This window comes from Pinus tabuliformis, chromosome Q, assembly GCF_031772625.1.
Source record: "Pinus tabuliformis cultivar Carrire ecotype Pingquan chromosome Q, CPIR1, whole genome shotgun sequence".
In the NCBI taxonomy this organism is placed as follows: domain Eukaryota; kingdom Viridiplantae; phylum Streptophyta; class Pinopsida; order Pinales; family Pinaceae; genus Pinus; species Pinus tabuliformis.
The window spans coordinates 520,851,586-520,923,674 of record NC_142296.1 but is presented as its reverse complement, the minus strand read 5'-3'; the positions used below and the strand labels follow the sequence as shown (position 1 = coordinate 520,923,674).

The following is a 72,089-nucleotide window of genomic DNA, read 5'->3' as shown; positions in this document are numbered from 1 at the left end:
GGATCTGCTGGGACAAAAACTACTATGGGGTCTGCTAACCTATGGCTATGCCTGTGCTGCTTGCTGGTAGAATGGTTGCTGCTGATTCTTTACTACCTACGTGACTTAATTTGCCACTGCCTATGCTACAAGTGTTGGTTTGTTCCGGTCAACTGCCCCTGGATATGGATATGGGACTCAATCTCGACCTGGAACTTATATAGGGGTATGGTTCTACAACTATGACCGGAGTATCTATAACTGGGCCAATAGAAGCTGGGACAGGAACTTATATTGATAATGACAAGTACATAAAATGCGTATACTTTTGGCATACGAACACATAGCGCATAACATTAAGAACATTTATACTCAATATTGCAGTAGATGGAAAGTAAACCGAATACCTAGGAGAATACATATGGCATAGAGCTAGAAAAGAGACTACGCTAGGAACAGGAGCATAGCCAGGCGTAGAAACAGAGAAAGAAGCAACAGAACCAAGTAATAGTTTGAGTTTCACCAATTGATCTAGAGCTAGTTGAATCTTTAGTTGAGTAAGCAGCATATCCACCAGTAGCACTAGCAGCAGCATATGATATCAATGTAGCTTCACGCGTTTACCCAGTTGTTTCAGCACCACGAGTAGTAGATCTAGTACCATCAGCAACATCCCCACCTGTTAGAGAGCCATAATGACCACCAGCGCCTTCTGTTGATTGAGCAAGTGATCCTATTGTTTAAGCCGTAGTTGGTTAAGGAGGTAAATATGCATATCTCTAGATAGACGATGTAGTGAGTGCCGCTATCCCGTGCTGCTTAGACTATTATGCTGGCTATCGATCGATAAGGACACTCTAAATACATCAAATCGACCAAAGAAGATTCAGTTCTAGACCATGGATAAAGAGAATTGTCTAAGCTATAAAAATTGTTACTTAGTCACTCCGAGTAATTTGAATTTGATAAGTCAAAAAATTAGTCTTGGTTTACACATAGCCTAGCATATAAGCAGTAAGATACGAGTTATATGAGCTATAGAGACACGAGCTGGGGTATTGATGGTTAGATAAGTATGCTGATAGTGCTCTTTCTAGCTAAACTACAGATATTCATACACAGGTTAGGTAGCATCTATGTGGAAACATCGGTGGACATAAGTCATCATTATAAGGCTATCATTGGGCATTTTAGGAGAGCACAACCTGCATTGAAGCAGGTCAAAGATCCAAACAAGAAAGTTCCTGTGGGTAAAATGATGAAACATCTGGTTTTGTCTCTGCTGGATCATTTACTGGTTCTGGGTAAAGTGAAACTGGAATTGGGACGGATCGAAGGAGCCGTAAGGCTGCTTGACCATAAGGGAGAGGTAAACACCTCGATCTCAAGATGGAACTATATATGTGGAATTGGAGCTACTGGAGAAATTGGTTCAAGGTAATCAGCCCCGGCAACTAGCTTTGGTGATGGTTCTTAAATTGGTGGTACTGCTTAAAGTCCTTGTGTTTTATCTACTTCTTGTGCCTCTACCGACGCCTCTACTTATCCTGCTGCTATTTTTGTTCCCATCTTTGTCCATGCGTGTGCCTCTGCTGGTGATGCTGCTTTAGGTGTTGCTTCCACTGAATATGCATAGCTCAGGCTTATAACCTACTCCTAACCCACCCAGGATGCCCAGGTAGGCATGCCCTGGTTGGTGGTTGTTCACGAAGACCATAGGCAGGCCCCTTGAAATGGTTCAAGGAATAGCTGCTAGTTGATGGCCAACCACAATGAACAGACACTCTGGCCTACTAGATAGTTGCACCCATATCGATTGATGGTCAACCAATGTATCTGGTCCGACCAAACAAAGGAAATCAATCACGATCTTCTGGGTGATTTTTTGAACTTAGAAAGAATGATGTATCCTAACCCGATCAATGGGTCACACCACCAATCACTCTTTTTCTCTATTAGAATATGCCCTCTCATTCTCACGTAGTTCATATGCCCTTTGGGGGTAAATCCATAGAATCTCATTTCATTCATAATAGAATCTAAGAAAGGGATGTTGATCACTTCCTCTAACTAAAAGGTCCCGGAGGGGCTTGCGCTTCTGAGGGAAAGGAAGAAAGCATAATTACATATATAATATATCTCGACTGGCAGCCTCTTACTTCTTGGCTTGGTCATAAATGAATGATATATTTCATGACCGCTAGATGAATGAGGGAGATTCCAAGCATTCATTATATATGTTATTATGCATTTCAATTGACTTATCATCCTCGGTTTCTTTCTGTTGACCAGCTCTTGGTTCCTCTCCCAGCCAGCAAGAAAGACCAACCATACCCTATTCATCCCAGCCATCCCGTCCAGCCACTCCAGCCAGCTAGGAAGCTTCATCCCAGCGATAGGTTGTAACGTCGTAAAATTCGATTATCCATAAATCAAACGTCACATTCCATCCTGAATATGGACAAAAAAGCATTGATAAAATGCATAAATATGGACGATTTAGCAAGGAAGAACTAAGAAGGTCCCGGAGGGGCTTGCGCTTCCTAGTGCAAGGAAAACTAAAAAGAAAAAACACCGATTCATGCCATCTAATTTCTTCCTTCTGATTATCACCCCTCTCAGTAGATGTGGGCAATCAATCAATCACTAAACCTTAGTGGCACTAAAGAGAAAAGGAAGGATTTAGAAATGACAGCTCGGAGACAGAGATAACCTGGGTTAGGACTGGTTGGTGCCGATCTCCTTAAAGTCTCATAGATAGATGCCTAAACAGGTCCAATAGATAGATGCCTTGGAAAATTTTCAGAGCCCAGTCCCACAGATGATAGCCTGTAACCTTGGAACCTTTTGCCAGAAGCCATAAGAAATTCGATAAGCCTACCACACTCAGACTAACCTACCACAAGCCATCTTACTTATGTTGATTCACTATAGAGCTAAGTCCATTTGATTTATTTTGAGGAGCGAAAGCTCTCACCCGCCCTAAGAAGGGTGAGGAGCGAGCTGGATTATTTGTTTCTGCCAACCGGGAGTATTCAACCGAGAGATGAGGTAGGGAGGTTGAGGGTTATAATGACCCAAACAGACAACCGCTTATACATACCAGAGTAAACTGATTGGCTTTATTTGATTTCTTTGGCGGCCTACCAAGTTAGGCGCAGGCCAGAACTTGAGTTCGTACAGTTTGAACAAAACCTTCCCCTCATACCTCTATGAGTCCCTCCCGGTCCTCGTTTTGAGGGGGATGAGGAATCATTGGCCACTTCGGGTACTTAAAGTAAGGTTTTATCCCAGAATATTGCCATTTCATGAAGTTTCACTATGACAGGCCAGATATATTAATTTGCTTTGAGGTTGAGCAGGCAGCTGCTTGTTTTTTTTCGCTTGTTAGCTGGGGTGCTGCATGGGGAGCTTGGAAGCTGGATGGATGGGATAAGAACCGGGGATTGCTTTTTATAGCTTGCTTGCTAGATTAACACAGGCTGGGAGAAGAAAGAACCAGGGCTTGTTCGAGCTTGCTGGATAGATGGATGTTTGGGAAGGGGTGTGTGAGGGTGAAGGAATAATCTATCTACACCCATCCCAAGTCCCCTTACCAAGATCAGAAGTTTGCCCAGCCCGCGTACCCAGTACGATCAGTCCGCCAAGTATGCCAAGTATGCCAAGTATGGCACCCGCACAGTCCGACAGAAAGAAGAGAGGAGAGAAAGACCCATTCATTCATATAGATGTATGTACCCCATTTCCCACCTAAGGAGTTTTCACCATGTTGTTTACTTACGAGCATATAGATTGAGCCATGTTTTTGCCAGAAAGATGATGAGATTTATTCATCCATCGACGGACTACCCAGTTCGGACCAGGCACTCAGTTTCGGTAGAACAGAGTTGAGAAAACCTAAGTGACTATTTGGGTGGGGGGGGGCTACTACTAAGAGTCCCTCCGAGTCCTCGATCTCCTAGCGACTACTTTTGACGAGTAGATAAACCCCTCATATTCATACCTCATATGAGTCCCTTTGGGTCCTTCTCATTCACAAGTTTTGTCTTATAAAATATCATATTTAGTGGGGAAAAGGCACAGTTGGGGCACTCAAAGTGGATTTTCTCTTTATTAAAATAGGCCCTTTCAGGGAGTTTACCTATAGTGGTGGGATGGAATCATTTTCTTTTAGCTTGGGCGCCTTGATATGCTACTATAATGTTGAGAGGCTAGATAAAAACACATTGACTCTACTTTTATTGACTTTAGAACGCTATACATACCCCCCCAACCCCCTCGGGAGGGCAGAAGAGCAATTTAGAACATAGCAATAGGACTAGGACACAACACATAAGTTATATTTATATGTGGGCCCCTTCAAATCGACGGAAGCGTACGCAAATCGACGGAACGGACAAGTCACAAAGTTCTTTCAAATTGACGGAACGGAACTGATTCAAATCTTAGGATTCAAATCGACGGAAGCGTATGAACGGAAGCGTACGATTTCAATTAGAGATGATGGATGGGTAAGACCTAATGTGTGTGAGCGTAATGTGTATATGCGTATATAAGCCGGTCTCTTTATCTTTCTCTCCTCGTGTCACACCTGCTCTCTTGTGTTTCCATTCCTCTGGTGTCCATCCAGGTCTCTATCGTGTTATGTTTCTCTGGTGCTCTGGCCGACTTACTTAAACCCGCTCTGCTTCTTCTTTTCACACGTGCTGGCCGCTCTGTTGTTTATTCTCTCCACACGACACGACCTGAATCCCGCTTCTCTGTTTCTTCTCTCCACGTCGTCTCTACTCTACGCTGTGAGTATCTATACGTATATAATCCGCCCCATCTTTTAGCATGTGCTTTCGGAACGAACCAGCTGAACAAGTCCGTAGGAACAATGTTCCGTACCATTGAAAGGTGGTGAAAGGTGACATGTGACAGGAGGCCAGCGATGGCAATCATTTTCACCTCATGAGGCAAGCAGGCAATCAGTAGCGGAACCTCATGCGATGCCTTCGGGTGCTTTTCTCTTCGTGGTGAGGTAGACCCTTTCCTTTCATTCGTGGTTGTTCCGTTCATTCATCTTTTTCGTTGGGGGCAATTGAGGGGATGAATCACAACTATAACAAAGCTCAAAAGCATGTTCTATCAAGTTTAGCATCCCGGGACTAGTCCGTAGGGGGTTTAGGGTGACCCGAGCCATTGTTTCCTGTTGGGCTGTATCGTTCCTCCCGAACATGGCAAGCAGTAAGACTCAATCTAATTTTAGCCATCCTCAAGGGTAGATGGTTCTATCAAGTGAAAAGAGGGGTCCAGGGGAACTATTATTTTTCAAGGAGTCAAGCTTTAAACCCCAAGCACAACACAAAGTAGGCAAGCAGTAAACACCCACCTTCCTTTGCGGATAATACCTCTGGTTACTTAAACCGGCCCAGCCACACAGGTGATGTCCCTTTTCTCGGTCCACCTTTGTAGACACCACCTTAGGCGATCCCGGCCAGCAGCTAACCCGACAAGTATATAAGAACCTTTGCTTTCTCGGTCAACCTTTGCAGACACCACCTTAGGCGATCCCGGCCCAGCGGCTAAAGAAACAAGCAGATAAGAACTCTTTTCTTTCTTTTATTGGTGCACCTTTGCAGAAACATAATCTATACCCATCCCCCTGTCGACTGATCCCGCAGCGCAAGAACCTGGCAAGAAGCATATAAACTACCTCTTTCTACTGGGTGCACCTCAAACTAACTACTACTACTATGTTGGTTGGCTGCTGTTGTCCGTCCGTTGTTTCCGTATCCGTTGTCGTTGTAGCTGCCGTCGTTGCCGTATTGGTGCCGTAGCTGTTGTCGTTCGTAGTTGCTGTATCTGTTGTTGTAGCTGCCGTAGTTGCTGTATCCGCCGTTGTAGCTGCCGTTGCTGTAGCTGCCGTTGCTGTAGTTGGCGTTGTAGTTGTTGTATCCGCTCGCTTTTGCTGCCTGCCGTCGTTGCCGTATTCGTAGTTGCCGTATTCGTTCCGTAGCCTGTCCCACCCTCACCAATGTGAGCTATGGGTCCAGAAGGCGTGGAATGAGTATTGTTTCCTGAAAGCATAAAGTGTAGATGCGGATCGATGCCAGGATCTCCCTGTCATATATGTCTAACGTACGAGAGGCTGAGTTTCATAACCAAAGTAAGAAGGTCCCAAGGAGGAGGTGAAGCTCCCAAGTCAGTCTGATTTCCAAAGGCAAGTTGTAGGTATGAGGAAGGCTTAGTTTCAGGTCCCAAGGAGGAGTTTTGTGCATTATATATGTTATTATACGCAGTAATCAACCGCCGTAAGCAACTATATATCCCCCCGTAATTGTTGGAGGGGGGCCCTCATACAGAGGTCTGTAGCAGGCAACAAAAAGCGTACAATAGCGGGCATCATACGATCTTAAAACAGACATAAAGCATATAGGAATAGTACACGGACTTAAAGGGGACATCATACCGAGACAGGAAGCATATAGAAAGCGTACATCATGCGGACAGAAAGCTCCCAGAATGGTTCATGGTCGAGGGGCGGATCTATAGCGAACATAAAGCGAACGGCTAACTGGTTCCTATGGCGAACAGAAAGCGTACACGGAAAGGAAGCGTACTTAATGCGTACAGAAAGCAGACAGAAAGGTAGGTACCAGATATAGAGGAAAGGGGCGAATGCAGATGTAGAGAAAAAGACTAACAGAAAGGGGCGAACTGACTGACTGGGGCGGATTGAATACGGCTCAAATGCGGACGGACTGCGGACCTCATACGGGCAAAATGCGGACATAAAGCGTACATCTATAATACGGGCCTAATACAGACTAAAAGCAGCGGCTTCATGCGTACTTAAAGCGGACGAGAAAGCATAACATAAAGCGTAAACGTACATAATGCTTCATGCGGCATGAAAGTGGATTGCAGGAATGCCAAAAAGAAATAATGGGGTAAAGCAAACTGAAAGGGTCATGGTCCGAATGCATATCTAGAGAAAGCTCACTTGTTATGGCGAACTGAATGGGGCCTGCTCACTGACTACAAACTGAATGCGGACTTTAAGAGGACCTCATACGGATTTGAAAAGGTGGATCTCATGCAGAAAGCATATAGAACGGGGACATAATAGGACTCCATAAAGTGGACACGGACTTTGGACATCCGTCATACCGACCATAAAGCGTACCATAAAGCGGACATCGTAAATTCGTAAATGGATGCATACATAATACACACTTATTCGTGCTTAAGTCGGATTGAAGTAAGTAAATGGTAGTAAGGGTTTTTTCAGAGGATGCTACATGGCATGTAAGGTTCCAAGAGGTGTATGAGGCGGTCCCAAGGAAGACCAAAAGTCAGGTCCCATCCCAAGGTCCCAGAGGGGCTTGCGCTTCTGAGGGCAAGGAAGGCAGAGTTTTCTATTCCCAAGGTAGTATGTATGAGACTTAAGTTTGAAACAATAGGTGCTGAGATTAAGTATCCAAGTAAGAGAGTAAGGATGTTACCAATGGGGTAAGTGACATAAGTGAAAAAGGGTGTTCCCGCAAAAGGTTGAGGTAGCATAGGGGGCTATTCCCACCAAAGTCTATAGAAATGAGGTTTACCATAGTCCCACCAAAGTATGAAGGTCCAAAGGAGTGTCAGTATATTCCCAATTAGGTATGAGGCTGCATGTCAGAGGGTAAGGTGATGTATGAGTCTAGCTGGGTGAATTTGTTCCCATTAATAGGAACCACATAATTCCAGGTAGTATTGTTTGTAAGGTTAATAGGTGACCCCCCCACCTCTCCTCACTATCACTCGTTTACTTTGGCCACCACACCACTTGTTCGGTACCACTTAAAGGAGGTAATAGGATTGAGGCTCATTTTGTAAGGAGGTTTCCTTCCAAGAGGGATGGGTATGAGAAAGGGTGTTCCCAAGGCTGAGGGCATAGGCTGCATGTCATACACTCAATAAAAGATGCACCTAACTAGCTTCATTTCATTAAAAGCACAAGCCATGCATTATATACGTGAAAACACACACGCAAAAAAAGGCTAATCATGCGCCCACCTCTAAAACACATTGTATAAGGTATGTTTTTACATATATATACTTCAAGCGGTATAGGTTTCGAGCATACAAGTTGGTTATGGCACGAATAAGTGTCCAATGTATCCGCCTTACTTATTATACGTGGCTTGGTTGGTATAAAGCTTCCTTCGGGGTACTTGGCCATCCATTCTAGGTTCTCTTTGTTTTTCTCGTAGTCCCCTTTAAATGGTAAACGCAGGTGTCTTTTCACCTCGCTCTCTTAACATGTCCTGGGCGAATAAGTGAATCATCCACCTAATCCATCAGTTAATCGTACATAACAAAGCAGTTGTCGTAAACCTCGCTCTATCGATCACCTTAGCGTACAACTCTGTTTACTGATCCCGGAAAGTAGCCCACCTTTGCATACAGAACCTCTGGTCACTTCAAGAGGCCAGCAACATAAGTAATATCCCTTTTTCAGTCTGCCTTTGCATACAAAACCCACCTATTTGAACTGATCTCGTCCAGCAGCGTAAGAACCTGACAAGCAGAGACCTTTTTTAAATTGGTGCACCTCACATGGCTAAATCTGCCCCCTTTGTAGGGGGGACCCATAATGCCCACTTTGGGAGGAAACAAGAATGCCCACTTTGAATGCCCACTTTGGAAGGAGGACCAGAATGCCTACTTTGGTATGTAAAAACCAGAACTCACGATCAAACAAAGACTCCTAACCTTTGACCCGCCCTAAATGATATGTTTTTTATTGTCCCTCTTTCTTCCCGCCGACCCCCAGAAATGTGAGCAATGGTTCTTCTTGGTTCCAGAAGGAAGTACTACGATGCTTGGCATCAATGTTTGTAAAAATACTGGTGAAAGTAAAGGGTAGTTCAACAGTAGCACGCAAAAAAGTAATGTAAAAGTAGTATAAAGGTAAATAGGCAATGATGTGCCCACGCACCCCACCCACTAAGCAAGCCTGCAATATATAAGTTCAAGTCAGCCGGTCTATAAAGGTGGGTGCCCAAGTGGTTGGTAGCATTAAGTGGTAAAACATAAATCCACCAGTACACATCTAAAGGTCCTCTCCTTTTAGTCGAGTCTGCTTGTGCATCGTAAAAATGTTGTCTTAATTAAGAACAAGTATCTGGCGGGGTAAAGCTTGTATTCTCCACCCAACAATAGCAATAGTGTCTACCCACTTAGCATTATCTAGCTGAAGCAAGTTATTAGTAAGGGCAGGCAGCATTTCATATTCACAAAGTGGGGTGAAGCAGTAAGTAAAGGATGGTAAAAACCACAGGATAACATGCACGTAAGTAAAGAGAAATAGGCATAGTAAGAGAGAACTAGTGCTGCTACTGCTACCACTAACCATGCCTCAAGCAAGTGTTGTTTAATGCCCGTCCTGCTATTATCTATCTTTCGAACGCCCGTGACCAATGGCTCTATGTGAAGCCCTTCCTTCCATCCCATCAATGCAGTAAGCTTGGGGCACAGGGGAGATAAGTCATAAGGTTAAGCAGGTGGAAAGTGAATTGTAAAAGTAAAGGGAGGCAGCTGAGTAAAGGTAAATAGTAAAGGTTCTAAGTGTTAACTCCATCCCATCCGTAGAAGTCTATAGCAGTCCCTCCTAAGCATTCATGAAAGTGGTATAGGGCTACCAGTTCTAGGTATTCTGGTGGGTAGCAGGCATTAAAGGCAGGTAGATATATTGATGGCGGACCTCTCCATCTCCCTTACAATCGAGCAACTAAAGTTCCATTCCTCTCCTCTCCTCTCCCTTTTGGTCGAGCACCTAAAGGTCCTCTCCTTAACAGTCGAGCCTACTTATGCATCCTTATCAGTCGAGCCCCGTTGCCGGTCCTTATTAGTCGAGCCCCATTGCTGGTCCTTATCAGTCCAGCCCCGTTGCGGTACTTATCAGTCCAGCCCCGTTTTCGGTCCTTATTAGTCGAGCCCCATTGCTAGTCCTTATCAGTCGAGCCCCATTGCCAGTCCTTATCAATTGAGCCCCGTTGCAGGTCCTTATCAGTCGAGCCCCGTTGCCGGTAATTAATAGTCGAACCGACTACGACCTTATTAGTCGAGCGTGCTACGCACCCTGACGGACCTTATGGTCGAGCCCCTCCGGACCTCATGGTCGAGCCTGCTTGCGCATCCTAGCAGCGATAGAGTTTTTATAATTGATGAATCATATTGGCAAGGCTGCTCGGCGAGAACAAGAAGTCATATACCCCATAATCTAATAGTGGTACCACTCATAGTAATTCCTAAGGGGTAAGGTAGAGTAAAGTAAGGGTAAATATCCTATTGCTGTATCTCCGATTCCTATTCCTGGCTGAAGTAAGTGTTGTTTTGTGCAGGCAGCGTTCCCTCCGTTGGGTGAAGGAAAATAGTGAGTAAAGTCTGGTGGAACAGGTATAGCATGCACGTAAGTAAAAGGAAGATAGGCAGGGTGAGTAAGAGAGCAGCTGCTAGTAGTAAGATTGATTCCTCAAGAAGTGTGAAACCAGTGTGCCGTATGCCGACCCGTCCAACAGCTCTGAAGCCAGCCCTTCTACTTCTATCTGATCCAATGCTGTTTGGGGCATTCCTAAGTGGGTTAAGTGAGGCAGGCAGTAACTATAGGTGGTTAACTATAAGAGTTGGTTGGTAGCAGACACTAAAATGAAAGGTAAGGTAGGGGTTTTCCTAGCCAGTGGGTTGGTTCTAATGAGTCCAATCGTATCCTGAGGCTCTTAAATCCAAGTAATAAAGGTAACCTACCCAGAAGAATTCCTAAAGTGTAATGTAAGGCTCTGGTGAATGCAGGTTACTTCTTAATTATACATGCCATATGTTGGTTCTTTATCTATTTCAATATTTTTGTTATAATATTACTTTTGTGTTACGGAGGGAGGATTTATATATATTTGGACTGTGTATCACTGTATGCGCATGGATAGCTCTTGTATAAGCAGGGTATCTTCTTTCCTTGCATTGGTTGGTAATTGAAAGGTGGGGGATTAGTGTTGTACCTATAAAGAATTCCTGGCTGGTTGTGTCTGGGCATATATCCTTCCTAGTAGTCGGAAGCCTGTCCATTCATCCCAAGCCCAAGAAGGTTGCTATAGTGATGGGACCAAATAAGCGGTCCCATTTGTCCTTCTTCATAGAATACATGTATGCAAGTGTTCGTTGTTCCTTTCCCCGTCTCTCCCGAAAATACTAAAAAAGCATTTCCAGTTGGGGAATTTTTTTTTTAATAATATCTCGATGAGTTCAACAATGAGTTCTATATTACAACATAGAGATCCATTATAACACTTACTATATAAGTAAAATAGTGGAAGAACATGAATCCTGACCAAAATTTCTCTGATTTCTGAAAGCGGAGAATTGGCTATATGGATTGTTAGTATAGGCTCGAGGATTATAAATTGTTAATAAGAAGGGGGTGAAAAGCAATTCTCTCCTTTGCCGCGATATTAATTGGTTTTTCTGAGGCGGACGTAGCCAAGTGGACCAAGGCAGTGGATTGTGAATCCACCACGCACGAGTTCAATTCTCGTCATTCGCCTCATAAAAGAAGATAAAAAACGAACTGGATCCGAATCTGATTTATTGTCATTTTCATATTTCATTGAAAATATTTCTATCTATGTAATAGAAATGGACACCCAAGCCCTCTTTCTTCGTGGGAAACATGAGCCCTTTATCGAACTTGAATCGGTGACTTACGTCTTACCGTGGCGTTACTCTACCACTAAGTTAAAAGGGCCCCATCATCATATATGAATAAGTGAGTCTACTATGGTAGATGGACAACAAATTGGATATGGATGATCCATCTATCTTTATAGATATCAAGTTGAGAACATATATTATAGTAGCTCGTAGGGTAAGGATCGCTATACTGGAAACTCCGGGCTGAGCTGATATGAAGTGGATGGAGACAAGTTATGCCTGAGAGAATTTACTGAAATATGTTCGTATTGCTATAAGAGCCAAAGGCTCAATGAGTCAGGTGTAGGTTTTAACCCTGTACAGAAATTACCTGCATACGAATTCTTAAACAAAGAAAATAAACAATGCGAGAGCATAATGTTATAGACATTTTTGTGCCTTACAGCATGAAGCATGAAATGTCGATAATCTAAGGGATCCAAAGTCCCTAAACATGTTGTTCCTATCCCTAGAGGAACAAGGTCAGCAAACCACAGCACTAAATATCAGTTCTCCACCTGAAAACACTCAAAAACAAGCTAATACTGGATCATGTCAACTGCTCCACTGAGCATCTGCGCTGAATGTCAACTGCTCCACTCGGTACCTGCGCTGAATGTCAACTCCAATGAAGGCTACTTGCGCTGGGAGAGGACACTAGTCAGCTTCATGCCAGCCTCAAGCTAACTCATCCTTTCTCCAAAACTCCTATATATAGAGCTCTCTCATGAGGTCTAGGGAGGTTGGAATCTTGTGACTGTAAGGAAGTGTTGTTGGTTTGAGTATAGAACTATTGGGTGATTTGCTTGAAGGAGGTGAAGAGGAGGTTTCTTTCTTCCGGGAGGTGATGATGGATTGGGCCTTTTATGGTTGTATCACTTCCGGAACTTTACTTCTTCCATTAATAAAGCATTTGAAGTTCTTCTATATGCATGTGTCTCAATGGCGTATTGATACTTGTATATTTGATTTATTCTAATCCTTGAATCAATTATGAATGTATGCTTCTTGTAGTTTCCCTCTCTTGTCATTTTGCAGGATCTTGGTGTAGCTGGGCCAGTGAAAGAGCAAGGAGCTGGGAGCGAACAACAAAGAGGGAAGATTGGATCAATCATTAGCGGAAGACAACGGTTAGTGGATCTCTTTCTCCTCTCTCTTACATCTCATAAAGAAGTAATCTCGAATAGCTTTGCTTTGATTGTTGTTGAGGTACTATCACCCTTAGAGTGGGATAGGGTCATTCCGTATTGGATACTTTTCCCAACAAAAAATTGGCGACTCCACTGGGGATGGTATCTTGTTGGTTGTTTGTGTTTTTGCTATTCATTTCATAAACACAGGGAGTACCGAATCGAACTGCATTTGGATCTTTCAAATGCAAAGTAGAGGGCAGCTACTCTAGCTCAGTTTCTGGGCATGCTTATGATTTGAAGGGCTGATTCACAAGGACTCTAAATAGCTCTTAGTGATAGCTTTTCATCCTCCTTTTCATCCCTTAGTGTGTACTTGACTGATAGCTTCTGATTTGGCCAAAAACTGTGAATTTTTGAGCAATCTGTGACCCGGAAACTGAGAAAAACGAAAGTTTGAATCTTCAGTGCAGGCACTGTGAAGGCAGTCTGCATTTCAGCGCAGTTCCCGAAGGGGCTGCCTGCGCTGAAGGTCAAACTGCCAGTGTACTACCTGCGCTGAACCAGTTTTGCCTAGTGCTACTGGGGTTCCCTCCTGTTTATTGCCCTGTTTTCACTCTTGTTTTTGCTACCTGTTACCAGTCAATGTACCTATCTGAAACCAAATTTCCTTACCACTATTCCGCCTCGGTTGTATAAAGAAACTGTGTTTGTTCTTTGTGTATTTCTTGTATCATTTGCAGTTTCCCATAACGAAAGTGAACTAGTCTTGTTGTGGCCTCTTAGATCTAGACCTGTGATAAAGTGTCGTTTTGATCTTAAGAGTTAGTTTGTTTGCTGTTCATAGCTGATTGAGCTTTTTCTTTCGTCATATGGTTTGAATTTATATATTTCTAGTGTCGAAACAAGTAAATCTTAAGGTGTCTTTTGATTTTGGACAAGCTTGTTTGCTTTCACTTGAAATTGAATTCAAAATTATACAACAACTTTCTTTTTGTATTACGCCAACATTAAGAAAGAGAAAAGAAATACTTGCATTGTGCATGTGCATTATGACAGTTTGCATGTTGATTTAGGAAAAAGTGCATTAGTGTGTGCTCTATGATCTGTGTGAAAAGATGATGTCTTTCTTTTCCCTCAGTAGTTAATATTTTCAATGTTGAAAGATTGAAAAGCTTGCTTATCATCTTAGACTGCATTTAGGAGTGTTTCTATACATCTCGTGGTGATCCATAAAGGCAAACGGCTAAACAAGATCAACCTTAAAATAAATTGAATTTACATAACAACGCATTGAAACATAACGCAAAGACATAGAGGTCTAAGCTAGAGACGTGTTCCGGCGTCATTAAACGTGATATCTTAGCGTTGAGTGGTTGGGTGATTCCTCCACGGGGAAGCGATAAGTATCAATACGGACTTGTGCTCCCACGTACCGTCGCGTATATATTGGGAGACCCCTATAGGAACAAAAGCCTTTATCCATAGGAAACCGTGTCGGCCGCCCTACTGATCGCAATACAGTGAACACAGCATTCACGAAGATTGACCACTCGTACCGTAAAACGTATTCTGTGGTTTTGCAAAAAGTTTGGCACACCCTCTGCCTAGAACTCCAGAGCAGTTTCTTTTGGCCTTTTTCAAACTCTATAACTGAAAAATTCCATTCGAGCATTTGTCACTTCGGGCTCGTTAAAACATCGAAGGAGACTAGAGTCATCTTTAGCTTTTTCTCGACTCTTAAAAAGTGAAAAAGCAAGTTGTGTCTAAAGCGTCGTTATAAAATTTATTTTAAGTGGAACATAATCACCTCCTATTCCTGTGTTGATCTGTAGGTTGAGAACATGGAACGCCCCAACCAAGGAATTCCACATGATGGAAATCCTAGTCCTTTCTCCTCTTGGGGAGAAGTTGGTGTGCCCCACATGGCCACATTGTCGCTTCCAGGACTGACAATTGGCCTGCCTATTTGGCTATTCTCAACCAATGTAGTTCAGAGCACCATGGTTCCTGAACAGTCGAGTCAACAGTTAGATCAGTCTAGAGCTGCCCACCGGCCTTCTACTTCCTATAACTCCTCCTCCAATCCTTCATCTTCGCAAGGTAGAGCCGACAAAAGCCAAGCTCCCATGGAGAAGAAGGAGAAGAAGAAGAGAGAAAAGAAGAAGAAGGAGCCTAAGGCGACTGGGGGCAAGCAAAATACATCTAACAAAAATTCACACACAGCACAGACCGGGCCTAAATCACCATGTGTCATATGTAGAGGTGACCACTTCCATAGAGATTGTCCTTGTATTCCCCGGATACTAAGGGACTGGTCCCCTCGGTTGCACAATTCAGGAGCATCAACCTCTGATAGCCATGTTGAATGCTTACCGTCAACCAGCGAAAGTGAAGGTTCAAGACAAAGAGGGGGAGCAAGATCCCCCTGTAGACTATGTGAAGGCGATCACGCCATCCACCGTTGTCCCTTCTTAGACGAAGCAAAGAGAGTTTTGGAAGATCACCCGATTTCACCGTTGAGACTTCCTCCTGGATACAAAAAACTCGTGCCAAGTCCTTCGTTGGTTGAAAATACAGCTGGCCCGCTCAAGTGGTCAGCTGAAGCATCAGTCATTGAAAATGAACCTACTGAATCCAGACCAGACGAAAGTCTAAAGGTCGATACAGCAATTGACCCGGTTCTTCCTTCAGAGGTTTCATCCTCAAATGACACCGTCACTGAAGATTCATCTTCAAATGACACCCTCACTGAAGAGAATAAGGATGACACCATCCAGATTCTTTTCATCAACACATATTCTGATGAGCATCACGGCAACGCGCCCATTCCTTTATCGCAGGAAGGAACATCGTCAGGGTCATATCCGGCCGTGTATTCGGTCCCACCACCAAGCAACCTGGTTGTGTCCTTTGATTGGAACCAACTAGGCAGACCCTGGTTGCCAGCCAGTATAACATTCAGAATCATAGTCCAAATTTATAGAATGGTGATGGCTGGAACTATCATTGATGAAGGGGCATCTGTGAGTATCCTTTCCTCTATTGCTTGGAAAGCACTGGGTTCCCCGGCGCTTCTGCCTGAGATAAGAAATCTCTCAGGTTTTGATAAAGGAACCAGTCGACCATTAGGGATCCTCCCCAATGTGCCTGTTACATTGAAAGGGAAGACCGTTCAAATGAACGTGATGGTTGTTCAAGGACCCTTGGATTATAACCTACTCCTTGGACGAGACTATATATATTGCATAATGTGTTTTCCACACGAAGGAAGGGTGGTCAAGCTCGTAGACCAACTTTCATTTCTGGGATCACGCATCGCAAATAGTCACATACCAACCCTGAATGGTCTATTCAATCAAGAAATGTCTCCACCCCCAGTCCTCCTTCCCGATGAGTGTGAGTGATTCGAAAAGATGGGACTGGAACCCAGGGGGCATGCATCCTGGTCTGCTTTGGGCAGAGAAAACCTTGGGTATAAGATAGAATTTCCGCGGGAGAATATGACTAGTCCGTACCCCGTCCGTGGTTGGAAGAGGGGTTGTTCTAGAATAGGATTCTTTTGTCAAAGTTACGTGTTTGACAACAGTCATTCACCTTTGTCTATTTCGGTAGGCATTGCCGAGGAAGTGTTCAGTTTGAAAGATTAACAGAACAATCTTTGGGTAACCTGAAAGAGGTAAGCCTCACCCTTTAAAACAAATGTTTTGATGGATAAGTAGGGGCAGCCTTGAAATTGTACTTTATACCTGGGGGCATGCAAACCTTTTGGAGTGCAAGCTAAGAGCGGTTATTTATCTGTTTTTGGGATTAACCGTTTCCAAACTTGCATAAAGAAAGGATATGGAATAAAGCTTAGTGAAGATGAAACTCCTTAAAAAATAGAGATCTCACAGGAGACATTTCTTATCTTATGACTGGTAAATCGAGCAGTTTTACCGCGGAATTTATGCTCGTTAAAAAATAGAAAAGCGAGATCCGAGCAGTTTTAGCACATAGTTCATGCTCGTTAAAAAATAAACATAAGATCGAGCAGTTTTACCGTGGAATTTATGCTCGTTAAAAAATAGAAAAGCGTGAGCAAGAGTTTCCTCCAGAGTTTAAGCTCATTAAAAAATGAACCTATTTCGGTAAATAACCATGGTGATCGTAAATTTATTAGCCATAAAAAGCCTTGGTCGTGTTTGCACCTGCCACCTCCATTCCATTTGGCCGATCGATCACCCCCATATGATTGTTTACCCATTTTGAGGAACATCTGCGAAGAGTGATTTCACCTAGCCATCCTTGTGACACTGCCGTGATTGGAAAATTCCAACCTGTACTTGGAATCTGCTGCTATCCCTGTTTATCACTTGTTCCTCAAAAGACGAGTCTTCTTTGAGCTCTTTTCATCTGACTCGTAAAATATGAAAAGTTTTCCGAGTTTTGGCCTTCCAGCTCGTTAAAAGGACCGGAAGAGCTATCCCTTCTCTAGATTTTAATCTTTTTGGACCTGAGGGATTATTGCACAAAAAGGTCGAGCGCTTGTTTTATTCGGTTCGTTAAAATTATCGAAAACTCATCCCTTCTGTATTGTTTTATACTTTTTCGGACTTAAGGGATTAGATGACTAAAAAGGAATTTTGGAGTTAACTTTCTATACCTTTTCATACTTTCTAAAAATGAAAAGGACCGAGTTTTCCTTGTCGTTAGACTCGTTAAAATGATTAAATAGCGACAAACTTGTCTTTAGACGAGAACGAGCTTCCCTATCGCTAGGCTCGTTAAAACATAGCGATGGGCTTGCCCCAAGGGCAGGTTATAGAACAAGCATATGTTATCCTCCTCAAGCTTGACAAAAATAAAGAGGTACTAGTCAGAAATGACTGGGGAAAAATTGGGAGAACCTCAAAGCTTTAATGGTAGCAAGTCGCTCTTGAACATGACACTTTTCCTCTGTATCACATCGGGTTGGGTTGTTTCATTCACCGGTCTCATCACCATGGTCTTCGCCAAACCATCCACATTTTGGGTAATGCTACCGATCCATCGCATCAGTGTCGTTATATGTTCAAGAGATGTTGTTCAGAAAGAGTCAACCGTGTCCCATCCACTGCCATACATTATCCTTCATCCACCCATGATCGCCACCCTGAATCATATTTCACAGATTGTTTTCACCTCCACTAAAATCATTAGCTCCGTTCCATGTCACTGATGTGGGATTCATTAAGGCCCTCCTTTGACGGATCGCTTCTTGTCGACCTCAGCTCATTCTCCGAGAAGTTGATCTAGGAACAACCCCCTCAGTACTTTCAAGCTTGCATGCCTCAATGGCAAGTTTCTCACTTCCCACAACAGGTATACATCAATGACCTTCGACCAGAAGATTTTGCGTGGTGTTCGACGCCAAGTCCCATATTCACACCACGTGAATTGTACTACAGTACCTTGAGGGTCATTATCATTATCGGTGATTCCTCTCGCGCTTGTTAACGGTTTACATCATTGACCGGTAATCAAGCGATGTCTTTCCATGTTCGACTTCAGCGCAATTCTCACATGGATCGACTTGTACTTAGAGTTAAGATCGAACGAGTTTGAAGACCCCGGATCTAGTTTCATCCATCCAGGTTGCGATATATATTTAGGAAACATAAAGACATTTGACATGTACATCATTGCAGCAGATGATCATCCTACTCAAAGGATGATAATTTCAACAGAGAATTATCAGTCTATCATCAGACGATCGTCTGTTCTAGGTACCAAAATGAATTTATAAAGCTGAGCATGGGAATGCCCACCTCAGCTAGATCATGAAAGCAGAATGAAAAATAATGTATTGTATTGTATTTTATTACAGGTCACCTCTCAGCGATTGAATGAACTTCGGATCCTCCTGATAAAGCATTTCACCCAATAAACGGCCTCATACTTTAGGGGGCAACTGTTATAGACATTTTTGTGCCTTACAGCATGAAGCATGAAATGTCGATAATCTAAGGGATCCAAAGTCCCTAAACATGTTGTTCCTATCCCTAGAGGAACAAGGTCAGCAAACCACAGCACTAAATATCAGTTCTCCACCTGAAAACACTCAAAAACAAGCTAATTCTGGATCATGTCAACTGGTCCACTGAGCATCTGCGCTAAATGTCAACTGCTCCACTCGGTATCTGCGCTGAATGTCAACTCCAATGAAGGCTACCTGCGCTGGGCGAGATTGGCCAAGTGGCACAGTCATTCCTCAAGGTGTCAATGCCCAGGAAGCTTCTAAAATGACACTTGGATCAGGGAATTCGCCTAGTGATGAGTAAGAGGGTCTAGATCTCCAAGTGAAAGCAAGAACCTCCAAGTGGACTGAATAACTGAAGAATAACTGAAGTGGGAGAGGACACTAGTCAGCTTCATGCCAGCCTCAAGCTAACTCATCCTTTCTCCAAAACTCCTATATATAGAGCTCTCTCATGAGGTCTAGGGAGGCTGGAATCTTGTGACTGTAAGGAAGTGCTGTTGGTTTGAGTATAGAACTATTGGGTGATTTGCTTGAAGGAGGTGAAGAGGAGATTTCTTTCTGCCGGGAGGTGATGCTGGATTGGGCCTTTTACGGTTGTATCACTTCCTGAACTTTACTTCTTCCATTAATAAAGCATTTGAAGTTCTTCTATATGCATGTGTCTCAATGGCGTATTGATACTTGTATATTTGATTTATTCTAATCCTTGAATCAATTATGAATGTATGCTTCTTGTAGTTTCCCTCTCTTGTCATTTTGCAGGATCTTGGTGTAGCTGGGCCAGTGAAAGAGCAAGGAGCTGGGAGCGAACAACAAAGAGGGAATATTGGATCAATCATTAGCGGAAGACAACGGTTAGTGGATCTCTTTCTCCTCTCTCTTACATCTCATAAAGAAGTAATCTCGAATAGCTTTGCTTTGATTGTTGCTGAGGTACTATCACCCTTAGAGTGGGATAGGGTCATTCCGTATTGGATACTTTTCCCAACAACACATAACCCATAAAACACATATGCACAGAGATTTTTCCCTGGATCCCAAAACCGGGACTACCAGCTTGATTTTTCATTATGTTCCTTTCAATGTTACAATACATATTTATACATGTCGAAGCATCCAATACCATGGACCGAAAACCATCGCGTCCAATACCATGGACCGAAAAACCATCGCGTCCAAAAAACATGTGCAAAAATCATGCACAAAACCATAGGTGGGTCTGCCCAACCTAACATATGGTCCAAAACCAAAATTTTCCGGGGCGCTGCCCCAAACCCCATAAAGTGGGGTTACGGGTGCCCTTCAAACCCCCTATTAACCACGTGGAAAGAATATAACACAACCCAACAATCTCCCACTTGTTGTTTTCTTTCCACAGGGGGCCACAGTTGAGCTTAGTCATTTTTCAACCCTGAGATTCCCATTGCTTCTCTACACCAAGAGAACTTCTCAGAGCTCACAGATTTTGTCAATGCATCTGCAGTATTCTTCAAAGTGTCCACCTTTACCAGCAACACCTTTCTGTCCTTTATCATATCCCTCACAAAGTGATATTGAACATCAATGTGCTGTCTTTGAATGATAAGCAGGGTTCTTTGCCAAGAAAATTGCACTTTGGTTGTCACAGTCTATTCTTATAGCTCCCTGTACTAACCCCATACTTGAACACAATCTCTGCAACCAAACTGTTTCCTTGCTTGCATGAGTGGCTGCCATGTATTCTGCCTCTGTAGTTGATAGTGCCACTACAGATTGTTTCTTACTCATCCAACTGACTGCACCTCCAAATAGGTTAAACACATACCCACTTGTAGATCTTCTCTGATCCAGATCTCCAGCCCAGTCTGCATCAACAAGGCCATGAATATCCAACACTCTGTCCAATCCTGGTCTTCCTTGGTAGCACAAACCATAATCACTAGTGCCACGCAAATACCTGAAAACCTGCTACACTGCTGTCCAGTGCTCCTTCCCAGGTTTTGACATAAACCTGCTCAATACTCCCACTGCATGTGCAATGTCTGGTCTAGTACAGACCATTGCATACATCAGGCTACCCACTGCACTTGCATATGGAACATGGGACATGTCCTCTTCCTCTTCTTGTGTCTTGGGACAGTGTTCATCAGATAACCTCACACCTACAGGAATAGGAACCTTCACCAGTTTACTATCCTGCATATTAAACCTCTACAGTATTGTCTCGACATACTTCCTCTGGTTTAACCAGAGCTTCCTCTTTGACCGATCTCTACTAATTTCCATGCCAAAAATATAGTTTGCAGCACCAAGATCTTTCATGTCGAATTTGGAGGACAATTGGGTCTTCAAATCCTGGATAATTTCTTTGTCATTTCCAACCAGCAACATATCATCCACATACAAGACCAGATAAATAACACGGTCACTAATTAATTTAAAATACACACAATGATCTGCTTTGCTTCTGGTGAAGCCAAGTCCCCGTATAAATGTATCAAATTTCTGATACCACATCCTTGGTGATTGTTTTAACCCATACAGAGACTTCTTTAACTTGCATACTAGTTCTTTCTTACCCTTCACCGCAAAGCCTTCAGGTTGCTTCATGTAGATTTCCTCTTCCAAATCCCCGTGAAGAAATGATGTCCTCACATCCATCTGTTCTACCTCAAAATCAAAAGTAGCAGCAACAGATAAAAGTAATCTAATAGAAGTTACGTTGGCAACAGGAGAAAAAATATCACCAAAATCAATTCCCGGCACCTGGGAATAACCTTTTGCTACCAACCGATCTTTGTATTTCTCCACCTTTCCTTCCACATTTGTCTTCTTCTTGAACACCCATTTGCTGCCAATGGCTTTCCTTCCAGCCAGCAACTCCACTAGATCCCAAGCCTAATTTTTGTGCAAAGATGCCATTTCATCAACCATGGCCTCCTTCCAGACTTTTCCATCCTCTGAATCCACTGCTTCCTTCACAGTTCTGGGATCATCATCAGTAACAGACAAAGCAAAATTTGAACTGAAAGCAGATGGACTATACCTTTCTGGCTACCTTCTTTCTCAAACTGATCTTCTCACAGCCAGAGTTTGTGGCTCTTCATCTTCTGATTCCTCCTCTACTGCAGAGTCTGATTCTTCCTCCTTTGGCTCAAACTCTATATTATTAGGTTCCTTTGGTTGGACTTCATGTTGAATAACATCTTTTACCTCTCTGAACAACACATCTCGGTTGTACACAACCTTCCGTTTGACTGGGTTCCAAAGCTTATAACCCTTTAAACCATCCTTATACCCAATAAAGATGCACTTTTCAGATTTACTATCCAACTTGGTTCGTTTCTCCTTTGGAACATGTGCATATGCATCACATACAAATACCCTTAGATGTGAAAGAGAGGGTTTCTTACCAGTCCATACTTCTTGGAGTCTTATCCTCCAACGATGATGAAGGTGATCTGTTGATCAGGTAACATGCAATATCCACCGCCTCTGCCCAGAATTCCTGTCCTAACCCAGCACCACTGACCCTGCTTCTTGCCCTTTCCATAAACGTCTTGTTCATTCTTTCTGCGACTCCATTTTGCTGAGGTGTATATGGAGTAGTCTTCTGCCGTGCTATATCACACTTTTTACAAAATTCTTCAAATTCCTTGCTCCAAAATTCTCCACCATTATCTGTCCTCAGCACCTTTATCTTCTTCTCTGTCTGATTTTCCACCAGAGCCTTAAATTCTTTAAACCTGTCAAAGACTTGAGATTTATTCTTAAGAAAATATATCCATGTATTCCTTGAGAAGTCATCTATGAATGATACATAGTACACAGACTTACCCAGTGATGAAACCTTCACAGGTCCAAACACATCACTGTGCACAAGCTCTAATATCTGTTTCGTCCTCTTACCACCAGAGGGGAAACTCACCCGATTCTGCTTCCCATATACACAATTTTCATAGAAATCAAAATCCAGAGGGCTATTATTCATACCTTCTACCATACCTTTACCATGAAGTATTCGAAGGCCCTTCTCTCCAATATGTCCAAGCCTTTGATGCCACAACATGGTCTTCTCTCCAGAGACCACTAGATTCTCTACTCCATTTTCAGGAACCATAGAACTATTGCACCCATCAACAACAATGCTACCTTGCAGCTTGTACAGAGTTCCAATCCCAACTCCCCACATTAATATCAGTGCTCCTCGAACCATCTTGTAGGTATCTTTCTTGAACACCGTCTTTACACCTGCATCATCCAACTTGCTTACAGAAATCAGATTTCTCGCCAATGCAGGAATATGTCAAACACCCGGAAGTGTTCTAACCCTTCCACCTTGCAACTTCAACTTTACTTTTCCCCGACCAATGATTCTGGCCTTCCTATCATCTCCTAAGAAGACATCACCACCATCGTATTTCTCATACTCGCAGAACCACTCTCTATGGGGAGTGAAGTGAAAGGATGCACTTGAGTCAATCAACCATGCCTCATGATCTACATGTGTACTTGAAGAAGCCAAGTACACATCCCCACCTTCATCTGAGGTGGTTTTCACCTCTGCAGAAGGAGCATCATCAGATCCCTTTCCTTTATCAGGAGCTTTAGATTTACAATCCCTTTTGAAGTGCCCTTCCTTTCCGCATTTCCAGCACACCACATTTGTAGGTTTTCCTGTAGATTTAGATCTCCCTCTAGATTTAGATCTCCCACTCGATGACTTATTTTTGTTTCTGTTCTGGGACCGTCCTCGTACAGACAAGGCATCACCATTCTGGTTGTCCATATGTTTCTGTCTCATCTCCTCCATCAACAAGGCTGAGACTATTTCATCAAACTGCAAAGCAGTTGCATTGCTACCTATTGCAATAACCAGACTATCCCACGAATCTGGTAGAGAACACAACAGACTGATGCACTTATCTTCATCTGAAATTTTGATATCAACAGATAATAACCGACTTACCACAGTATTAAACGCATTCAGATGCTCTGTCACCGAGTCTCCATCTTTCATCCTCAGGTTATACAGCTTTTTCCGCAGGAACAGTTTATTCACCAGAGACTTAGATTGGTACAAAGTCCCTAACTTGACCCACAAAGCCTTTGTCATAGCTTCCCCTGATACATTCAGCAATACTGAATCCGAGACACACAATCGTATTTTTCTCTTTGCCTTCCGATCCAACTTCTTCCATTCTTCATCGGTCACTCCCGATGATTTAGTACCCGGATCTACCGCGATCTACTGATCTTTATCCACCAACAGATACTCCATCTTGAGTTTCCACAACTCAAAATTCTGACCATTGAACTTCTCAATCTCTATCTTTCCACTGCTCGCCATCTTCTTTCACCACCAGAATCAATCTCGCGGATCTCCCACTGAACAGGGTCTACCACAGGCCCGAGCGAAACCCCTCAGCATCAAAGGCGTCCCCTTGAAGCCAAAACAGCTCTGATACCAAATGTAGGCTTTAACCCTGTACAGAAATTACCTGCATACGAATTCTTAAACAAAGAAAATAAACAATGCGAGAGCATAACCCATAAAACACATATGCACAGAGATTTTTCTCTGGATCCCAAAACCGGGACTACTAGCTTGATTTTTCATTATGTTCCTTTCAATGTTACAATACATATTTATACATGCCGAAGCATCCAATACCATGGACCGAAAACCATCGCGTCCAATACCATGGACCGAAAAACCATCGCGTCCAAAAAACATGTGCGAAAATCATGCACAAAACCATAGGTGGGTCCGCCCGACCTAACATATGGTCCAAAACCAAAATTTTCCGGGGCGCTTCCCCAAACCCCATAAAGTGGGGTTACGGGTGCCCTTCAAACCCCCTATTAACTACGTGGAAAGAATATAACACAACCCAACATCAGGTCCTATTGCAATTACTTGAAATGTGTTTGGATAATATTCTTTTTCGATTGGGTATGGCTCCCACCATTCCCGAAGCTAGATAATTAGTGAGTCATGGACATATTCGGGTCAATGACCATATGGTAGATATACCAAGTTACCCTTGCAAACCTCAAGATGTGATTACTATAAGAGATCAACAAAGATTGAGAGCTAAGAATATGGAGCCATTCCAGTTTATGGCTCTTTTTCTTCCTGGAAGAGGAAGATCTTTCTAAAATGAATTAGAAAGAATTCAATTAGAAGATTAGAGGAGTTGAGCAAAACAAATTCCTTAATAAAGAGAAATAACAACCTAGAATTTCTAAAACTAGAATGGATAGAATCTTTTCTTCTCTCTCGGAAATAGAAGAGAGAGAATTAAGGAATTCCGGAGTTTGGATTCAAATGTGGAAGGAAAGAAGTGATGAAATATCCGTCAATGGGACTGTGGCATGTATAGTTTAGTGATACAGGTGGGTTTTATTCGTTACATTATCAACTTAAATAGTTAAAGGATATTTGGATGGATCTCTGATCCATCCAAAGCTCTATCTATCTATAGCTAAAGGGCCCGATACAACCATCATAGTCAGAATAATGAGTTGCACAATAACTTCTAGATCCATTTGGTTTTCTTTCACCCTCCATCGACTGAATGTATGAATAAAATGTTGTCGGGATCAATCACTTTTCTTCTATTTTGTCTTCTTCGAACTCCTACCCATTGGTGTAGTTTCGATTAGGAACCTATGGCCTTGAGCAACTGATATCTTTACAATAATACTTAAAATAGATAGAGAACCCTTCAATATCTAGACAATAAAATTTGATACCGGAGAGAAATAAATGGACTAATCCATGTAACGCATTTAATCAAACTGATTGGGGAGGGAATGAAGATATGGTAATAGAGGTTCAATTTTTGATAGCTTTTTTTCTTGCTTTTACAACAGGTATTCTAGATCTCAAATTAGGTCAAGCACTGTATGATTGATTTTTTCTACTTTTCTTGGCCTAGCCATCGGCCAAGAAAGCAGAAAAAACCAGTCATACAGAACTATTTTTAACAAAATGAACAATACGATTGACTGGATTGTTCTTTATCCAAATGAATAATGGAAATATTCATTATGTTGCCGATACAATCTGTACATACTATGGTATACACCTTTACTCCACCATTCATTTTGTTACACATGAACTCTTCCATCTTGGAGAGATGGCTGAGCGGACCAAAGTGGCGGATTGCTAATCCGTAGTACGTATCATCCGTACCGAGGGTTCGAATCCCTCTCTCTCCGTTCATCCACTATTGATCCTGAAAACGAATAACCCCGAATCTTTCTACGGAACGGAAAAGGCCCATTAACCTAAAAAGACGGGAAAGCGCAAATTTATGGAGTCGCTTCTGTGACTGGATCACTAGCACTAAAAACCATCTTTACATTGGATGGTTCGACATCTTGATGATCCCTACCCTATTGACCACAACCTCTGTATTCATTATTGCTTTCATCGCAGCTCCTCTAGTAGATATTGATGGTATTCGTGAACCTGTTTCTGGTTCTCTTCTTTATGGAAAGAATATTATTTCCGGTGCCATTATTCCTACCTTTGTAGCTATCAGTTTGCACTTCTATCCCATCTGGGAAGAAGCTTCCGTTGATGAATGGCTATACAACGGGGGTCCTTACGAGCTAATCGTTCTACACTTCCTACTTGGTGTAGCTTGCTATATGGGTCGTGAGTGGGAGCTTAGCTTCCGTCTAGGTATGCGTCCTTGGATTGTTGTTGCATACTCAGCTCTTGTTGCAACTGCTACTGCCGTTTTCTTGATTTACCCTATTGGTCAAGGAAGCTTCTCTAATGGTATGCCTCTAGGAATATCTGGTACTTTCAATTCATGATTCTATTCCAGGCTGAGAACAATATCCTTATGCATCCATTGCACATGTTGGGTGCAGTGAACGACGGCTATATGCATGCATGGGACCAGCCCGAACTAAGCAATACCTTCACAACAAGAGAGATCTAATGCGCAAAGGAAGGATACTCCGGGAAGGGAGGGGATAGAGAAAGTCTTAAGAGAAGGGAGGTTGTTTGAGCCATTAAACCCAGGTAGAGGGGCTAGATAGAGAGACATTCCGGAGGGAATTGAGAAAACATTTAGGGAGGGCCATTCAAAGAAGGATATTCAGGTCAGTGCTGAGGCTAGTCGATCCTGGCATCGATACAAGAGTTGATGTTTATACTCCAAGTGTAATTGCTGGTACTCCATGCCTGCTGTCAATGAATGCACAGAATCAGTACACCAACAAATATACCCACCTCACTACTCCAACAACTCCAATAACTACTTTGGCTCTTGAACAAACAAAGTCAACTTGCTGCTTGCTTGCTTGCTGGGATATGAACCGAGAGCTGGTCTAGTGAATCTAGAACCTGTGGTGGATAAACGAATGCCTTTTAGGATTCTTACAAGGAAGGGGACTAGTTTTCAAATTACAAGAATGGAGACTGGAAAGAAAAAGATTCTTTCAACTACTAAGATAGATTTCACTACTTTTTCACTACGGCAAGAGAAAGGCAAGTTGAACTCTTATTTTGCACTACTGACTGCTAAGGCTTCTGTCGTTCTATTAACTTAGAAGTACTAGCACTGCTAGAGATCTATAGAGAGAGATATTGGAACTACTTCTATCTCTTTTTGGAAGTACTAGCTATAAGGTAAGGTGTTTCCATCCTAAAGGTATAGCCATAGGATAGGACCCGGTAGGGGGCTCGACCAACAGGAGACGAGTGTTAACGCTAACTATTCATATGGTTAGGCCTGGTAGGGACTCGACTAAAGGCCCAGTAGGGACTCACTATTCATATGGGAGGGAGAGGAACAACTATCTTTTGGGCCCCCCCACCAAATAAGTACCCCAAAAGCCGCCATCATGCGTAAGCATGACTCGACCACCGCCATCAACTTGAAGAACAACAGGCCGCCATCGCCGCCATCAATTTGAAAGTCGTTTTTGGGTCACTTTCACTCGGGAAATGACCGATTTCACCTCTCCCTTGACCTCGTAACCTCGGATGAGCCCCTAACGAGCCTTATGGTCGAGCCTGCTTACGCATCCTAATGAAATATACAAATAGATTATATATGTTGCAGTAGTTTTCAATGAGATGTAGAATTTCAGGATGAAATAACTAGAATTGGTAATTAGAGATATCATAAATCAATATCATTATATATGTAATTATGCATGAATGACTTGCGTTGCTCAATATTCCAAACCTCTGCCACCCCCCCACCCAATAAGTAAATTGAATGGCAAATATAGTAGCGAAAAAGTAGAAAACCTCCGCCAAGGGAGAGAGATCGAGGTCGAGTTCTTGGGAAAGGTTCGATGTTTATGGTTCCATAGAGTTCGAGGTCTATGGTTTTGTCGATATCAAGGGTATAGTTCGATGTATAGAGTTCTATGGTTCAATAGAGGTCAGTTTTAGTATGTGATAGCTCTCTCTTGTATGTGTGGATATGTATCTCTAGGCAATGACCTCTTGGCTATGACCGGCTTACAAGGATCGGCTATTGGATGACCCTATGGCAATGACCCAAATATCTTGCACCATCAAATATCACTTAAACTAAATATAAGAAAATCCATGATTTTCGTTGAGGGCGTAAGGCCTACCAGGACCCACTAACTAGACTGAGGTCGTAGGTGCCACAAGGGATTAGTGAGGCTACGTGGACACCACCTGAGGATTCTAGAGGGACATGAATCATCTAACGTAGCATTTTATTAGTGTGCTACACAATAAGTAGAAATGGCCATTTGGGGTGGTCATGGGGAGGATTTTCTGATGATACATGGAACCATGAAAGGATGTCACAGGGTAAGGTGACATCATCATGACATCAATATGATGTCAACATGATGGGGAAAAAATGATGACATTGAGATTAAGAAATGTGGACGCCACATTAATGCAAAGGTGGGGTTGTGTATGACATATACACGATTTTGCTAAGGACCATGGTCACATAAATGAAAAATAATGGACCTACACCCTGATTTTCTATGGAGAAGGAAATGGGACCCATTATTAATATAGGTCTTCAATGTAAGTAGGTGGCCACATGGAGGGGATTCAAGCTATGAAGGGCTTAACCATTGGCCAATTGCATGAGGGATTCAAGCTATGAAGGGCTCAATGGCCACGCGGGTGCTACATGGCATCACCTAATTAGTTATACTTTTAGGGGGCATATCTCTCCATCCAAAGGTCACATTGAGATAAGAATCATATCACTAGAAAGTTAATGAGCACGATGCAATGTTGTTATCTAAAGTTAATTCCAACAAGTTTATAAAATAAGAAATTGTGTAATCCCATTTCCATAATGAGACCATGGAGTTTAGGTTAGCTAAAAGTAACACCTTCCATGAGCTTGGAGAATTCCAAGGTGATGAGAGGGAGCATTATATCTTCCATGGAGGACCTCAAATGATTGTGGGCTGAAATTGAAGTGTATATAACTTCTACAATAGTTCTAGAAATAGCTATTATAACAAAACATATAAAATACCACAATATCTCTAATGACACTATTCTTAGTACAATACTCTACATAGAATAATAAATATGATACCACAAAAATGTTCCACAAAATTTATATGGTCAAATTATTATAACTTCCATGAAACTTCCCAAATACCTATTTACAACAATTTTGAATTTCCTTGTACAGATCCTCCAAAATAAAATATGAAAAATAAAATGGAACAAAAAAAACTCTCTCAACCCAAGAATGGACATTGATACCACTTCTTTTCTTCCTGAATGATAAATATGACTCATAGAAAAGATATCCAATCTAGTTTAAATGATACGAAAATAAAGAACAACAGAGTGACAACGTAAAACCAACGCATTCAATACCTTTCCGTGCTATCTTCATAGGCTTCTTCAAGGTATATATCTTAACAAATCCACCTCTTTTTTGTCTCGTTCTAAGAACTCCCTCTTAATCAAATCTTCAATCCGCCTTTTAATTTGCATGAAATCTACCTTGAATAGCCCTTCAAGTTCCTGAGCACATTCACTCACAAGTATTTTGTATTGTAAAGCCTTTTTTGCCTTCATAATGCGTACTATCGATGCATCAATAACAAAACGTCTGTCCTTATGAATATCCTCCTCCGATGATGATTTTTTCTTGTCGCTCAGCAGTGGCATTGGAAGTTTTATCTTCCCTTTTTTATCTGTAAAATTAAAATTGATTTTGAAGTCATCTGATGCAGTTACCGTGGTTGTATCTGGAACCTTGAGAAGAATTTTGTACTTGTCACAGGCCAGTGAATATAGAAGTCCATCAATTTCTTCCTCTGCCAAATTCAAGTGCTTTTTGATGTTGGAATAACTCAACTTTTCAGAGGCATTGAACAACAATAATATTGATGTTTGGCAAGTTGTTGCTATCAGTTTTATTGATGTTCTATCAAACTTACCAATTATAGTACAGGATCCCAAGGAATATATCCATTTAAGCTTTTGATGTTGGGCTTCTGCGGAATAATAGTCTGTAAATGCTTCAACACATCTAACCATCTCTGGAGGTAAATTAATGTGAGGGCACTTGTATGTTGGCCAAAATCTAGTTGTCAGCACTGTAGCTGTAAACTCCATTCCCAGATGTATATTTCTATTATTTTTAAGATATGTTTCGAATTTACTTTGTCTCTCCTGGGATCCTGTCCAATCCGTTAACATACCAGCAATCTGTGACGTTAATTGATCACCAAATTTCTGCTTCAGCTTTGACAATATGATCTGCACATAACCAATATTTGCACGTTTGCCGAGCAGAATTCTACGAGTTAGTTTTTCTCCGTAGGATTCAACAAACCGATCTTTATCCCAGATATACTCTACAAATTCCACCACATTTTCAATTATATCGTCTCTGCTCAACGTTTCATTGCTGCTATCCTCTTCAAGTACAGTATCACAAAGTGTAGCCAGCCACTCAGCACTGCTACTTCCTGCAATTCCTTTATTACAGAACACCTCAAATACTTGTTTCAAAACCCTGGAAAAAATATTATTCTCCTGAAAGACATCAACATCATATTTCGTATACTGGTCCCGTAATTCTATAACCTTCCTCACAAACGCAAACACTTCCCGCAACAATAAACTTTTATCCCTTCTGCCTGCATTCTGCTTTAGCACAGCATCTTCAGCTTGTTTAACAGGTGATGTTACTTCACTAATAACATGCTGCTTAAAAATATTTTGTATAGAAATCCATGTCAACCTCCAGAAAAATGGCGACAATATCTTTCAAAAGGGTCTCATCTCTTGGCTCTCCTTCGCGCTCTTCATCAATAAGAACAATCGCCGCATTCTTCACATTAATTCGGATTTCCCGAAAAACAAGGTCTCGGAAGTACTCGATTCCAACTTCTCTGACTGAAAGAACGGAGGGATACCAGACATCCAAATGTTGGAAGAAAGCGAACATGGAACGGAGCATGGCCTTGAAAATTTTCCAGCGTTTGATAAGTTCTCTCGGCAACAATTGGTCATCAGTCTGTTCCCTCAAAGCCGGTGAAACCGTTAAGGTTATGTACTCTTTAATGGAATCCCTGTATCTATTATAGAGTTCCGGTTTCTCGCGAATATAGTAGACGACAGTGTAAATAGCCATTTTGTCGTCCACAGGCACCTCAAAGTTGACATCTTCTTCCAACCGGCTACTCAGCTGTAGGATAGCTTTGTAAATAAAAGCCCAACCTTCTTCCAGATCAAACCTCTTGTCTTTCACGGCCCTGTTGACAATAGCCCATCCTACTTCCACTGCTCCTCGTCATTTCGAAACTAAAGCTAACTGACACTGTTTATGATACTTCCGCTGCTCCTCGTACGGAGAGAATACCTTCTGATAGCAGAGTACGCGCTCCACTCTAGAGAAGGTTGAGAATCTGTTTGTGGTAAACGAGTGATTGCAACTTTGTATTTATAATATCGTTAAGGCTGGGTTATGTGGGCCCGGCATGTGAATGTCCCGTCGGCAGGTTCCGTCGCGTGTTCATGATATTTATTTTAATTTCATTTCATTATGCCCATAATTAGAATAATAATAATAGAGAAGTAAACTATATGGTGCTATTTTAAACTATATTTTTTATTTTTTTAAAGATTATTTTAAGTATTTTTTCATATTATCTTATATTATGATGAGAATATGCGTTGCGTTTGTTCTATTTTTAATATATTAGAGTCTCCACAAATTAGTAGGGCCTTTTTCTCCAATATACCATGATTTTTATGTTTATATAAATGGGACTATATATGATTTTTATGTTTATATAAATGGGAGTATATATAAGGGAAAGTCACACCTTATTAGAGGGCATCTACAATGGTGCTCATAAATAGTGGGGATTGACAAGGAATTATGTGTTTGTTCTAGCTATAATATGGCATGATGTTTATGGTCAATAAAATGGGTGAATCCATAATGGAGTGAGATTTTCTCTTACTAACATAATGGTTGATTATTCATATGTTAATGAGACAATCAACATAAGGCAACCTGCTTACTCCACCTCCACCTAGATCCTTATAGTTATTGAAATGGGGTATTTGTAAGGGAGTGAATCGTTATATTAAAACAATAATTGATTTATTGATTTGCGATAAGGGGCATCCAAAAAGGAGTGATGCCTCCCACTAACATAGTGGGCATCCGCAAGGAAGTGGTGCTTCCCACTAACATATTGGGCATCATTTGACGAAAATGAAGGCACCCACAAGGATATGGCCTCTCCTTGTAACATAATGGTTGATTGGATACATGATGAGTATGTGGTATGTTTGTATTTTCAAAGATACACTTTGCAAGTTTTTTATGAGATGTTATTGGGATAAAATTACATAATTAAGCAAAAAACTCATAATGCATTGCCAAAAGCTCACTATTAAGCATGGAACTTGAGAAAAATCTCATAATGTGTTGTCAAAAATTCATAATAGCATTGAACTCATACACAACTTATGTTGAGAAATGGCAACAAGAAATTGCAATTTAGTTTGTCCTTGAATTAAACTGAGAATTAAAATCGAATTCTATTCTCATAGCAACTTGTAAATAGTTAATTAAGTTTAATTAACTTAATTAGCATAAGAATTTCGAGTTGGAATTCTTTCTGGAGGCATGTATGTGTTATCCGTAAGTTTTAGGGGTCCAATATGAGTCTAAATTGAGTTGTAAATTAGATAACTGAGTGTACTGAGTTATGTTCAGTTAAATTAGTTCCAAATTGTTTGTGGAACTAATAAAGAGTTAACAGTCAGTTGGTGCACTAGTGCATCCACAAGTGTCACTGTAGTTAACTGAAGATTCCCTCATCAGAAATTCATGCATGTCAATTCTTAGAAAGACCGAGTTGAGAATAGAGTGCAAGGACAATATACTACGAGTTGTGTGATTTACTGAGTTGTATAGATCATGCATGTAATTAGAGAAGAACATATCTTTAGATTACACGGTTTTGGAAGGATGAATTCCCTTTAAATACAGGCTATTCATCCTAGGAATATTTTGTATAGAAATCCATGTCAACCTCCAGAAAAATGGCGACAATATCTTTCAAAAGGGTCTCGGTCTCATCTCTTGGCTCTCCTTCGCGTTCGCGCTCTTCATCAATAAGAACAATCGCCGCATTCTTCACATTAATTCGGATTTCCCGAAAAACAAGGTCTCGGAAGTACTCGATTCCAACTTCTCTGACTGAAAGAAGGGAGGGATACCAGACATCCAAATGTTGGAAGAAAGCGAACATGGAACGGAGCATGGCCTTGAAAATTTTCCAGCGTTTGATAAGTTCTCTCGGCAACAATTGGTCATCAGTCTGTTCCCTCAAAGCCGGTGAAACCGTTAAGGTTATGTACTCTTTAATGGAATCCCTGTATCTATTATAGAGTTCCGGTTTCTCGCGAATATAGTAAACGACAGTGTAAATAGCCATTTTGTCGTCCACAGGCACCTCAAAGTTGACATCTTCTTCCAACCGGCTACTCAGCTGTAGGATAGCTTTGTAAATAAAAGCCCAACCTTCTTCCAGATCAAACCTCTTGTCTTTCACGGCCCTGTTGACAATAGCCCATCCTTCCTGCACGTTTATGATACTTCCACTGCTCCTCGTCATTTCGAAACCAAAGCTAACTGACACTGTTTTCTTAGGGAGAGAATACTTGGTTATCAGAAGGTATGATAGCAGAGTACGCGCTCCACTCTAGAGAAGGTTGAGAATCTGTTTGTGGTAAACGAGTGATTGCAACTTTGTATTTATAATATCGTTAAGGCTGGGTTATGTGGGCCCGGCATGTGAATGTCCCGTCGGCCGGTTCCCTCGCGTGTTCATGATATTTATTTTAATTTCATTTGATTATGCCCATAAAAATAAAATTTAAAATTAGAATAATAATAATAATAGAGAAGTAAACTATATGGTGCTATTTTTAAACTATATTTTTTATTTTTTTTTGAAGATTATTTTAAGTAATTTTTCATATTATCTTATATTATGATGAGAATATGCGTTTGTTCTATTTTTAATATATTATATTTTTTAATATTCTAGTTTGTGGCTCGAGTATGTCTTGGAGGGAAACTTGAATTTTATAGCCTGGAGGGACAAGATAGAGGCTGTGCTAGAGGATAATGGCTTCAAATGATTCGTTGATCAAGAAATTCCTAAGCCAAGAACATTATATGCACAGAATTTGGCCGAATGGAAGAAGTGTGTGCCGAAAGCGAGGCAGATAATCCTTGAGGGAGTTTGAGACCACATTATCTTGAGTCTAAATGGAAAGGAAACTCCATACGCTATGTGGAAAACATTGATGGCCTTGTATCAGGACAACCATGACCAAAGGAAATTGGCATTGAAGGACAAACTGCGAAAAATCAAAATGGAGAAAGGAGAGACTATTCAAAAATACTTGACCAAGTTCACTCAATGTCGTGATTAACTTGGAAGTGTTGGAATCATGGTTTCCGAGGATGATCTAGTGAGTCTTACTCTTCTAGGGCTCCCAAAGAGTTGGCATAATTATCAGGACTCTGTCAATGGTCAGGAGAAGTTGTTGGATTAGGAACGACTGTGGTGGGATTTGATGTAGGAGGAGATCACGAGGAACACTAAACATGGCTCTTCAACAAAGATGGATGATGAAGAGAATCGTGCCTTAACGGTTAATTCGAAGAAGGGGAAAAGCAAAGCTTTTCATTCAAAATTGGATTCTTATCATGGAGGTAAGATGAAATACATGATCAAAGTTATACGAAGTGATACCACAAGGGCACTTCTCAGTATGAATTATGGTACAAATGGATAGAGGGAGTGAAGTTTCAAGGCTTCACCGATGTAGATTGCGCAAGGATTCCATCGGACCTGAAGAGCACATTAAGAGGGATCTTCAGTATTGGGTCAGAGACAATCTCTTGGTACAACAAGAAACAAAGATCGGTTGCAGTCAATTCGGTAGAGGAAGATTACATGGGTGCGAGTTAGGCAGCATGTGAGGCCATCTTGATGAGGAAGATCCCGAATGGTTTATTTGGTGAGAAGATGGATCCAATTGTGATTTATTGTGATAATCAGAGTTGTATCAAACTTCCTAAAAATCTAGTTTGCTATGATTGGTCCATGCATATTGATATATGATATCATCATCTCAGAGATTGTGTATTGAGGTGGATTATGTTTTTAGAGTACATTCCCACGAATAAGAAATATGCTAATATTTTGACAAAGGCATTGTCAAGATTTAAATCAAGTTTCACAGAGATAGGATCGGGGTAGTTGATAATCCTTTTCTTGTTGAGAAGGAATGTTGAGAAATGGAAACAAGAAATTCCAATTTAATTTGTCCTTGAATTGAACTCAGAATTAAAATCAAATTCTATTCTCATAGCAACTTGTAAATAGTTAATTAAGTTTAATTAACTTAATTAGCTTACGAATTTCAAGTTGGAAGTCTTTCTGGAGTCATGTATGTGTTACCCCTAAGTTTTGGAGGTCCAGAATGAGTTTAAATTGTATTGTAAATTAGATAACTGAGTTTAACAAGTTATGTTTAGTTAAATTAGTTCCAAATTGTTTGTGGAACTAATGGGGAGTTAACAATTAGTTGGTGCACTAGTGCAACCGTAAGTGTCACTCTAGTTAACTGAATATTCCATCGTGAGAAACTCATGCATGTTGATTCTAAGAAAGACCCAATTGAGACTAGAGTGCAGGGAAAATGTAGTATTAGTTGTGTGAGTTACTAAGTTATATAGATCATACATGTAATTAGAGAAGAACCTATGTTTGGATTGTGCAGTTTTGGAAGCATGAATGCCCTTTAAATACAGGTTATTCATCCTAGGAATTATGCAAGTGATTAAGTGCTTGGAGAGCTACTAAATAGGCTAAGGATTTGTCTTGAGCTAGATTTTGAGTTGAGAGAGTTGAGCATACTTGTGCAGAATTATTCTAGTGAGAACAAGCTTTGTATCTGCACTCATATTTCTGATATATGCAAACAGATAGAGAGTTTTTGAGTAGTGGATTTTCCCAAATACATCTTGTGTCATGTTCCATTGATTTATCTTCTTCTTATTCATATTGTATTCATCAATATATTGGCTTCCACTGGTTGAAAGTAGGAGTAAATTCTCAACCTGTGCTTTAGTAAATTGCATGAGCTTGTGAATCTATAGGATTTTCTACAACTTATAATTATGTAGTTCACATGCCATGAATCTTATCATCAAGATCCTCAAACATTCAATAAGAAGGATCCAAGCTATAAATAAGCACGAGATCAAAACATCCATATGCAAGTGAATTGGAGGGACAAAATATTTGGCTTAGATTTCTCTACATATTGTTGAGTGTAAAACATCAACATTGGTGTAATTAGATTCTAAGTAAGAGCTAGAATTGCTTCCTTACCATGATAAAATGGTAGGTCATACTTGCTCAACAAGAAGATATTGGGGCTAAGGACAAGGGGTCTAGATCCTAAAACTAGGAGTATTGCAACATATATCAAGGTATATAATCTATTCCTATAAATATATTTTATTTAATATAGATCTACACTTTCACCCTTCCCCCCACCCTCCATCACTAAAAAAGACAACCCTGTGTTCATGGATTTGTTATGCATGTTGAGTTTTGTTTTGCCAAACTAAGTAGCTTAAAATCATAGGTTAGAGATAAATTCATACTAAATTACATGTGTGATGTTATAAGGGCATGAGGAAGTTTCTGCTTGTCTAATTGTAACCATGTTGATGATTATCACTAGAGCTAGTACAAGAATTGTGTGGATATATTGGAAATTTGTTAGAACTTTTGTAGCTTTATCCATCCTTTCCCCGTTCTCTTATGAATTTGTTTATGGGCCCCCATAATGTATATTATAAGGCCCATCCAAAACTAAGGTTGATCTCTCTTTGTGCTTAGAAAACTCATTATTTTTACCTAAACAATACTAAGTATTGTTGTTGCAATTAATTATTGAATGATTATAAGTGGTTAATTAATGTTGATTGTTAGAGAAAAAAATTTCTCAACTTTTGTAACTTAGTTTCAATGATATGTTCATAGTGAAGTGTTATTTCTCAACTTGTTAGTATTAGTTGTTCTTAGGTTTGTTGTGAGGACATTAGGTACGACCCACACAATGACACCCTAAAAGTATGGAATATGCTTGTGTTTATGTTATTGTAGTCATTCTAATGATTATTTGTAAGAAATAATACATAGCTAGCTATTTGTTCATCGTACCATCCATGCAAAAACATTTTCATGGCATAGTTACTTCTTTTATGGAAAAAAAACTTCACATCTAGCTTGCTCTAATAGATTTTACTTGTGTTGTGTGGCTATGATAGAGTTCTTCATTTTTCTATAACATTTTGTAATTCCCTATATGTTTTCCTATAACACTCTCTATTTCTTGTAGGATTTCCTAAAACAATGCACAATTGCTATAACATTGTTTCCAACTTTATTTTATTGCACTTGTAAACATTAGTGGGCATTATAAGGAGTGCGTTGGACCATGAGCTACTTCATATTTTCTTTGTAAGGGATTTTTTTCCATATAAATAATATTTATTTTCTATATCTTACAAATATAGTTGCAACTAAATTTACAACATCATTTCCTTTTGTCCCTATAAGATTTGCTTTGGTTCTTATTTTCTTTAATCAATTTACAAATTTAGTAGAAATTAGATTTTATATTTTCTATGATTAGTTGAGTATCACTCTCCCTCATTGAGTAATATAAGGTGGTCATAGAATATTTAGGACTCTCAATATCTACTATAAATAAGTGCTTGTGTGTAGTTGACATATATACTACACAATGGCTTTTATGTTTTTACAAAGCCTAGTTTGACATTTAAGGTAGATAGCTAGCAAGTGTAAGCATTATTACTACCATTTTAAATCCCACCACCACAATTTAGTGTCATTTCCTAGGATGTGTTAAATATTGCATATCATTTTTTCATATTTAACATTTTAGCGGAACACAAGAAAAAGAAAAAAAAATATAGCTCTAAAGAGAATTTAGAATAGATTGCAATTTTTTTAAGTTTCTTAAGCATATATATGTTAAATTAGGGACAAATAAACAAAGTTTTCACCCAAAACCACTAACTACAAACCAATACTTTCCAATAAATAACAACAAAAATGTTTGTGAACCTTTCTCTTCAGGAAGGGAAAAAACTTTTGAGTACTTCTCATAAAGAGAAGCAATCTGTTTTGAGAATATGTTAGAGAAATAAGGAGCCCCATATCACTATACAATATTTTATTATCGGGACCAAATAGAGGTCTTCGAGTTCCCTATCCAAGAAATTAATGGAGAAACAAAAATGAGAAACATCAATCCATTTTCACTCCCTCACTTCCATGTCCTAACTATAGAGAATAACAACATTTTCTTGTTTGAGTTTTTAGTCATGTGCATGAACTATGATTACACTTGAGATAAGTAGAAGCTCAAGCTATTCCAATACACATTAAAGGAAATATAATTCAGATGATTGATGAGCATAAAATAAAATAACATCACTAGTTGGGATGAAATGAACATTCTTCCACAAGTACAAATATTGTTTCAAAGTAAGAGGAATAAAGGATGCCTTCTAAATGGCCCAAGCAGAGATCAATAATTTTGTGGAATAATATGACGAAATGTTTAATATTACTATAAGAGACAACACAACTACATTGTGCATGGAAACTTAGTCAGACATGTCTTACTAAGGGGAATAAGAGAACTCATGGACATACTCAAACTCCTATGAAATGGAGATATCTTCCAATTATATTAATGGAAATTATGGAAATATTAAAAAACACTCTAGATACACTAGAATAAAGATATAAGTGGTAATGAAATTACAATATAATCCTCACATCCTACTGATGGGCCGAGGAACTATCATATTATTGTCAACTCGCTACTTTATTTTTTTACTATATTTATCTTATATGAACCTTCATAATCATCCTTTCTACATAATTTTATCACATTCCATATGTACATTTTCCATTTGAGCTACAAAAGGTTAAACATAGGCAATGATTCCATTTTTCTACAATTTAGTGTGATTTTCTTTGTAAAAACAGGTTAATCTGTGAACATTGCATAAATTAACAGATTTTGTACCTCTCTTTTAAAACTGTAGCAAATTCAATGGTCAGCACATATTTTGGGTCAACGAAATCAAACGAGTCATATATGTGGGTGGAAAAAGTGGAAAGCATGGTGAATCACCTATCTGGATCATCAAAGAAGAAACTAAGTCATCACTATGCCAATGTAAAAGTCAAGGTCAACTTATTGTGTGACCGAGCGCAAAGATAGAGTATATCAACACTATTACATGGCAGAACAACTAGGATTAGGTGAGCGTGAAATTTTCATAGAATCAAATAGTCTTGAATAATAACACATCAATAGGTTACATGTTCATATTTACTCAATAATTCATAAGCGAGGCATAGGAATTAAATCTGAAATGTACTGAAAATTAGTAGTAGAACACTTAGTCATCATCTTTCTTCTAATTTGTAGCATTAATTCTAAAAGATGTTATTTAAAAATCACTATATTTGGGTCTCACTAGGAAGAGTAGGGGACACATATATACATTAGTTTTCAATTAATATATAAACTATTTTCTTCAATATAATCTCAGATAGTTGATCATTTTCTTCCATTGTGCATTCATGAGTAATTGAGGTAGTTAAGAGAGTAGGTTCCTGTGTTTTCTTAAGGCTTAGGAGATCATCTAGAGACCCCCATTTTTGGATGCACAATGCTATTGTTATGAAACCAGCTCACAAAAAGATAGAAAAGATAGATAAACGCCTTAGAAATAAGCCTCTTCAAGGGGGGAACCTCCTTTACATTACACAAATGAACAATTCTTGGATGATACAAATGACAACATCTCCTTTCTATATATAGGAGTCTAAGGGGTCATAATATAATCAGAGCCGACATAACAATAATAATGTAAGGGCACAATAATAACAATAGTGGGCTTCTATGGGGCACAATAATAACAATATGGGGACTACATAGGCACAACGATATAATAAGGGGATTGTACTAATAACAATAAGGGTTACAATAGTAGTATAGGGACCTAACATGCCCCTCTCCTTCAAAAAGTGTTGTCCACAATGCTTGGGTAGTTCTTGATGCTTTTGTATAAAATTCTTGTCCTCCCATGTGGAATCTTCAGCCAGTAAGTCCTTCCAGTTCATTAGATACTCTAATGATCGATTTTTTAGACGTCGGGTTCTTGTTTTTGTGACTGCTCCAGGCTCCCATATGATTTTTCCTTCCTTGTCAGGTTCTGGCAATATTGTTTGAACTAGGATCTTCTGCAACTTTTGAATGAGTGGTCGCACTTCTTCGTCCTTCTTCCATTCATCCCTTGCTTCGTTTATCCAATCTAGTTGGATAATATAAATAGCACAAAACAATGCTTCCACATCCTCATCCTCTCTTGAGAGTGCATCTACAACAACATTTTGCTTCCCTTTTTTGTAGATGATTTCAAAGTCATAACCCAACATATTTATGACCCATTTTTTCTATTCTTCTAAGGATAATATTTGTTCTAAAAATTATTTAGGACTATCATGATCCATTTTTACCTTGAAGTATCTTCCCATTAGGTAAGGTCACCATTCCTTAACTGCATGTAGTATTGCCAACATTTCCTTCTCATAAATAGCTTGCTTGAGATGTAGCCGTAAAAATACCCAATCGCTTATATCAAAACTTCTTTCACTATGATGTTGATTTCCCTGTTGTTTCATTCAATTCTGTAGCAAAGTAGTGTTATCCTTTAAAAGTTTGAGAACTTGTTGTCGATGCTCAATGTGATCTTTCACTGCATGAATCTTTTTCTTCTTGATATGTCCTTCTATATTGAGTGTTTGAGGAGTTTTAATTCCTTCCATTGCATTACAAGATATGGTTGGATTCATTTCTTGATGTTCGATGTGATCTTTCACTTCTTGAACATTTTTCTTCTTGACATGTCCTTCTATTTTGATAGTTTGAGGAGTCGTAATTCTGGCCAATGCACTACAAGATATTGTTGGATTCATTACTTCTTTCTCGATGTGATCTTTCACTTCTTGAACCTTTTTCTTCTTGATATGTCCATCTATCTTGCGAGTTTGAGGAGTGGTAATTCTTGCCAATGCTTTACAAGATATAGTCAGATTCATTTCTTCTTTCTTTGGGGTTGGTTCCTGGTGTATATCCTCTTCTTTTGATGTTTCTTGATCATTTTCTTCCTCCTATTCATAATCTATGTAAAATAATTTCTTCTTGGCACACTTATGATCTTTAGTGTATTTGCTATCACAATTATAACAAAGCCCCTTTTGATCCTTTTTCTTCAAATTGTTGTGGTGTCAACCTTGTAGGTTGTGAAAGGCTAGGAGAAACAACACTTCCATCTTTATAGTTGTGACGGGTATACTTCCTTGTTTCCATAATTTTGCTTTCCACTTTTCTTTCCAACCTAAATGCCTTGTCCAATGAATCAGGTTCCCAAAGATGAACCTCATGTTGAATGTTATCCTTTAAAGTCCCTATAGAGACATCAATCCTCTGCTTCTCTGGAATATCATTTTCCCTTATATTCAATTTTTCAAAGTCCTCAATGTGCTCTGCCATTGAACACTTTTGTTTGATATTTAGCAATTGGCTAAAGAAGGTGTTGCTCTTTGTATCTTCATAATGTGCTATCATTTCCTCTATGAAAATTGACCATGTAACAAGTGGTTTACGAGAACAAAGCCCTTTATACCATAAAAATTGATTTGGTTCTAAATAATTAGATGCAATACATACCTTTTGTAACAGTGGTACACCATGTAGATCAAAATATTTCTCCATCTATAGTATCCAATTTACCGGATCCTTGCCAACAAACTTCCTCATCTCGCTTTTTCTTGATTTTAGTATATCTAACTTGAAACGACTGTAACTCTGTAATTTTGGATCTTTAAGTTCTGAAGGTTTGGCCTAAAATATCCCTCTGAGTCCTCTTTCTAACTCCACAAGTTTGATCCTAATTGGATTCCCGAAGAATTATTTATTCCCAATCTCCCGTGATGAGCTAATTATAGACTAGTTCAGTAGAGTGAACTTGTACGACATTCCACGTGTCACAGTTTCAACCTTAGGTTCTAAAAATTATACCCAAACACAATACAATCCGTCCTCTTTCTGTAAATTTTTACTAAATTGCAATCTGATGCATAGAGAGAAAGTTATGACGATTTTCCCAAGGTCACCTATTTAGGATGTAATTTGAGAGTCTACAAAAACCCTAACTTCCTTAGATCATATATCTGAAAAAATGTGAGACGAGATCTAAAATTTAGACCCAAGGTTCAAACCGATTTATTCTCAAATGGGTTTTTGTTTTGGCTTCTAAAACTTCGTAGCCAAAGCGTTATAATGAAACTTCCACGATGACCTATTTTAGATGAAATTCTAGAGCTTGAAAAAATGCTAACTTCCTCAGATCATAAATCTGAAAATATAGTGAGACAAGATCTGAAATTAGGACTCGAGGTTCAACATGATTTCGTCACAAATGGGGTTTTTTTTAGCTTCTGAAATGTCGTAGACAAAACATTATACCAAAAATTCCACAATGACTTGTTTGGAGCAGCGAAACCCTAGAATCCAAAGCTCTCATACCAAATGTTATGAAACCAGCTCACAAAAAGATAGAAAAGATAGATAAGCGCCTTAGAAATAAGCCTCTTTGAGGGGGAAACCACCTTTACATTACACAAATGAACAAATACAAATGAGAAGATCTCCTTTCTATATATAGGAGCCTAAGGGGTCATAATATAATCAGAGCCAACATAACACTAATAATGTAAGGGCACAATAATAACAATATGGGGGCTACATAGGCACAAAAACATAATAAGGGGGTTGTACTAATAATAGTAAGGGTTACACTAGTAGTATAGGGACCTAACAACTAATTTGTAGTATAAAATTTTTATTGTCTCGTAATTCATTCATTTCCATATAAATTTTGATTCTCTATTTTCACACTAAGTACTATGTTTCAAGTTTTCTTTTGATTGCCTTTTTTTGCAATTGTTGCTCAGTTTCTTTGTAGACCATAAACAAGTCCTTGAAAAAAAAATTAAAAAAGAAGAAAAAACAAATTTAGATCATCTCTATTGATTCATTGAAGAATTTAGATTTTCATAATCATTCACTAAAATTAGATCTCATTTCATGCTCATTCACATGATTTTCTAGATAAAATTTACAAAGAATTTATAGAATAAGTTTGAATGCTTTCACAGAAGGTACATCTCAACACTTTCATAAACTAAATTTACCTTCTTTCTTAGAGTAAATTTGAATGTTTTCATATATTAATTTTGAATAATTTCCTAGATTAAGAGTGCATGATTTCATAGATTAATTTTACATGATTTCTTAGAATAGACTTATATGCTTTCTTAGATTAAATTTCCATCCTTTCATAGATAAGATTTATATGCTTTCATAGAATATATTTATCTTCTTTCCTAGATATATTTTAATGATCTATTAGAATAAGAACTTATCTTCTTAGACTAATATGTCTATTTCTTTCATAGAGTGATATTTATTTCATGTTGATTTACTTCCAATAGAATTAGAAGCTAAAATCATAGCCTATATTTTGTCGTATAGGTCATAACTTTACAAGATTGATAATTTAATGTGACATAATTTAAACCATAATTCATTGACCATACCTACAAACCTTATTGAACCAGTGTTAGAAGGATTATTATAAGATATAAAAATCAATATGCTACGCTGACTAGCCATGTACATGGACACCTTGTAGCTAAGGAAGAAACCATAAGTAGAGAGAGCCTTGGCTATATTTTACTCCAAGTGTACCATGAGGATTCCAAGAAATTTATTTCTACTTAATGTTGTATATAATTTTGTAATGTTTCATGAATCAAATAAAACTAAGAAATTTCCTTCTTTTCCAAGATTGAAGGAAGCGTATCAAGGAGCTTAGGAGAATTTGGACTCACTCTGATTCATATATTAAAGGAAACCAAGAGCACCTAGATCATTTTAGAAGGATAGGAACTACAATCCTCCTTAGTATTTGGTTTTTATAACATAAAATTATCTTCTCAATCTTCGTACCAATCTTGTCTACTTATTTCAACTAGGCAAGGTTAGTGGAAATATCCAAGTCAACCTATCAACCTCGCTCATCCAACATTCCAAAACATTCCTTTAGTGCAAAACCCTCAATATACCAATCCTCCAAGATTGTAGATATCTCCAAACCAACAAAAAAAAACATTACTTCCTCCTCCTCCACCAGAAAACCCATATATAGGCATTATATGATATTCTCGAAGTCAACCATAACTATATACACAATGAGCCCCTAATCTGAATGGTATGCAAGTGCAACTAGCATATAAGAATTAACCAACATATGAATCTCATTCCATATATCTTCAAGAAACCATCCTTAGCACATGAATTGGGTTATTGCTACCAATCCAATATAACATTCATTTTCTAAAATGGAAGATACCATCCCACAAAAAACAATTTGTCAACCAAACTCATCATATCTCGAAAGAATAAACCTTAATAAATGTTAAACCTCTATGGAAAATGAACTTCTAGTGGCTTAAGAGTTTATGGGTCAAGATACCTATCCTATGGGAAATCAAGGATATTTCCATTTATAAGTAGTTCATCAAGGAAGAATGCCTAAAGAGGTATGGGAAATCAAGGATATTTCCATTTATAAGCAGTTCATCAAGGAAGAATGCCTAAAGAGGTATGAAAGGATGAAGAGAAACTCCCATGTAGTCAACATAATAGGAAAAATTGCAAACCATACGCTTGGCAAATTTTTTATCCCAAGGTATTTGGATCTAGGAACAATGTAGTAAATGTATAGATCATACAAATTATGGTCTATAATGCACTGATAAACATAGGGGAATCCATTATATCTTGACCAAGAATACCATGGTTAGATTATGACTCTCACGATTGATGAAAGATAAATCAACTATAGTCTTATTTGTATATAGATCAATAATGAATATTAAGGGAGTATTGGAGTATGTGTAAATATCTTTTGATTCCTATAAGTATACTGTTGATTTCATTGTCTTAGAACCCACATATAAAATGAATGGGTACCCTCTTGTCCTAGGAAATACCATGGTTGGAAATAATTAATTAATACACATTAGATGTGGAGTAGGAAGTGTGACCATTACCAATGGTCAACACTAAAAATATTTTTTCGTATATCCCCGTAATTAGCAATCAATTATGGGAAAATTACCCATCTAAGTGGAATATGAATAAGAGTCAATCGAGACATTTATTTATCCTCTCGTTAGTATTAAGACAATTTTGGCTAGAAAAAGGTATATTGAATACACCTTTGTTTCCAGTTTTGTACAATACATGTATCCATATATAATAAAACTTTAGGTTTTTTTAATTTGAATAGCTACCTTAGTTAGGATATCTTTCTAATGAAGAAAGGGGTTTATGGAGTGTTGGGTGGAGGAATTGCACTGGAGCAAAATCCTCAACACTTAATTATCAACCTGGGGGTTTCGTAAAATTAGAGACGAAGCACAGGTAATTCCAAAAATGGTATGAACTTTTCTAATTTCTAATCCTACTTCTTAAAGGAAATTCTTTGCAGAATCAGATAGAAAGTGATTGAAAAGGCAATTAACACCAAGGAAACTTGTTAAGCCCCTATACTACTAGTGTAACCCCATATTGTTATTAGTACAACCCCCTTATTATATTTTTCTACCAATGTAGTCACCATATTGTTATTATTGTGCCCCATAGAAGCCCACTATTGTTATTATTTTTCCCTTACATTATTATTGTTATATCGTCTCTAATTATATTATGACCCCTTTGACTCCTATACATAGAAAGGAGGTCTTGTCATTTGTATCATCCATGAATTGTTCATTTGTGTAATGTAAAGGAGTTTGCCCCTCGAAGAGGCTTATTTCTAAGGCATTGGTCTATATTTTCTATCTTTTTGTGAGATGGATTCATAACATTTTGTATCAGAGCTTTGGATTCTATGGTTTTCCTGCTACAAATAGGTCATCGTGGAATTTTCACTATAACATTTTTTCTACGATGTTTCAGAAGCGAAAAAAACCCATTTGAGATGAACTCACGTTGAATCTCGAGTTCGATTTTCAGAGATTTTCTCACTATATTTTTGGACATATGATCTAAGGAAGTTAGGGTTTTTGCAAGCTCCAGAATTTCAACTAAAATAGGTCATCGTGGGATTTTCACTATAACGCTTTCGCTACAAATTTGAAAAATCTAAAACAAAAACCCATTTGAGAAGAAATCCTTCTAAACCTCCGCTTCGAATTTTAGATCCTATCTCACTATAGTTTCAGAGATATAGTCTGAGGAGGTTAGGGTTTTTGCAGCCCCGAAATTACCTTCCAAATAGGTAACCTTGGGAAGATCATAATAACTGTCTCTCTGAGCATCAGATTGCAATTTCATAAGGAGTTACAAAAGGAGGACAGAGTGTAGTTTCTTGTGTGTATTTTCAAAACTAGAGGTGAAAACAGTGACAAGTGGAGCTTCATACAAGTTCGCTATTCTGAAAAGGTAGATAATCAGGTCAGCTTGGGAGAGTGTGCATAACACTTTCTTGGAGAATCCAATTTTGATCAGATTGGTGGCATTAGAAAGAGGACACAAAGAGCTATTGTAGGTTGCAATTTCAGAACTGGAAGAGCTGAAATTGAAAATTTATAGTCATTTCAAGATCGAGGTACTAAAATCAAGAAAAGGCGATATGAGGAAGTTGATGGCAAGGATCCGGTAAATTAGATACTACAAATGGAGCAATATTTTGATCTACATGAGGTGCAACTATTACAAAGGTATGTATTGCATCTCCATATTTAGAACCGAATCAATTTTTATGGTATAAAGGGCTTTTTTCTCGTAAACCACTTGTTACGTGGTCTATTTTCATGGAGGAAATGATAGCACATTATGAGGATACAAAGAGAAACACCTTCTTTAGCCAATTGATAAATCTCAAAAAAAAGTGTTCAATGGAAGAGCACATTGATGACTTTCAAAAATTTAATATAAGGGTAAATGATATTTTAGAGAACCAAAGGATTGATGCCTTCATAAGTACGTTAAAGGATAACATTCAACATGAGGTTTGTCTTTGGGAAACTGATTCATTAGAGAAGGCATTCAGGTGGGCAAGAAAAATTGAAAGTGAAATTATGGAAACAAGGAATCCCACCACTCAAGACTATAATTATGGAAGTGTTTCTTCTCCTAGCCTTCCACAACCTACAAAGTTTACACGACGAAAATTGGAAGAAAAAAGAGAAGAAAGGCTTTGTTACAATTGCGATAGCAAATGCACTAAAGGTCATAAGTGTGTTGAGAAGAAATTATTTTACATAGAGTATGAAGAGGAGGAAGAAAAGGATCAAGAAAAATTAAAAGAAGAGGATATACTCTAGGACCCAGCCCTAGAGAAAGAAGAAATGAATCCGACCATATCATGTAAAGCATTGGCAAGAATTACCACTCCTTAAACTCTTAAGGTAGAAGGACATATCAAGAATAAAAAGGTTCAAGAAGTGAAATATCACATCGAGAAAGAAGAAATGAATCCAACCATATCTTGTAATGCATTGGCTAGAATTACCACTCCTCAAACTATCAAGATAGACAAACATATCAAGAAGAAAAATATTCAAGAAGTGAAAGATCACATCGAGCATCAAGAAATGAATTCGACCATATCTTGTAAAGCATTGGAAGAAATTACCACTCCTCAAATTCTCAAGATAAAAGGACATATCAAGAAGAAAAAGGTTCAAGCAGTGAAATATCACATCGAGCATCAACAACAAGTTCTCCAACTTTTAAAGGATAATGTCACTTTGGTGCAGAATTGAATGAAATAACATGTATATCAACATCGCAGTGAAAAAAGTTTTGATGTAAGTGATTGGGTATTTTTACAGCTTCATCTCAAGCAAGTTATTTATGAGAAGGAAATGTTGGCAATACTACATGCACTTAAGAAATGGTGACCTTACCCAATGGGAAGACACTTCAAGGTAAAAAGGGATCATGATAGTCTTAAATACATTTTAGAACGAATATTATCTTTAGAAGAATATAAAAAATGGGTCACAAATATGTTGGATTATGACTTTGACATCATCTACAGAAAAGGGAAGAAATTTTTTGTTGCAAATGCACTGTCAAGAAACGATGAGGATGTGGAAGCACTATTTTGTGCTATTTCTATTATCCAACCAGATTGGATAAAAAAGCAAGGGATGAATGTAAGAATGAAAAAAGAGTGTGGCCAATCATTCAAAAGTTGCAGAATATCCCAATTCAAACAATACTGCCAAAAATTGAAGAGAAAGGAAAAATCATATTGGAACATGGAGCAGTCATAGAAACAAGAACCTGACAGCGACGAAATCGATCAATTTTAGAATATCTCATCAAGTGGAAGAACTTACCCACTGAATATTCCACATGGGAGGACAAGAATTTTATACAGAAGCATCAAGAACTACTCAAGTATTGAGGACAATAGTTTTTGAAGGAGAGGGGCATGTTAGGCCCCTATACTACTAGTGTAACCCCTTATTGTTTTTATTACAACCCCCTTATTATATTGTTGTACCCATGTAGTCGCCATATTGTTATTATAAGCCTACTATTGTTATTATTGTGCCCTTACTTTATTATTTTTATGTTGACTCTGATTATATTACGACCCCTTAGACTCCTATATATAGAAACGAGGTCTTATCATTTCATTTGTGTAATGTAAAGGAGGTTTCCCCCTCGAATAGGATTATTTCTAAGGTGTTGAACTATCTTTTCTATATTTTTGTGAGCTGGTTTCATAACACAACTCTAGTGCTGGAATGGAAAAGGCAATTTGCAAGTAAATCAAGTAAAGAAATCCCACACGATGGAAACATTCTTAAATGCTGGAATGAAATGCTTTGTTCATCTTCAAATGGATTGTAAATAGTTTGAAAAGTGGGCCCTTGTTGAATCTTATCTTCCATCTAATCTTCATCTCACACAAACAACCTCTGCACTGTTGCGATCTGCTTTCACTAGTGCAGGTACAATATTTATGTGTAAGAGTATATTTGACCTTCCTTACTGAAGACTTATCTCTGAGTGAAGGTTCTCTAAGCTTCAAGCCTTAAAGCACACTGCTTCTATGTCAAGATACTTTCTCTTACACCGAAACAGAGTTCCCTTTACTCAATTCCAAAATTACTTTTGAAAGATGAAAGATGTGATGGAAAATAGTTGTAATTGTAAACGAAATTTTGAAGTAAACTATCTATTAAAAAGGAAATGCTTCAACTCATTGAACATTGCAGAGGAAATAAACTTCATGAAACAAAAGCGCTTTAAAAGAATTGAATAGTAGCTTAAGTACTTTGCACGTGTTAATCAATGTTGGTACTTTTCCCACAATGATGATATTCTTTGCAAGTATAATGTGGTAACTGCTTCCAGATCTTTTAGAGATGAAATTTTAATACCAAAAATAGTTACACAATTAATGGCTCATTTCTTGTGAAATATCTTAAAGTAAAATGCAAGTAAGTGATTAAATTTTTGCTTCAACGAATGACTAAACTAGGGTGCAAGTAATAGCTTGCACTGATGCAGGAAGGCGTTCCTTGCACAATCCATTTGAAAGTGAATTACAACAAAAAACAAGAGTAAAGGAAATGAAAGAAAGATATTTCATAATTAAAACAATAACAACTACTCTTCAAACCATGGATCCGTTTCACACATAGGCAACAGAAGATATTTTAATTCAGAACTTAAAGATTAACGATTAAAATATTACATCACACAACTGCAAAAGAAATAACCACACTGTCTTTCTGAATAACGAAAGCGAGAAAGGTAAACAAGCTGGGTTGGTTGGGCCCTAGACAACCACCTTGTTCCCCTTCTAAGGAACGAAAGCAATCAACACTTCAAAAATACATCAAAGATGAATTTAAATGCTGTGCATGCAAATCATAACGGTTCCTTGTATTACTTGATTTGGAAATTGAATTACAGAGCAGTCCAGCCCCAGAGTGAGGTGATAAACAGATTACATAAACAAAAATGTATTCAATGGTTCGCTAGCTTCCTATCTATGATCTACATCATATATATCCTTTTTTCTCCAGGCCATTTACACTAATTACATATAATTGTAGTTCAGGTCTTTTGGCTGAACAGGCTTAGAAAACCGAAATTACAACTTTGGCCAGTGGATATAAATATGCGTGATCGTAACCTAACTTTAGAGAAAAATCTCTAAATGTGCACCACCTATTATCCTACTTGAATTCATCAGTCGTTAGACACAGAGTCGAAGATTGAGATCCATCCTTGTGGAAGATAACTTCTTGGAAATCTCAGATAGTTGTGGTGCAGGAATCTACGTGCACTAGTCAACTCATTCATCATTAATACTAAGTTCCATGGCTACTCTAGGAAATCAATATGAGTTACAAGAAATATGTAAATAGGCACGAAATCTATATAAAAATATTAATAAAGTGATGTAATAAATCTTAATATAAAATATGAGCATGTGCAGGGAAAGCGTAACCATCTTGTACTAGTTCAAGAAAGAAGGGTCTTTTATTAAGACATAATAGAGGTTGATATTGATGGAAATGGAATATAAAATAGGGCAATTTAGGATACCAACATCCTCCCATCCCTTATTTGTTGTGTGTCCTCACACAACATTTTACCTCTTCAAAAAACCTTCAAAAATGAATGGCCATCTCTTTAGTTCTACACTTGAATGTTTATTCATGTCTTTAATATCCTTGGCTTCTTGTCTCGGGCTTTTTGCAACTACTTAGTCACCTTCTTCAGGCGTCTATAGCATCTGGAAGCCCAGTTTTTCCAGACCTTTACCCGCTGCTTCTGCCTTTTTACTTCTACCAGTAACTCCACCTCACTCTCTTTCTTCCAACTCTGCTCTTTCATGACCTGGTTCAAAGCTTCTAGGTTATGGACTTGTTGTTCCAGGTCCACTATTTTGTTATTGAGGAAGAGAGTGGACGATGTCATGCTAAGGTCTTTGGTTGTGAACGCCTTTTCTGCCATGAATTTATCATCAAGGTCAAGGCTATCAAAAGTCTCCCTTATGACGTTGTCGGGGGTTTCTATGCTCGGGGTTTTGTTGTCATTGAGGGTTTGGATGCCCTCACCAATCTCTGTGCCAGGGGTTTCAGTACCCTATGCACCTAATTTCTTTGGGCTCTTAACACCTTGTTCTCCTAGTTTCTCAGGGGATTCAATGCCCTGTCCTTCCAAATCAATAGGGGTTTCAGTTCCCTGTTCTTCTACCATTGTCGGGACTTTAGCACCCTGCCTTTGAACATCACAAGGTATTTAATATCTTTCCCTTTTAAAACCACAGGGTCTTCAATGTTCGAATCTTTAGAAATCGCAGGGTCTTCAATGCCCTGACCTTCAAAAACCGTAGGGTCTTCAGTACCCTGCTCTTCAAAAATATCAGGGTATTCAGTGCCCTGCTCCTCGAAATCAGTGAGGGTCTCCACATCTAGTTCGCTGAAATTATCAGGAGGCTTTTCATGTTGTTCCTCTTCATCCTCCTCTGCTTGGACTTCGTCAGTGTTCGGTGTTGACGTTGTCTTTCTGCTCCCTAGCTTGTTGATAAATGTTGACAACGGAATGTCATCTTCTACATTCTCCTCATCCTCCACAGTGTGTGCCAGTATGTCTGTGAGCACCGAGAGATTATGAATTGTGGGGGAGACTTGGTGCAACTCGTCAATTACAATGGGAGAACTCGATTGGTTTGATCCTTGGCTGACAATTTTCCTCCTCACTAACGTCCTAGTTTTCCTTTTCTTTGTTTCAGGTGGAGTGTTTTCAATGGCCCTCTTCTCTTCTTGCACTAGTGAGCCTTTACTTTGCCACTTGCTAGGAGACAATGTCTCCGCCTTTCTCTTCTTACTTGCACTTGTGCTAGCAGGCTCTTCTACACCCCTTGCCTAGAATTCTTTCAGAAATGCCTCACACGTTATTCCCTTCTTCTCTAATTCCTTCTTGACTAGCATTGTAATGAATCCATGATGGCAGAGTTTTTTTGCAACCTGGCTTGCACTTCCTCTCTACACATTCTTCGCCATCTTTTCAAGGCTCTTGAGAAAGAAGTGAAGGAAATTAATCAGTTTCCCTGCCTCGAGATGTGACAGCAATTGAAGGTGGTATAAGAATGCTAGGGTATAGCATCATTCTCCTGTGACAAAATTCTGTAATATAAACAATAAATATCACCATTTCCTAACCATGGCGGTTTGTGGAAGTCATCTTTTCTAGTCTACCTTAATCTTCTTATCGACCACAAACCAGTGCCAATGCTTCATCGCCAACCACTCCTTTTTAAACCAACACTCCCCTGTAAGTGGCCGGCCTGTGGCTTATGAAATGAACTCTTCAATAATTTTAAACTTTAAGGACTCGACCTTGTCTCGGCCTTCTTTGAATGTCCTTGCAAATTCTAGCACTACGGCCATGTCGAACCCGTCAAATTTTTGAAGGAATGGCAGGAACCCTGATTCTTGCAATAGTGCAAGATTGTTCCTGTACTCGGCGGTTTGTTCAAGTTCACTCCTCACAGGTGCCATTTTGAACCTCCTCCACTTCACTGATCACACCCTTGAAATAATTTCAGGGTAACTCCAACGTTCACCGAGAATTTTATGTTGGAGGTTCCTCACCCTGCGTATTTTTAGACCCACTCACTCGGCTATGATGGAATAATCCCCTCCACATTGGTTGTAGATTCATGTCATCTTGTTATAGGTGAATCATGATGATTAGATGCAGTGGCGGTATAGGTGGCAGTAATGCAATGACTAGAATGATCGGATTACGGGTAGGTTAATGATGGTCAGGTAATGCAAAATAATTGCAAGGAGGGTGAGTGCAGGTTATCGGACAGTAGTGCCCTTCTGTAGTCAGCATCATAATTCAATCAGACATATTTCAACATTTATTAAAAAAAGATTAGATTTCAACCTTATACATCTTGCACTTTAAAGATTTTTTCGTAGATTAGTAATTAATGAAACAAAGCATCAATTACAACATGGAATGAGATAACATATCAACACATGTGCAAAAAAAAATATAGGCCCATAAATCTTTGATAAACCATTTCAGGACTATGTAAATTCCTTTCACAGTCAACTAAATTTCTGCATCAGACCTGCTTGTACTGTTGTGCTTGCACCAAAGAATTTTACCAAACAAGAATATGATAGGACATACTTCTGTAGCTGGACTTTCTTTTAAAAAAAATTCCTCATTATACAAGAAACAAATATTTTCCATCCCTTGGTGCTTGTTGACATGCCTTCTGAATGACTGAATCAAATTCTGCAATCAACTTATGAGGGAATAAAGAAGTGGTAGAGGGGGTAAAAATTTTAGAATGACAAGGAATATTATAGCAGGGGCTTCAAAAACAATATCACCAAGAGGGATAAACAAAATAGGATGTGTGAAAAAAAATCAAGGGAAAAGAGGGATTCTACGAAATCAGATAAGGGTAGTTTCTTGGAAGAAAAGGAAGGTAATTCATGGGGAATTTAGAAAAGAAACTTAGTGGGAATTTTTGAAATGGAAAATACAAGAAAGACAATATTTTTACCTTGAAATCTACCCGCACTGGTGCAAGAAAAAAATAACTCCAACGGGAAGTAAGCGTTTACTTGGATAAAAATGTCCATGTTAGTTACCCCAAACTTGGGTAAGTGCTTGGGTTCGTGAACTTGCTTCTTCTTGGTGGCAGCCAGCATATCTAAAAATCAAGTAATAATTCCCTTTTTATTATAATTTTGATCTTTCTACCAGCATGTTGGTTTTTAGGTTGATGCTTCTGCAATCATGTCAATCAACTGATTTTCACAATTATAGGAATTTTTACTTCTTTTATAATTTTTAATTTTGTCATTTTTTTCTTTTTATTTTTCTTTCATTAATTTCTTTCAATAAGGACATGAAGGAATCAATTCTTCAACAGGTCGGTATTATCACCTACCAACTCCTTTTCAAATGGTTGTTGGACTTGCTTCATAAAATCTCCTTTAGTAAGTGGCTGAAAATATACCTTCAATCTATGCGCATTTACCAGGAACATAGAATTCCATCCATCAATAGTTTTGATTTCTACTGCTCCATTTTCAAACACTTTGACCACCTCATAGGGTCCCATCTAGCGTGTATGGAATTTTCCTTTAAAATGTTTGAATCTTGAATCGTAAAGGAGTACCCAATCACCTAGTTGGAACTGATTTTTCTGAATGGACTTGTCATGCCACTTCTTATTCTGTTGTTGAACCAAGATGTTATGCTAAACAACATCCCTTCAGATTTCATCTAACTCATTTAATTATAGAAGGAGTTTTTGTGTGCTTCAGAGAGATCTAGCCCCAATTGGACTGCAGTCCTGAAAGTATTGATTTGGAATTCTATCAGTAAGAGGACTTATTTCCATACATCAGCTCATATGGTGTGTGTCCTGTGCTATTTATCCAAGTGGTTCTATAGGCCCACAATGCTTCTGGTAATTTGTCAGCCCAATCCTTTCTATACATGTTTAATGTCTTTGTGAGGATGGACTCAATTACCTTGTTTGTGGACTCCAACTGACCATGGGCTTGTAGGTGATATGGTGTAGATCTTCTATGCCGTATTTTATACTGACCCATCACACCCTGTACCATATTAGAAATAAACTGCGATCCATTGTCAAAGACAATTTCTCTAGGCACACCAAATCTAGTAAAGGTTTCAGCAAAAATAAAATCAACAACCATTCTTTCAGTAGAAAAAGGAACATCTTTAGCTTCTACACAATTTGTAAAAAAATATGTACAAACCAAATATGTTTTTTATTTGATGATGACGAATTTATTGGTCCTACAAAATCAATAACCCATTTTTCAAAAGGCTCAATCATAACCCAAGCATAAAGGAATTTCATTGGTTTGATTAAGCTGGCCAATTCACTGACAGCTATCACACCACTTGACATATTGTTTGGCATCCTTGAACAAGGAAGGCCAAAAATAGCCAACTCGTAACACTTTGTATGTAGTCTTCTTATCGGGGAAGTGAACTCCACAAGGTTCATCATGGGCAGATTTTAAGATAACAAACACCTCTTCCTCTATTACACATCTACGGATAATGAGATCTTCTCTGATGTAAAAGAGGTGCCCTTGGATCCAAGAATATGCAGCAATTCTCTGAATGATATTCTGCTTTTCACGAGTGGATAAGTGAGGTGGTAATTTTCCAGTGACTAAATAGTTAGCTATGTTAGAAAACAACGGAGATTTCGTTGACACAGCAAAAAGATGTTCGTCAAGAAAATCATCATCAACAGGAATTGCTTCACTAGGATTATTTAATCTTGAAACATATTTGCTACTACATTGGATTTCCATGGTCTATCAACAATAGTAATGTTAAATTCCTATAATAATAGTAACCACCTAGTTACCCTACTACTAGTTAATGGTTTATTCATCAAATATCTTATAGTAGAATGGTCAGTATGTACACAAACTTCATATCCTATAATATAATGTCTGAATTTATTAATAGAAAAAATTATAGCTAAAAACTATTTCCCAGTAATAGTATAATTGAGTTCAACAGGTAACAAGTTTTTGCTAATGAAATAAATAGCATAAGATTGTTTGTCTTCTTTTTGTCCAAAAGCTATACCAATAGAAGTATATGAGGCATCAGAGGAAATATGGAATGGCAGGGACCAGCTTGGTCATCTCAAAACTAGTGCCTGAGCTAACTTTTCCTTCCATTCCTCAAACGACTGTTGGCAAGCTGTAGACCAAGAAAACTCACTATCTTTAGCCAAAAGTTGGAAAATGGGGGTACCTATCCTTGATAATTCTCAACGAATCTCCTATACTAGCCCACATGTCCTAGAAAACCTCTCACTTCCCTTTCCGTTTTGGGTATAGGAAGACTCGAAATGACTTCTATTTTTGCAGGGTCAACCTGGATACCTTTTTTAGAAATAAGATGTCCAAGAATTATTCCCGCCATGAAAATTAATCTGCATTTATTGTCACTCAAGGCGAGATGGGCTTCTTGGTAGCTCAGAAGCACTTTTTCTAGATTCTTGAGGGCTTCCTGAAATGAATAACAAAAATAGAGAAATCACCCATATAGATTTCTATGCATTCAAGGTCAGCAAAAATAGCCAAGACTTCCCTTTGGAAGGTATCTGGGGCATTACATAGCCCAAATGGAAGAAATCGATAAGAAAATGTACCCCATGGACATGTAGACGTAGTTTTGTCTTGATCCTTGGGTGTTATCTTTATCTGGTTGTATCCGCTAAAGCGATCTAGGAAAGAAAAGTACTTCTTACCAGCAAGGGTATCGAGTACCTGGTCGATGAAAGGAAGGGGGAAGTAATATTTGAGAGTGGATTTATTCAATTCTCTATAATCAATACAAACGTGCCATCTCCCATATTTCTTTGGGACTAACACTAATGGAGAGACCCACTCGCTGTTAGAAATGGGATAGATAAAATCAACTTCTAAGAGTTTTTGCAATTCTTCCTTTAAAATATCTCTTAGAGCTGGGTTCATTCGCCTTTGGGTTTGTCGAATAGGTCATGCTCCATCCTGAATATAGATTTGGTGTGTACAAGTTTCAGGAGGGATGCCATTCATATATTCATAACCCCATGCAAAGGCATCAAGATGGTTCTGCAACAAATTCACAAGCTACTCTCTTTGAGAAGGATCCAACTATAAACTAATATACAAGGATTTACCTAGACTAATCTCAACAAGTGTAGTGTCAGGTTCAAGAGCACACAAAGGTGTCGCTAGAGATGGTGATGATGGAGGTAGATAGTGATATCCTTCCTGAAAATCTAGACTAAAAATATGACTCAATGATTAAAAATTGGGTATGGTGTCTAGATTATTTAGGAAGTCTTGAATCTCACCCTCCTCTGAGGACTCAACATTCTGATGTATCAAGGAAAAAGGCTAGGTCTCCTCATCACTACTATAGTCTAACCATAAAGTGTCTTGCAGCTCCTGAATGGATCTAGCAGGTGGACATAAGGTGTCTTTCTTTCTGGAATCTCTATGGAAAATATACATATCACCAGAACGACATCTGATATAAGCATCGACCGTAGCAACCCATGGTTGCCCCAAGATCAAGGGATGACCTCCCACAAGATTCTTTGGCTAAAGAACTATTAAACACACATGGACAGCAAAGAAAGATATGAAAGATAAATCATGTGATGCATTTTTATTAACATCAGATATACATTTATAGTACAATATGTGACTCTTGGGATTCAGATCCCAAGGTCTCTTGGACTGCTTTTGTCCATTCGACTTCCACACTAACCCATTAGGATTAGGTGTCCAACATTCCCCCCCTTAATCCGAAGGGTTATGTATGAGTCCAAGAAGAGAGCTGTAATAAAAAATGTGCAAAAAATGCATGGCAGCACTAGGCTGAATGTGCTCTATGAAATGTTGGTATAAAGGGCGGTGGTTTAAGGATGACCACCAATACTGGAACGCTTAGTGCAGTTCCCGGAACTCTTCCAAAACTGGCAAGAAGCTGATGTTTTCTGCTAGAGGAAGTGATCCTATTGTTTTAAAGAGGGAAACCTTCAACCATAAAAGGGAGGTATCACCCCACATAAAAGGTAAAACTTCAACCTGAAAAGGGAAGTCTCAACCTGTGATGGTTTAAGGATAACCAACAACTCTGGAATGCTTAATGCAATTCCTGGAACTCTTCCAAAACTGGCAAGAAGCTGGAGTCTTCTGCTAGAGGAAGTGTTCTTAATCTGTGATGGTTTAAGGATGACCAACAACTCTGTAATTCCTGGAACTCTTCCAAAACTGGCAAGAAGCTGGAGTCTTCTACTAGAGGAAGTGTCCCAGATTGCCAACTGAAGGCATGTTCAGGCATCTTTTTCTCTGGCTACAACTCTGAAACTGGTGTGGCAGGTTGTGGCTCAGGCTCGCTTGATGTGACTTTGAAGCTTGTAGATGACCATCATTTCCCCCCGTGTCAGGTACAAGGTGAGAAGATGGAGAAAACTCAACTGCAAGACTGTTCCATACTCTAGAACAAGTTCTAACATGCGTTTGGAATATCTTCTTGGTTGTTGATGCCCATTGCCAAGAAGCGATCCATCCAAGATGAATCTTTGTTCTTGCAGGACGTTTGTTTTTGAAGCATCTGTGTGAAGAATGACTGGTTTTATGACAGTGCTTACATGGATGAAGATCAAAACAGTGATATTTCAAATGGCCAACTTGGTCACAGTGTTGGCATTTTACAATCTGTTGTTGTTGTTGTTGCTGTGGAAGAGGGGCAGAGTCTGGAACAGGTGAAGCTGAACTGTCATGAGGAGTAGGTGCATTGTCATGAGGAGCAGGTGAACTGTCATAAATGAATCCAGAACTCTGAAACTGAATCGGCTTTGAGTAGTATGGAATATGAAAGGACAAGTCCTTGTCATATCCAAGACCTGTTCTGTGCTTGTTGTGGACAAGCTGTTCCTAAGGCCTGATGATGGGCTTGGGAAGTGCAGATTGAGTTTCTGCATCTGCATGTACAACTGCTGCTTTATTGGGTACTGAATCTGAATGAACTTGAACAATATTGACTTGCTGTTTATGGGAGTCTGCTTCATTGTTCTGAATAGAAACAGGTTCAGAATGATGACTCCACTGGTGTAATTCTTCCTATTGTAGCTTTGTTTCCAGCTGCAAAAACTCAATATTTTCTTGTACATTTTTCAAACAGATTTGAATGTTTGCGACAATGGCTTTATCAATCATAATTGTATTGTCCATGGTAGAATGTATTAGAGTGTTCAGCAATTCTAATACAACACCCATTCTATCCATTTCACAATAGTATCACTGGTTCTTTCAAAAATCTAGATCAACATACGACAACCCAAACATTTGCAGAAGTCATAACACTTGTCTTGTAACTTGAATATCTATGTATTTCAGCCGCCAGACTTGAATTTCAAAACCCCTTCAAATAGGAAGACCAGTGTGAATTGCTTTGGGTCTGCTCAAAGCTTGAAGTCATGAACATAAAGAATTTCATTCCATTTCAGTGAGTGACTCCCTCCCTCCGGTCCTCTTGGGTTTAGTTATTGGGTGGGGGGGGCTTATGGTTGAGTAACTAAAGTTCCTCTCCTTATCATTCGAGCCCTGTTGCCGGTCCTTGAGAGTCAAGCCCCGTTTCCAGTCCTTATCAGTCGAGCCCCATTGCCGGTCCTTGAGAGTCGAGTGTGCTTACGCACCCTGTCGGTCCTCCATTTTGGGGCCCCTCCCCCAAAAGAGAGTTGCTCGTCTTAGTTACTTATTTGAGAGGGCCACGTTACCCCACCTTGCTGGTCCTTGATGCTTATTAGGTGGGGGGGGGGGTTGGTCGAGCGTGCTTGCGCATCCTCTGTTTCACTCTGAAATTCACTTAGTGAAATCATGGGTTTCGGAGCAATTCCCCTCTCTCGGTGGTCGAGCGTGCTTGCGCATCCTCTATTTCACTCTGAAATACCGATTCTTTATGGAGAAATTTGATGGCGGCCCTTATGGTCGAACTTGTTGTAGCACCCCTCTATTTCACTTCGCAATCTGCGGAGATGTAATTAAGCTTTAGTAGACAATGCATATATTATATATGTAATTATGCAATCTCAAAATGGAGAATATTAGATCAAAATTTCCTCTCCTTATATTGAGAGCCCTGCCGGGGGCTTCCTTTCCTTAATAGTCGAGCATGCTTATGCATCCTTGATGCAGGAGGGACGGAGTCACTCACTATTCATATGGTGAGGGATTTGCAGAAGGGAAATGCCTCATATCTTTATATATGTTGCAGTTGTTTTCACAAGATTGATATATTTTCTAGTCTCTGGTACAAGAATCACTTCTTTGAGGACACAGCCTCAAAGGCTATATGCGCATCCACTTCGTTTTGATTCATTTGACCCATCGATTTGTCTAATCATTGATCGAGTGATGGTCTCGCTCTCACATTCCATATTCATTCGGCCCCCCCACCCAATAAGTAACTCAAGGTCGAAGGTTTCAAGCTACGCATCCTAGCTCCTTGACCTCTATTATATATGTTGCATCAGTCATTCACCAAAAAAAGAGAATATATCCTGGCCAAATATCTTCCAGGCCATATCTCTTTATCTCATTTCATTCTTCAATTAGGTTGTTTCAGTTGCATCGGTCATTCACCAACAGCAAGAGAAGACCTAATCCTAGACCACAATCTTCAAGACCTAACCTCATTCTGAAATGAAAATGATTCGGTAGTTTCTTAGTAAATTTTTAGCGAAACTACCGCAAGAATATTACATAAGCATTACCTTATGATGCTTCAACCAGAATATATAAGGCTTTGAGCCTCGTACTTAGGGAATTATCCATAAATTGTCCTAACTAGTTGTTTTTACTGGACAAGAAGGGTTGGTTGTTCCACTGCGGGATGGGATAAGAAAGGGTTGGTTGTTCTGTCCTTACTTCCAAAGACAGACAGAAGGTAAGACATACTCTTCTACCTGTCCTAGAGAGGTAGGGGAAGTAAGGATAAGCTTGACTAGTACTCATACTCATTAGGAAGCTAGGTCAGAATGCGATCAGCGTAAGCGTAGGTGTGAGTATTTGCTATAAAGATTAGTGGATAGTTGGCTAGATGGAAGTAGTAGTGGTAGGGGGATGGTTAGAATGGTCTTGACTGTATTTGCTATAAAGATTAGTGGATAGTTGGCTAGATGGAAGTAGTAGTGGTATGGGATGGTTAGTCAACGTGGAAAATTGAAGAGTGAGAAGGTGGCCTATCAGTTCTCCATTAGTAGCCCTGGTACCCGATAAATTGGAGAGTTCAACACGCTTGCTCAAAGTGGGTAAATGGAGTAAGAAAAGGGGAATCTTTCTCTGAACTGCCTACTCTCTTCTCGAAACTACTGCAAGTGACTGTTCTCTGTGCAGTGCCAACAGATCTCCTCGCTTATTGACTTGAACCACTAACCTAACGAGCTAACCTAACGGACAGAAGGAACTTACGGCACCTGACAAAGAGCAAACAACTTATCTCAACTACTTGACTTGAGTCCCAGTACTGAAAGACATCACTTCAGGAGTTGACTTCAGAAGGAAATATTATATGAGAAAAACCACTAGCACTAGCACTTGCCCGGAGTATCAGTACCGCAAGTCGAGAAATCAATCAATCACTTCCCTCTACGATAAAAGGAGTGAAAGGCGATGAAAAGCGACTTAAAATCCATGAACCGAAGGACTCAAAAATGGAAAGAGCATGCGAGAGGAGAGAACAAGCCCAGATGCCCCTCTTTCTCTCTACGACCACTTACAGTTGGAACTGAAAGTACAGACTCTCTAAGCAAAGCCACTTGCCGAACTGAAGGAATGAATTCATGAGTTGCTTTCTTGACAGCTAAGAGTCGAAAGCAATAGTACGAGAGAAAGAAGAGATAGACGAGACTACTACTACTACTATAGAACAGTAACTTGGCTAGCTGGCTCTCTTTCCTTACACTAGGAAGTGCAAGCCGCTCCGGGACCTTTTCTTACTTAACCCGCTTACTGAAAGAATAGATTGAACCACTGACCTATGAGCAACTCGCACTAGCCATAACAGCAATAGGAGTTTTCTTCCTCATCCACTTCCTAGCTGGAAAAGAAGGTCCGGTAGGGTCTTGCGCTTCCTAGTGCAAGGACCTGACAGGGGACTCGTCTGATAAGGAGAGGAGTTTCTTTGAGCCAGGAAGAGCAAGAGTACTACCCGAGAAGGAAGGTCACCCATTTCATCGAGACGAGGCACTGTAAAGCGGTCAATAGGTAGACTCAGCTCTCCCATCATGTGCTTCCCCCCATACACTACTCAGCTCATAGGTAAAGGTGTCTCTGTGGGGGCGAGGAGAAAGAATTCACTCTGAATGGCAGGCGAAGAGGATACTTCCTACGTATATAGATGGTTGCATGAGCGAGATGAATCGGGAACTGGACCATAAATCTAGGGTGCAGCATAACTACTAGCTACTCTTGGAAAGAGACCAGATCCAACGTCGTTGATAGAGAACGAATCCTTCTACTCCAACCCAACAAACATAGGCTTTAGGGTAACTTGTTGCAACAAGAAACAGTACGAGAAAGCAAGCAAGGGCAACTTGTTTTTCGGGCACATCTATTATGCGAAAGGGGCTTTTGTTGTTTATAATAGTGAGTCTAGCGCTACGCTTATGCGCACTGTAGTTTGATCGTAGGATGTGCGCGACTAAGGCCATTACATAACCTTTCGCCCTAGGCGTGGACCATTGCTTGTTGGATTCGAGATGATCGGGTGGGCACAACAAATCTGAATAGGATGTGCTTACCATTCATATATCCTCTGATTCCTTCTTTCGAGATAGTGATTATTTGGATCATGGTGAGGAACGGATTGCCAAGGAGAATCTCCATTTCAAGTCCTTTTTTATGAGAAAATCTAACTTTAGACAGTCGGATCTTCAATTCATGAATTCCTTGCACTAGGAAGTGCAAGCCCCTCCGAGACCTTGAACCCCAACTAAACCAATTGGTCTCGACTTGGTTTCCGTCTACTGCATGAATTCTTGCACCAAACCTCTGCCAGTATTGACCCGGAACATATCCTGGCCGTATGCAGTTCAAATCTGAGCAAGAATCCAAGTTGGCATAAATGTTAGTGTGGGTTTTTCCGAAGACGTTTATTGAAAAATGTGTTACCCATTTCTGAGCTTGGTGTGACATAGCGCTGATAATGCTTGCTTCCGCTGTGATCTCCATTTCACTCTGTGGAACTACATCAGCTGTAGGATTTTGTTCTTCAAGGATTGTGATACGATGATCAAGATCTTTGGTGCAGTTCTTTAGTTGTCTGAGCTCTGACTACACTTATTGAAGGGATGGATAGTGAGAAGCTGAAGCTATATTTCTTTTAGAAAGAATGTCCACAACTTTCATAGAGACCATATGTGACTTTGGAAGTTCCCTTGAGATTCGACTTTTCCACGAGTGCTGCTATGATTGCTTAGAAAGGGTTGAGGATGTACTCTGATTTTATTGAAGATGAGTTCACTTCTTTTCCCCTTCTTTCCGGATTTAGTTCCAACCATTCCTATTTCTTCCTATAAGCCATTCCTTACTACCTCTCCTACCTTGAGTTAATGAGTAGTGGAGTAAAACCTTCTTACCTTCCTTTCCCTCTTATCTTTCTTATTAGCTGAATGAATGAGGGAGTAAGAAGCCTTCTTAACTTCTTTCTGAGTAGCTGAATCATCTTCCTTCTCTTCTTCCTTGCCCTCCTAACAGCAAGCAAGTGGGATCCTTTCTTTAGTCTTTCTCCTTCCTTCTTAATGGATTAGTTTCATCATATTCTTGATTAGCTTCCTTCTTATGTCCCTTTGGGGAGAGGCTGAATCATCTTCTTTTCTGAGCTTATTAATTAGGTGAGTAAAGCCTGGAATAATGAGTGAATGAGTTCAACCTTCCTTACAACCTTCTTATTAGCTGAATGAATGATTAGGGAAGTCTGTCTTATACTACCCAGAATTTTCCCTTACCTTTCTGAGCTTGTTATTAGATGAATGAATGAGTAGGATCAAGTGACCCTTCGGGGAGCCTTTCCCTCCTTCCTTTCACCCTTAGGACTTTCCTTCACTGTATGATATTTCCTTCCCTTATGAAACCCTTTGTTCAACTCGCCTGCAAGCAACAGGAGTCGATACATCAAATAGAGGATAACTGCTCAATGGCTTGCTTTTGCGATTTCGGTTACGGCTCCTATGGAAATTGCGAATAGACCAGCTCCTACTACTCCTGCTCCTTCTGGTGTATCTGCCTGTCGCGGTTACTGCTCCGGTTACTCTTCATGCTATGGTTAGGATTTATAATACATACGAGAAGGAGGCTCTGAAAGACCTACTCCTACTTTAGATCGTGGACTCGGGTTCTGGTTAACTACTCGTTTCACCTAAGGCTGCTACTAACAAGGCTATGAAAGAGGGAAAGACTACAAAATAATCATATTCCGGTTGCTAATATTCCTCTCCCTAGCGGTCGAGCCTACTTGCGCATCCTCTTATTCCTGTTCTTCTTACTTTCCCACTGACTTTCGATTGGGATTTCTATTGGCTGGCAGGCGAGGAGATCCAATAGCCTGCTCCTTTTTCTTTAGCGGTTACTGTTATGGTTGCAGTTGTGGTATTCCTATTATGACTATTTTTGGCTATTCCTATTTTCTATTTATGTAGGCGCCAACTCCCAGCACGCAGAGTCTCAAAAGCTAGCGATAAAACTACAGTGCGCTCACGACAGGCAATAACGCTTGCTTATGAAAGGTCTCGGCACTAGCCAGAAAGACTTGACCCTTAACCATAAGTATAGAATAGTCGAAACCTCCCTATGTGTATATCCTCCTCTTGTCCATGGTCCTCAAGCCGATATTTCTCTTCGAAGTAACTGCACCGACGATTCCACGATGAACAGAATACAATCTGCGAACAAGAAGCTGTCATTCTTTCTTGGTGCATAGTCATTCATTCATTCTCGGCTTATGTCACAACGAGGCTTTCAGAAAATTTATTTATTCCATGTACTTTGTTTCTATTCAATCTCATTCTGTCTCAGTTTTTGGGACAACGAATTTTGTTTATCAACCCATATCAATCAACCGGATTCCTTCTTCTCGGCTCATAGTCAATCGTTTCAGCTTTAGGGTAGGGACATTCCTTTCTGGTCAGTCGACTCTTATTTATCAACTGCAGCTCCTGGGCTTAATGGTATGGTGAACATAGCATAGAAAGGCATGGAAAGGGACTACTCCTTCTACTATGCCACCGCTTGAGGGCCAGGCATCGATCATTTGTTCATGGGCCGATCTTGATTTTACGACTGGCCCTCCCACCAATTGAGGGCTTCGGGGCATCATGTCTTTCAGCAACTTCTTTCTGGTACACGGATCTGGTCACTGATTCTTTCTATTCGAATGATATGAGCTCGGGTGACAATCTTTCTTTAGGGCATGCAGTGGATACGGAAAAATATGGATAGGTGTATGGGTTAGGGTGAAGACATTGATTATCTGGGTACAGTTAGTAAGGTAGAAAGAAGTCAGGGAGCCACTCCTATTCTAGGCCTGGAACAATGGCCTCTTTAATGACTTATTCGGTTGGATTCGAGTACGAATTATATTCTTATGGAACAACATCTTCATACGTTGGGTTTGGAACGTCAGCCTCTGGAACTCTTTATTTCGTGAATGAAGTAGAGTTGGCTTCTCTCTCCGTAACTAGAAAAGTGGGAAAACCAGATTGCATTAGGCTTCTATCACGAGTTTAGGTCCTTTTCCAGTTCCGGGGATGGGGTCTTCAAATATTCCATTTTCTTGTTGGAAAACGAGCTTCTAACAAGGCACCAGGAGGAACATCTATCAATTTCAATTCTTGCATTGGTGCGGTAGAGTGGAAACTCATATGATCGATCCATAGAGAAAGAGGGAGTACCAAGTCGTTCAGGAGTGGAATATTCCCATGTATCTATCAATCAGTCATCCCATTTCATTCTCGTTTGACACCCATTTAGTAGTGCTTTGGGCAGTTATCCGGTCATTCCAATATTTCGTATGCGGATCTGTAATATCTATATCTAAATGAGACGCTTTAGGCGAGGCACCCAAATCCGTATCAGAAAGAAGGGCTCTAGCCCAGTAATGAGATTCATCACGCAACTTTCACTATATAAGATACCTAAGCTAGAGCTTGAAACTAAACCAGAAAGCAGGAAGACTAGCTTTCGAAGCACCTTTAAGAAAAAAGGCCATTCCAGCCTATCATAGGCTTTAGCCATATCTAGTTTTAGCAAAACATTGCTGCCCCACACATCCCTGTACAACTCCCTTACCATTTCATGTGCTAATGCCATGGTTTCTGCAATCGACCTACCCTTCTTAAGCCCTCCTTCTTAGATAAGCTTTCTTAGATGAATGAGGGAGTCTGAATGTTTCGGGTAGATGAGTCCAGGTAAGGCTTCCTCTCCTAGCTTCTCTTCTCAACTTTCTTAGATAAGCTTCTTAATGAAGTAGCTTAATTAGAGGGATAGCCTTATTTTATACCTTCCCTATCCTCTTAATGAGTGAGGGAGTTCAACCGGTGGGGGTGGATAATGAAAGCTTTCTAGATAGGGCAACCCGACAAAGCTAGATAGGGAAACCGTTGGTGTGGGGTGGGTAATGAAATCGTTTTTGAGTTGGACAATAATCCACTTCAATTACCGAGGGAGTATACTATAAATGAAATAGGGAGGAAGTTAAAGAAAGTAAGGTGACTCCATCGTGAACTTTTATCCAACCGGTCGAGCATTCTGAAGTTCTTGCTTTGAGGAGCATGCTTTCGGACAAGCCTGAAACTGCAATCTAGGTTTGCCATCCTTCACCGGGGGTGTATTATTTGGAGGACTAGCTATTCTTTATTTATACTAGCTATTGAAATGTATTCCCCTCCATCCTCACCCCCTGGGAGGATAAGCTTCAACTATCATTCTCCTGCCACACCCCCACTGGGTGGGAGGCAAGAATCAGCTGGACCATCATTTCTTTCTGTCCAGTCGCTTTGTTTTGGAAGGAAGTAGCTTGTTAGCTGGGGACCATCCAATCATTTTTTAGCTGCTACCGAACCGTCCATTTTCTTGTATTATTGTTTGGCTATCCTAACTAGTCATAGAATATGAGAATACAGTTTGAGGCTATCTTCGTTGGGCTCCTATGGGTTGGGCTCCAGTTCGTTTAGCACCCGTTCAACTATGAGCAGGAATGGATAGAGATCTCGTTGGTCCTTCCTCCTCATTTCACTATCTCATGACAAGGGAGTAGACTACCTTTATGGCAACAAGGAGAAAACAAAGCAGGGAGTGTTAGAAAGCATGCTCAAATAGGATGGCCAGCTGGATGGTCGGACAAGAAAAGCCAAATGGTAGGGCTATTAGCTCGACCGGGAACAACCAAAATTAGCCGGCTGACTCAACTACTTTCTCGTGTGAGTGAAACTAGTTCGAGACGGATAGGCTCGAATTCCTCCTTCCATAATAGTTGCTCAACTGGCAATGACTAGCTATTAACCTCCCTAACTTACATACGTTATATCGGCCTTCAAGAGGAGCCATAGCTAAACCAAATGTAGTCCAATTCAACTAGTTTGTTCAACCGGTGGTGGGCAAAAGCCAGGCTTCATTGGATTGTTCGAGCTACCGAGGGTGAGGGATGGCCTAGCAGGGAAAGCTATCCATTTTCTTGAGGAGCTACTTCGGAGGAAGGAAATCTGTAGTTGAGCTCGAGCTCCCTCAATTCAAATCATTGTTTGGAGGCCTAACTAGAATAGTATAGGTAAGGATCCTATACTATTACAACATAGAATAGCTCCAACTAATCCCTCTTTATAGGAACAAATCCCCCTTTACAGAACCAAAATATGAAGTTGCCCTGGAGCATGTTATATCAGAGAGAAATATTTGGTACAGATTACTATAGTACCGTTCACAAAGTAGATAAGTTAATTCCTGTGGATGTCTATTCGCCAGATTGCCCACCTGAACGGAGGCTATTATAGATTCTATAATGAAACTTCGTGAAAGAAAAGAAAAGATAGTTTGATGGATATATGAGGCCTGAACTCCAAAAAGGAAAGAATAAAATGTTTCACTATAAATCATAGGGATCATCATATTGGACCCAGTATTCATACTAGAAACTATGGTCAAAAGTTATTACATCAATCTAATGAACCTGAATTCGAATCTACTTTCGAGATACCCTCTGCAACGTTTGGATCTACTTCAAATCTGCAATTATAGATCTATCATTAGGATAATCTATCCCATTTCGACTCGGATGGAATAGGATGAATAGATTCCGACTAGTGCTGAATTATCAGTCCCACCATCAAATCTTGACTTCTGAGTTCTCGATCCTACTTTTTTATATGTACAGAGTATCGTGATTCAATTGAAACGGACAGAGAGGGAAAATATGAGCAAAGAAGAGGGAGAGAACATATTGATCCATCTATCTATTTTGATCGGGGTGTCTCCATATGTAGATATATATCTAGATAGAATAGATTTAGATAGATGGATATGGAGACATGGATATTGACATCTTGCTAGGAACTATATTTGATCTGGTGGCACGAGCCAAGAAGAGCCATCCACCAGAAGCATTCAACCTTCCGCCTTCATCACCAGCCATGCCAAGTCCAACAAAAGCTAGATGCCTTGATCCTTTAGCCAACCTTCAGCCATAAGCCTAGCACATACTTGAACCTCCCAAAAGCCCAACTTGAAGAACTATCTTCTGGAAAGGGAAATAACAGTACCAAGCACTAATAAAAAAGAGATTAATTTGCTTACTCATTCGTTCATTCATATCCTTCAAATGGTTCAGAAGTTGGTTATTCTCTTGTAATTTAAGCAGCACAAGCAGTTACAGTAGCACCAGTATATCATCCTGCAGAGCTACCAACCTTAGTAGCCATCTAACTAAGCCAAAAAGATAGAAAGCTAGCCAAGAAGGCCTCATCACCAGCCATTATAACTATCTATCATTCTCTAGGTATGGGTAAGCCCATCCCTAGGTTCCCAGTCGGGTAGTTCCGTCCCGGCCGCCCTCCTCCCGGTCGGAGATTAGAGCATTCGTAGCTTCCGGGCAAAGGTGGAGTTCCCGAGGTTAACACATCATATCGTCTCTCTGTGCCGGGTGTAGAATCATTCCATCTATTCGTAAATCCTCATCCCAATCTCCAGAAGGACCGGGTTGAACAGAAGAACCATTTCAAAGTTCGCTGTCTCAGGAGTTGGAGCATCGGCAAGAGTAGAAGAATTTGATCTAGTAGAAACAGGAATCTATAGCCTTAACAATCCAGAACCTATAGATAGATCTTGTTAATGATTCTATTAAGTTTAGCCAAGGCTTCCAACTATAGCCTACTCTATCATCTCTCTTTTCTTCTGCCATGTAAGTATGCTTCGGTCAGATAGAGTGTTTTTCTCCAGGATCAATTAGTTAAAGACCCAACTCTCAATACCTGGACCTCATCAAGGACATGGACCGAGAAACAAAAAATATCAAATTGCTCTGATACAACTGATCTAGATTATCTAGAGAACGAAATGAAGGTAGCAATATCAAATGGAAACACACACAAAGATACTGCAGAGAGCCTCATAGTACAACAAAACCCAAGTTCTATTAATGATGGAAAAACATTGTCAACTACAAAGCAATACAAACTAGCTAGAATGGTGGTAGATTATCTCTGAAGATAGATGTGTTAGCTACGCTCATTTGTAACAAGACACTACAACACGCCAAAAGTGCCTTTGAACATAAACTATGATTCCCTAGTATGAAACCCCTACCTATACTTTGATTTTTCCCTCCTAACGTCACCAGACCACCTAGGGAAGGAATTGAAATGAATATATGATTGGAGAATATTTTGAGTAAGACTCTTTTTCCGAACATGCATCGAAGTTGAAGACGTAACTCAGAGAAAGTTAAGTCCAAAGGCGATGGTTCATAGGATCTTTGCAAATCACAAAATCCAATGCATATGCCCGATATGGGCCAGTCTCTTTCTCTTTCTAGAGTTGGATAAAAGCCAGCCACAGATATTGATCCAGGTGCAGATGGAACAATAGATAGGTAGGCAAGCATCCCTGTGGTGGTAGAGAGCTAGCTCACTCAGCAATAGATTCATTATTACTTCATTTCCGTTATCTCCTAATTCCAACCAATGAATGACAATGGATCCGTAGATGGGATAGCGATGGATTTATGAGAAATTGGTTAGCATATGATTGGTGATGTGTTTCTCGGTGAGCTAGGTATCAATGAGAGGTGTTGATTCGTTACGTTGCTGCAATAGGTACTTGGCCGTGATTTCGTGGTGCTTCTTTTTTCTCTTCGATCGGTAGTCGATTGTGAGTGTTACTACATCCCTACTTCCTCGTGTTGAGGTAGGTGGTATTATTGAGCGGTGGTAGGTGGGGCATGATCCTTGCTTACTTAATAGTAGTGCTGGGTAGAGTAATGCCTGGTTGCAGTGTAGGTAATGTATGGTGGATAATCGCTGCTAAATCCTTCCTTCTCTTTCTAGTCTCGACGAGCGATTTGGATGCACAGACCAGTGTCTAACTGGACAAAGGCCAAGATCGATGAAAGCAGCCTAAGTAGTAATTGATGATAGTGACATATATCATTCCCATTTAGACCGCATACTGCTCAATGACTGGCTTCAAATGGTTGGCTATCAACAATGACCTACCTTCTGGCAATGATTGGCAATGACTGGTTGGCTATATGACCGGCAAGGATACTATCGGCTGGAAAATACCTCCTGTCAACCTCCTGGCAATGACCACAACCTCTTGGCTATCGGCGACCACTATCTATGATTGATTATGACTACTGGCTATGACTATCTATGATTGCTGGCTCCTGCTATGAGTGCAGGCTCTGACTGTATGGCTCTGACTGGCTATATCTATGACTAGCTATGACTAGTGCTTATGGTCTCTGTATGGCGTATGATCTTCTTCGAATGATGAATCGACTGCAGTCACTTTAATCACACTTGCTTACTTGAATAAAGGCATGAATTTGGCACTTCAATACTCTGTGGCGGCACAACCATGGATGATGGATGACTAGTGACTGGCTTCCTTTCATTAATGGATGACTGGCTAGATGTAACAACCATGGATGTCTGATGGTAGCGTTTTGTATTTCTAAATAGTGAATAGGATAGGTATGAGAGCTGATCCAGCGGGGCATGAGAGCAAGCAGCTTTATCCTTTAAGTAATAAGAAGGCAAGCCCCAACAACCAACCCAACTATGATCACCTTTAGCAGATAATGCATAATTACATATATAATATATGCATTGTCTGGTTTCATTACTGCTATAATTCATTACGCAATGACATATGCAATGATATTCATCAGGATTGATAACAACTGGACATGAGGGCATAATTACTACTAGTGCTTTCAATAATGACACCTTCCTCTCCTGTTAGTCGAGCCTGCTTGCGCACCTCTCCCTCACCATTGAATAGTGAGTCCCTCACCCATATTCATTCGTCCCTCTCCTTATAGTCGAGCGTTCGTTCCTCTCCCATAGGTCGAGTCACTAACATACCTCACCCTCGACCTCGTAACCTCAGTCGAGTCCCTACCGAGCCTCACCATATGAATAGTGAGTCCCTCTCCTTATAGTCGAGCATTCGTTCATTTTACTTATTGGGTGGCCCTATCAACTAAGTAACTAAAATAGTCACTAACGTACCTCTCCTTATCAGTCAAGTCACTAACGTATTCATTTTACTTATTGGGTGGCCCCTATCAAATAAGTAACTAAAAAATTCACTAACGTACCTCACCCTCACCTGATGAATAGTGAGTCGATGGCAACCTTTAGTCGAGA

General features: G+C 39.7%; 1 protein-coding gene across 1 annotated transcript; it reads right to left on the bottom strand.

The window, feature by feature from the left end:
• Positions 1–33,324: 33,324 nt before the first annotated feature.
• LOC149220477 (cullin-1-like) lies at positions 33,325–33,942 on the bottom strand. The gene has a single exon (XM_089387103.1). It carries the CDS (start codon positions 33,940–33,942, stop codon positions 33,325–33,327), a length of 618 nt encoding a protein of 205 aa, XP_089243229.1.
• Between the last annotated feature and the right edge of the window lie 38,147 nt (positions 33,943–72,089).

Excerpts from the sequence above, each read along its gene's own strand:
- LOC149220477 (XM_089387103.1), bottom strand. The coding sequence starts at position 33,942 with ATGACGAGGAGCAGTGGAAGTATCATAAACGTGCAGGAAGGATGGGCT.